Source organism: Erythrolamprus reginae, chromosome 1 (assembly GCF_031021105.1).
Source record: "Erythrolamprus reginae isolate rEryReg1 chromosome 1, rEryReg1.hap1, whole genome shotgun sequence".
Lineage (NCBI taxonomy): Eukaryota > Metazoa > Chordata > Lepidosauria > Squamata > Dipsadidae > Erythrolamprus > Erythrolamprus reginae.
In genome coordinates, this window is record NC_091950.1 from 176,300,353 (window position 1) to 176,372,441 (window position 72,089).

Genomic DNA, 72,089 nt, shown 5'->3' on the forward strand with positions numbered 1-72,089 from the left:
AAAGAATAAAAGAGCTTTTAATAGTGACAGATTTGATTTACTGTTTCCACAACATCTTCCAGCGGGGTTTTCAACTCAGCTTTGCATACTGATGCTATCTTTTATTTTTCTTTCTTTTTTTGGAAGGTAGCAGCTTCTTCTGAGTCAGAGAAAGGAAAATACTCACATCAGTGTGTATTTTAACCTCCTGGTCCCAGGCTGATGTTGACTGGAGAAAACTGCATAATTAACACTGCAGCTTCCTGTTGTGAATGTTTATGCTTTTATATTTCTTTGTTTTCTTTTTAATTACTGGAGAACATGAAGAGGAGAGATTCAGCAGACTAGAGACAAGCCTTAGAAACATTCCAGTTACATGTTAATAGTTGCGAAATCCAGTGTTGCTTCAGAAATTATGTTGAATTAAAAAGATTCATTGCATTTCTCTTTAATGCAGCATGAAGTTGCATGTCGTTTAGCAGAAAAAAGACTTAACTGCCTTGTTTTAAAAACATTGCTAAAAATAAGTAATAGCTTAAACGATGTCTGCATTCACAAAACATCTTCCGTGAGATCATTCATTTTCTCAATTCGCACATACACAGAATTCTAAACCAATCATACAGGCTGAATCTCCTCATGAATAATAAATCCCCTCATGGCCAAGAAAGGGGAATTTGTGACTGACCTAATCCAGCATGTTGAATGAAGTCTACCCTAGAATGATCTTGCGTTTTCCTGAGAATAGAACTTCTCAGTTTTGGTTTTGATATCTTGATCAATCAAGCAAAAAATACAACTTTAGTAACTGAGTAGTTAATGCATGCAACTCACTACCTGACTCTGTAGTATCATCACCTAACCCCCAAAACTTTATCGTTAGACCAGACCTGGGCAAAGTGTGGCCTGGAGGCCAGATGTGGCCCACCCGCTGTCTGTGACTGGCCCGCGGAGGAAGGAAGGAAGGAAGGAAGGAAGGAAGGAGAAATGGAATTGGAAAAGTCCAATAAATGCTCATTTTTAATTGTTCATTGGTTTCATTGGCCTTTCCAAGAAATTTAAAGCAAACCCCCCACCCCACCTCTCAGGGGGGAAAAGGGGGAGAAGGAGGAAGAAAAGGAATCCAAAGCTACTTTCAGGCAGAGGCTCCGCTATGTTTTCTCAAGTGACAATGTAGGTCAGTTGAAGAGAGGCACCTGAAAGGAATATTTTGAAAGAGAAGTAAACAACTGCCCAAAAGCAGAAATAAAAAGCAGAGAAAATCAGAGACAGAGGCTTCTCTCCATCTGGAGAAGGAAGGAAGGAAGGAAGGAAGGAAGGAAGGAAGGAAGGAAGGAAGCAAGGAAGGAAGCAAGGAAGCAAGGAAGCAAGGAAGCAAGGAGAAATGGAGGGAACAAGGAAGGAAGGAAGGGGTGGGCAATTAATTTATAATAATAATATAATAATAATATATAATAATATAATATAATATATAATAATATAATGTAATGTAATGTAATGTAATATAATATAGTATAATATAGTATAGCATAGCATAGCATAGCATAACATAATATAATATAATATAATATATAATTACAATATAATTAACTCAGTTCTACCCAATAATATACACTATTGGGCAGAACTGAGTTAATTATATTAATCCGGCCCTCTAAAACCATCCCAATTTCTCATGCAGCCCCATGGCAAAATTAATTGCCTACCCCTGCGTTAGACTATCCGTAGGCCTCATCTGTTTCCTAAGAGGTCAGTAAGGGGCGTGCATAAGTGCACCAGCGTGCCTACCGTCCCCTGTCCTAATGTTTCTCTCTTACTAGTATCATGTATATAAGCATTGTTATATCTTTGTATACCTCCAATACATACTTGAGAAAATAAATAAAAAAAAATTAAAAAAAATTACTAGGAATAAAATGTTCAAAGATTGCCCACGATAAACAGCGATCACAAACTCACCTGATTCATATCCTCCCAGTGTTTCACTGTTGCTTATTAAAAATATTCAGTCTCCTCTTGCAACAATATCCTGTTTTGTTACCTTGGAACTGACAGCAAAGCAATGTTTTAAAAGCAGGACATTTTTGGCTCTTTTTAATTACCATGCTTATGAGATACAGGGGGATCTAAAAATCTGAGAGAACGAAAAGCTTTGATCAAATATGGTCTTCATTTATGGACACATATGTTTGAGATTTCTATGTAATTAGAGATAATCTTAAAGTACACAATTTATTATTTGTTCAGAATCTTTTAAGTTTTACTCTCTGCATTTGATCGCCCCAATGATATCAACCAGCCTTCTCCGACTCTGAAAGTCTGCATTAAACATGTATGAAATGTATACATGTTCAAAAGTGATTTCATCCGTCAAAACAGAAAAGGTAATTTCCTTTCCATATTTTTAAGAACTGGCAAGAGATTATTTGAAAGGTCATCTGTTTTGTTCAGAGTTCTCTCATTTTGTTGAACTTGCAGATTGATTTTCAAGTGCTCATTTATAGAAAACTGATGGCAGAAAAAGTCCACTAGACCATCAAGTCTGCCCTGTGAGGTATTTTTAAATTATTTTTATTTTAAGTATTTATTGCTTTTTAAATAGTTATTTATATATATATATATTTGTCAAATAATGGACGTATGTTTATTACAAGCATGTTTAAATACAGTTACTAATTATTTCCCTCCTTCCTCTGCTGGAAATTGGTTCCAAGCTTCTACTAGTCTTTCTGTGAAGTAATACTTTCTAATATTCCTTTTGAACTTCCTTCCTGTCAGTTTAAGGTTATGCCCCCATGTTCTTGATTTATTTAATATTGAAAATATAGCTTTATGCACATAGAAAAAGACATACTGGTACATCCACACACAGCGTATTTTTTGGATTCATGTTTCTAAGATTTTAGAATCTCCAAAATGGTCGCTATAATTCTATTTCAATCCTTTTAACAATTGGAAATTTCCACATATGGAAGGCAAACTTTTATAATGGTTAAGCAAACAGCAGATCCATCAGTGAGAATTGTTGAAACTATATTTTAAAATATGAAATCCAGTTAAAGACTTGATGTTTCTTCACTTTAATATTATCTTAAAAGCATTTGTTTAATTGTGTATTTCAACAATATTGTGATGAGAAGAATGATTTTTACAAAATGTTGCAGAAGATTCCTATGATGCTCAGATTGTGAAATGGATTCATTGTAGCTCCAAATGTTAGGCAAACTATCATAATCTTTCAAATTTGTTGGCTGGATTCACATATTGCACTAAATTGTAACATTTGTTGTTTTTTTTCCAGACTAGGTGGTGTGTCAACCTAACTTATTGCTTGTAAATTAAAGCTTATAGTATGTAGTGATACAGCTAACTGTGGTTTATTCAGTGACTGTGGTTAAAGTAGATTATAGCTTAGTACTATGTTTGAATCCAGTTGTCATTCATGAGGGATGGGATGGATGTTTCTACTTAAACAGCTGATCGTTAGAATCATTGCTTTTCTGAGCAAGGAAAAGTAATCTACCTTCACCACACTATTGATCTACTAAAACAGCATCTAATATTAGCTCAGTACTATGTAGTGTTTCCCTACTGACTTAACAATTGCTGTAACTTTATTGAGATTCATTTAACAGCAGCCTGCTTGTTTTCTATATGCTTATGGTTGTATTGGTTTTTGTTTAAATCTAATCTTAAAATGTTAACACAGAGCAGTACCACTTGCTATGCAAAGAATTTCAATCCTTTCAGTGCAGCTATTTATGGTATTTGAATAGTGATCTGATCTGAGTTGCACATTTTTCTATGCTTTGGGGGGGGTTTAAAAAATCATTCCAGATGTAGTTTGCATTTAATGGAACGATTTTAAACACTGCTTCAGGTTATGGTATATAGTACTGATTGTCAGGAAAGAATGTTTCTCTAATTACAATTCTCTGTTTGGTGATGATCCTAGGTGTTAGTCAGAAATCCTTGCTTAAGAATAAGCTACCTGGTGTTTGCATATGATGAGCAAAAGCAGAGCCCAAAATGAAGTGAACAGAAAAGTCAGGGCTGGAATTAGTCCGAGATTTCTTGACTTTTCCTTCCTTCCTTCCTTCCTTCCTTCCTTCCTTCCTTCCTTCCTTCCTTCCTTCCTTCCTTCCTTCCTTCCTTCCTTCCTTCCCTTCCTCCCTCCCTCCCTCCCTCCCTCCCTCTTTATATGACAAACAGAGAAGGAACAGCTTATTCTAACCTGAATCTTCTGAAAATAAGCCAAGAATTTCATGGCATTGAGCCAAAGGCCACAATTCATCCAACTTGTTGTCTGCCTTCTTATTGTTATTTATAAACTATGAACTGAACATGAGACGGTCTGAGGGCAAAACATATGACTGACCAGACCAATTATGGTGTGCATATGAGGTGCCCTGCCAAAGTGAGTTCCATTAGATGCACCTGGCTTCCCTCCCAGTTAATCTGATTATGATTGAGCTTCATATTCAATGGGATTTCTTGTTATAGTGATGTACATCAGGGGTCGATTCTAACTTACCTCGCTGCCAGTTTGCTTCCTCCCACACATGTGCAATGCTAAAAAAAACAAAAACAAAATGGCAACACATGCACAAGGCTGGAAACTCAGCTTCTGTCATCCTCAGAAGAATACAAAACCCTGTAAAAAAATTCCCCCTCAAAAGCAAATTTTAAAAAAATCTTTTTTTTTTTTTAAAAGAAAAGATGGCAGCATCCACAGACTGGCACTGGCAAAACTGGTTCTGTAATGTCATTGTGAAATCACCAGCGGCTTGCTACCAGTTCGGGTGAACCAGTCCGAACGGGGAGGAAACCTAATTCCTGTTCAATAGAATAGAATAGAATAGAATTCTTTATTGGCCAAGTGTGATTGGACACACAAGGGATTTGCCTTGGTGCATATGCTCTTAGTGTACATAAAAGAAAAAGATACATTTGTCAAGAATCATGTGGTACAACACTTAATGTTTGTTATGCATTGGTGATACTTCCAATGAACATGATTTTTCCATACAACCTCCTTCAAAGATGTTTTTGTGTCTATTTGGAATTTCTTTGACTAGAGGGCAGTAATGGGTTGCAGCCGGTATGGCTGGGATCGAGTCTCTGTAGTGGAAATGGAGATGTGTATGCATTTCCACACCCCAGATGCATGCACATGCATGCACACATGAGAGTCAGCTTCTGTGCATGTGCAGCAAGCAAAATCTTGCAAAAGGACAATCTCAGGCATGAGATTTCACTGTTTTTGGTGGTTCTTTGCTTCTGCGCATGTGCAGAAACAAAGAAATTGCTGAAAATAAGGAAAATCTCATGCGCGAGAGTGTCCTCTTGCAAGATTTCCCTTGCTGCACATGTGCAGAAGATGAATCTCGCGCTGATGGGTGCCCACACACCTGTGACAGTCTGGAACAGTGTACTGATAGTGGCCAGTAAATGGAACCTCCGTCTGCTAGAGGGTAAATATAAATCAAATGGCATATACTTTGCTTTGGTCATGTTGATCGGATGATCTCTGGCGGGCCCGGGACAGGGGTTTATCCCTCTGTCCTGGTGCTCCTTGACCTCTCAGCGGCTTTTGATACCATCGACCATGGTATCCTTCTGCACCGGCTGGAGGGGTTGGGGGTGGGAGGCACTGTTCTCCAGTGGTTCTCCTCCTACCTCTCTGGCCGGTCGCAGTCGGTGTTAGTGGGGGGGTCAGAGGTCGGCTCTGAGGTTTCTCCCTTGTGGGTTGCCTCAGGGGTCGGTCCTCTCCCCCCTGTTATTTAATATCTACATGAAACCGCTGGGTGAGATCATCCAAGGACATGGGGTGAGGTATCATCAATACGCTGATGATACCCAGCTTTACATCTCCACCCCATGTCCAGTCAACAAAGCAGTGGAAGTGATGTGCCAGTGCCTGGCGGCTGTTGGGGCCTGGATGGGTGCCAACAGACTCAGACTCAACCCGGATAAGACGGAGTGGCTGTGGGTTTTGCCTCCCAAGGACAATTCCATCTGTCCGTCCATTACCCTGGGGGGGGGAAATTATTGACCCCCTCAGAGAGGGTCCGCAACTTGGGTGTCCTCCTCGATCCACAGCTAACATTAGAGAACCATCTTTCAGCTGTGATGAGGGGGGCGTTTGCCCAGGTTCGCCTGGTGCACCAGTTGCGGCCCTATTTGGACCGGGACTCATTGCTCACAGTCACTCATGCCCTCATCACCTCGAGGTTCGACTACTGTAATGCTCTCTACATGGGGCTACCTTTGAAAAGTGTTTGGAAACTTCAGATCGTGCAGAATGCAGCTGCGAGAGCAGTCATGGGCTTACCTAGGTATGCCCATGTTTCACCATCACTCCGCAGTCTGCATTGGCTGCCGATCAATTTCCGGTCACAATTCAAAGTGTTGGTTATGACCTTTAAAGCCCTTCATGGCACTGGAGCAGAATATCTCCGAGACCGCCTCCTGCCGCACGAATCCCAGCGACCGATTAGGTCCCACAGAGTGGGCCTTCTCCGGGTCCCGTCAACTACCGTATTTTTCGCTCTATAAGACGCACCTGCTGATAAGACGCACCTAGATTTTAGAGGAGGAAAATAGAAAAAAAATATTTTGAGCCAAAAAGTAGGCTAAAATATTTATTACAATAACACTGCCCTAGGGGAATTGGGAAAATATACAAACAAGCAACAACAAATAAATAGCTCTCAATATTTTAGAGTCCAAAGAAAGGAGAAGGCTGCATTCTCCTCGGAGAGCGTTAGCTTTACGGGCTAATCTCCCAAATACGTCGTGGGAGGGGGAAGAGGAGGCATAATAGGTGGGGGACTAGGCTGCTGGTGACCGAAGCCTGGATACTCTCTCGTTCAGGCTCTGCTTGGCTGCGGTGGCCAAGCTTGGGAAGCGGGAAAGCCAAGAGCGCCCAGCCATGAGGAGTGCGGGAAGGGAAAGTTAATAAGGTTACCCAAAACAACTGAAATGAGAACGGCAACAGCTGTTGTCGCTTCCCCTTGGCTGCCGCATCTCTCCGCCGACCAGCTGCGAGCGACCGGCTGCGAGCGACGCATTCAGAGCCCGAGAGGGGGAAAGAGAAGAATGGAGAGAGAGCCGCGCGCCAGACTTTTCACCAAGCCCAATGCCGCCAGCCCACATGCCCGCCTCTCCCCGCGGCGGCGGCGGCGGTAGTGCTGCCCATTTTTTTGAGGGGAAAAGATGTCGGCTGAGGGGTGCCTGGTGCTTCCCGGCGAGGAGGAGGAGGAGCTGGGCTCCGGAGGGGCGCACGGGGAAGGGCTTGAGCCGCCGCCTTCTCCTTTCCTGCTGCGTCTCCTTTCCGCCGCCTTCTCCTTTCCTGCTGGCTTCCCTCGCAAAAGGCTGCGCCCGGTGCCGGCTGTTTGCCCCGCGGCTCTCTCGCCTCAGTGAGGGATAAGCAGCACGCGAGGCTGCGGCGAGAAACAACAGCAGCAGGAAAGGAGAAGGCGGCGGCTCAAGCCCTTCCCCGTTGTTTCTTGCCGCAGCCTCGCGTGCTGCTTATCCCTCGCTGAGGCAAGAGAGCCGCGGGGCAAACAGCCGGCACCGGGCGCAGCCTTTTGCGAGGGAAGCCAGCAGGAAAGGAGAAGGCGGCGGAAAGGAGACGCAGCAGGAAAGGAGAAGGCGGCGGCTCAAGCCCTTCCCCGTGCGCCCCCCTCTGCTCCAGCGCCTCCCCCCCTCCCTGCCTGCATCTTCGCTCCATAAGACGCGTCTGATTTTTCATCCTACTTTGGGGGGGGGGAACTGCGTCTTATGGAGCAAAAAATACGGTAAACAATGTCGGTTGGCGGGCCCCAGGGGAAGAGCCTTCTCTGTGGCGGCACCGACTCTCTGGAACCAACTCCCCCCAGAGATTAGAACTGCCCCTACTCTTCCTGCCTTCCGTAAACTCCTTAAAACCCACCTTTGCCGTCAGGCATGGGGGAATGGAAACACCTCCCCCGGGCATGTTCAATTTATATATGGTATGCTTGTGTGTGTGTCTGTTAGTATATGGGGCTCTTTTAAATCTTAAATATTTTAAAGTTATTTGGATTATTTATGATTTGTTCTATCGTGTTGTGAGCCGCCCCGAGTCTTCGGAGAGGGGCGGCATACAAATCTAAATAATAAATAATAAATATACGGTATGTAGCTCACAGTTTTTTCTGACAGTTGTTATACTGACAGTCTTTTTTTGTAACCATATTTAGTTTCTTTTCATTGTATATGGTGCATAGGATCTACCATGTCACCAAATGAATACTATTTCTCAATGTATACAGTGATCCCTCGATTATCGCGAGGGTTCCGTTCCAAGACCCCTCGCGACAATCGATTTTTCGCGATGTAGGGTTGCGGAAGTAAAAACACCATCTGCGCATGCGCGCCCTTTTTTTCATGGCCGCGCATGCGCAGATGGTGGAGTTTGCGTGGGCAGCGGGGAAGACCCAGGGAAGGTTCCTTCGGCCGCCCAGCAGCTGATCTGCTCGACAGCGCAGCGAGGAGCCGAATCGGGGTTTCCCCTTTGCGTGGGCGGCGGGGAAACCCTGATCTTCGTCTGCTCACTGCTGCTGCGGCCGCCCAGCAGCTGATGTGCTAGGCAGCGCAGCGAGGAGCCGAATCGGGGTTTCCCCTTTGCGTGGGCGGCAGGGAAACCCCGATCTTCGTCTGCTCGCTGCTGCTGCGGCCGCCCAGCAGCTGATGTGCTCGGCAGCGCAGCAGCAGCGAGCAGACGAAGATCGGGGTTTCCCCGCCGCCCACACAAAGGGGAAACCCCGATTCAGCTCCTCGCTGTGCTGCCGAGCAGATCAGCTGCTGGGCGGCAGAAGGAACCTTCCCTGGGTCTTCCTCGCTGATGCCCCTGCTCGGCCGCCCGCCGCCCACCGCCCGCCCGCCGCCCGCCGCCCGCCAGCAAGAGGGGGAGAGATAGAGAAAGAGAGAGAAGGAAAGAAAGAGATGAGAGAGGGAGGAAGAGAGTGTGAGAGAGGAAGAAGCAAGATAGAGAAAGAGAGAGAGAAAGAAAGATGAGAAAGGAAGGAAGAGAGTGACGTCATCGGATGGGAAAAATCGCGATATAGCGTTTCGCGAAGAACGAGATCGCAAAAATCGAGGGATCACTGTATTGACATCCCTTATGCAAGCTAATGTGTTTATGGTCCTTTTGAAATGGATGTGTCAAGTGTGTCTAAAGGTAGAAGGCTTTTCACATGGGGCTACCTTTGAAGAATGTTCAGAAACTTCAGATCATCCAAAAAGCAGCCGTGCGAGCGGTTTGGGGCCTTCCAAAACATGCCCATATCTCGTCATTACTCCGTGGACTGCATTGGCTGCCAATCTGTTTCTGGACACAATTCAAAGTGTTGGTTATGACCTATAAAGCCCTACATGGCATAGGACCAGATTATCTCCAAGACCGCCTTCTGCCGCATGAATCCCAGCGACCGGTGAGATCCAACAGAGTGGGTCTCCTTAGGGTCCCATCGACCAAACAATGTCGGCTGGCAGGACCTAGGGGAATAGCCTTCTCTGTGGGGGGCCCGGCCCTCTGGAATCAACTCCCTCCAGATATTCGCACTGCCCCCACCCTCCTTGCATTCTGAAAAAGCCTAAAAACTCATCTTTGTCGCTAGGCTGGGGCTGCTATATCTTCCCCCTGACCAGCAAATATTTTTAGTATGATTGTTGAATGAATGTTAATGGAAGGGTTTTTTTAAATTAGAATTTTAAGGATTGTTTTTATGTATATTAATTGGATTGATTTACTACTGTTTATTGTATATATTTTGAGCTGCCCCGAGTCCTCGGAGAGGGGCGGCATACAAATACAATTAAACCTTAAACCTTAAACCTTAGAATGCAAATTTACAAGCCAATAATTGTATTTTTAAAAGGTAGCATTGCTTGAGGGACATTTGCAAATTGGTGCTTATGAAACATCACTTTAGGATGTTATTCAAACTCCAAAACATAACTAAATTGGGTTTTATTTGTATTCTCCCCCCACTCCAAATGATAAAATATGCTGGAATCCAATTAAAAGTCCATGGGCATTTCTGAAACATCTGGTATGCATATGAGACCTTCCATTATTTCAAACAATTCTTTTTTTTTAAACGGTTATGCTCTGTTCTTAGATTGTATTGGAGCAAATGGGAAAACTGTAGTTTATTTTTTTGCTAAAGTACAGTGGTACCTCTAATTAGGAACTTTTCTAGATAAGAACTAGGTGTTCAAGATTTTTTTGTCTCTACTTAAGAACCATTTTTTACTTAAGAACCTGAGCCAGGAAAAATTTCCCAGGGAATTTGAGAGTGGCACAAAGGCCTGGTCAGTTTCCTGCCATTCCCCCTTTAATCCCAGCCACCTGGGCTCCCAGGGGAGCCTTTTGGTGATGCTTAAGGAGGCTTTGGCAGTCCAGAGCAAACAAAGCATTTTCCTTTCTCTGGGAGCTTGGACAGGGAATAAACCTTTGCCAGCAGCCAGAGAAAAGAAATGCTCCCTTCGCTCTGGGTAGCTGAGGAGTCACCACAGTGAAGGAAAGGCACCGGCTACAAAGCGAGCAAGCCAGAGGAGAGTGGAGCCCTTCAGCATGGGAAGGAAGATGCAGCAGGTAGCAGCAACAGCAGCCAGTGTATGGGAGGCAGTGTATGGGAGGCAGCCTCGCGCCGGGTGTATTAGAGGCGCATGCTCCTCATCGCCCCCTCAGAGTCCCTCTTTTTTTTTAGCCTTAAAGTTTTTGATTTTTTAAAAATTCCCCTCACCTTACCTTCTTCCTTTGGCAGTGACTCTCCTCCTCCTCCTCCTCTTCCTCCTCCTCCCACCCAAATTCCCAGCTTTTATTTCTTTCTTAATGGTTTTGCATGCATTATTTGTTTTTACATTGATTCCTCTGGGAAAAATTGCTTCTACTTAAGAACATTTCTACTTAAGAACCTGGTTATGGAATAAATTAAGTTCTTAAGTAGAGGTACCACTGTACTTGGGAAATTATATCCCCACCATCATCACTACTATTGAAGTCTTGTCCTAGTGTCTAGAGAGGTACTGGATGGGGAATCCGTTACTCCATTCTGGCAAGCTACCATCCTATTTTTGGTCCCCTGTTTAGGGAACCTTCCATTTTTGATGTTGGGTGAGATTGAGCTTCTCCATTCCAACTTTTAACATTTGGTAGTCATCTTGGACACACAGCTCCTGTCCCAAGAGCAGGTGACAGCTATAACTAAGAGAGGTTTTGCCCAGCTGCACCCTCTGCTGGACTGGGAAGATCTTTATATGGTAACTCATAATCTAGTCATCCCATGGATGCATATGCTTTAAATGCGGCTGTTGGAGTAAGGAAAATGACCTTGATGAAAGACAGTACAGTCAGATTTATAAGATGTTGTTATGATAGCCAATCTGAATAAAAGTTATCTTAGCCTTCCTTTGAAATTGCTTTGATGTTCTAGTACTCTATATGACTGTCCTTGAAAACCATAGCTGGTCCAGAATGAAGGCCTTTTGACTGTGCTTCCTTATGCCTCTCTAAGTAGAGAGCAGAGGGAATAACCTGGAAAGATAGGAAGAAGAGCTGCTGCCAAGGCAACAATCAGATAAAAGTGGCCTGAGAATGGATCTAGAGAGTAATGTGTAAACATGAAGATAGAGGAAAGAGTATTCCGATTCAGATATTGCAAGATTCCGTTATTCTAACTTTACAACAAAGACGCATTGACCTACATGGAATTGGTTTCCTATATTGGTCTATTTTGAAGGGCTGACAGTGTGGCCCCACTCTGCCCTGGTTATTACCTACTGCTCCACTAGGAACTGACCATTGAATTGAACCTGCTCAGAAGCTTTTTAATACACTGGGGAAATTCTCTTCCACTTAAGAATGTAAGGGTGCTTTGGTTTGTGGTTGTTTCCTCCCCACCCCCAAATGTTTAGCCCGGGGATTTTTATACCTCTCCCACATATTCTAGGTAGCATCTTGTGTGCTGCATTTTTCCAGCAGCACACTTGGAACTCTGAAAGCCTGGACCCTGATTTGCATTGGCATCAGCCATAGCTCCAACACAGAGAGAAATCCATGCATGTTTTTCCAATTAGAGATTTTCTTTCTCTCCCTTCCCCCACCTCTAATCTGCTCAGAGCACACAGGATGCTTAAAAGTGAGAGAAAAGTGAAATAGCTCGGGGGTCCACCAGGCCATGGATACAAATGACACAGCTTTTGGCCGCTGGGTGATTCTTGCTACGGCAACACCTTTGCGAGATTTCTTTTTATCAGGGGAGGGATGCAGCTGGAAATCACTCCATCTGTAAGAAACTTGTTGTTGCTTTGCAAGGAGGGAAATTGATTGACTATCTGCGGTCAGAAGAAGATAAGGCAAGCCTGTCAGGCATAGTTTTTTCCCCCCAGCCTTACAAATTCTTTAACTACATCTTCAAGTGGCTGCAGAATTGGAGAGAAGGGAGCAGAGTTTATTGCTTGAGGTCTCCTATCTCACCTGTTCCTCAGTGTTTCTTAGCTATCATGAACTGTAAGCAATGCAGCAAAAACCCCTCCACTAGGAAATTTGCATTGGGCTGGCAAATAACACCGCTGAGGACATATTTCAAAATATATGAGACCATTGGTCAAACATTATGCCTCATTGCTGTTTTGTTGGCTACTCTTTTGTTTCTGTTTTATTCTGGGTCTGGGTGCGAGGGATGGTTTTAGTTTTCTTTTCTCTAATTCTTTTTCCTAATTACTTTCCTGCTGAAAGGAACTTGGAGCTCTCTCAACAGAGGGGGAGGGATAAGACACTACCTATCTTCTGTTTTTCACACAATTTTCCACCCATTTCATCTATTCAGGTGTCCCTGAGGGCACAGATAAACCTCCAAGTGGCTCAATGACTCTCAGAGGAAGTGCTAAGAGCCAGATCACTGCAAGGAATATCACTCATTCCATCCTCCACCATTCAGTCAGAACTGAAGAAATTTCTTGGATGAGAAGAGAAAGTCTTTGAGAGGGAAAAAAAAATCCATTGCCTTTGAAAAAGCACCTTTGGGATCGAATATGTGCTTTGAGGCATTTAAATGTCTGTCTTCCTATAGCCCATTATTAAGTATTTGTTTGTAAATAGTGGTCTTTGAAATATAATTAAAATAATTGTAAGCCTTACACTGCATTGGAAAAGTGTTGATAGTTGCAGAAACATGTCAATGCAAGTGACTAGAAAAGATTGTGGGGTATAACTGATACAGGAATGCATATCAATCATTGTTCAGTTATAGAAGTGGACACAGTATGTTGAGCATGAAATCTGTGCAGCTGATCTCCATCAAGACCACAAAGATTAGTGGAGCTAATTCAATTTTAATCCCCACTTCACACATGCCAATCTGCCTTAATGGACTTCTTCATTTGGCCAGTAACCAAAAGCTAATTCTAGACTGAATAACTGAATTGAGGGACAATAAAAAGAACAGAACTTCTCCCCAATGGATTATAACTAGGACACCTATGGGATGTAAAGCTGGGTGGATAGGTGGGGATCTACTGTGAAATCTGGGAATATAAATGATCATATAGATCTTTGTTTCTCAAACTTGGCAGCTTTAAAATGTGAAAGTCTTAAGTTGTGACACCCATATTAGTACTGAGCTGCTGAGATGCTAGGCAGAAGACAATCTTCCCTTCAAAGTTTGGAGGATGAGGAAAAGGGAGGCTGAAGGGTAAACATGCTAAGCTCCCAGGGAAACATTTAAGCTTTGCCACTATAATTCTAAGAAGATAATGAAGGGTCAAGTAATTTTGCTCCTCAGAGTTTAACTTCTGTTAGGAAGATACAGAAGAAATAATTGTGTCCTGTCGTCTACCCTATCACTATCAAAGCCCATCGCTATTACATGTTTGTTACAGGTTACGTCTTGCAACCAAGGTCACATAATGAAGTCAGGGAGCAAATTCATAGCTATTTGGTTATTGCATGGAAAGTCACACTCAGAGTTATACCAGTTAAATCATTGATCTTGACATTTAAAATAGTCCATAAAAAGCTTTTATTTCTGCCAAATTCCAGAAACCAATATTAATCTTGTTTGGTAGTTATTTGAACAGTTTCCTTTCAAATTAAGAGCATATCACAAAGGATTGTCCCATCTCTACAATTGGCCTGAATATTTCAATTGGAATTCTGTTTTTTATATTAAATATATTTGATGTTCGTTCATCGTGTTTGAAGAGGACCGTGACATCTAATGGGTTGTGGGCTGTATACGATGTGTCCGCAGGTGGCAGGTAAGGCCTATATGGGCACGAAATGGGCAGACATGTGTGGGCACCATTGTCTCAGCATTTGTAGTTCTGGCTTTGTGGAGTGCTCGCTTCTCTTCTGCTGGCCTCAGATATCTGGCAGCCTTGGTGAATCAGCATGCGCCATATTGGTCAATCTTGTGCCAGGGTTTCCCAGGAGGTGGTGTGGATATTGAGGGACTTGAAGGAGGCTTTCAATGTGTCTTTGTATTGCTTCCTCTGTCCCCCATGCGATTGCTTTCCTTTAGACAGCTCACCATAAAGGAGCTGTTTAGGGATGCGATGGTCTGGCATCCTAGCAACATGGCCTGCCTAGCTTGTCTGGACTTGCATCAGCAGGGTGGGAATTGATGGCAGGCCGGCAATGGAGAGGACCTCAGTGTCAGGTATCTTATCCTACCACCGGATCTTCAGAATTCTGTGGAGGCAGGTCATATGGAAGTGGTTCACTTAAATATACAGTATTTAATAGCAATATTAAGAACATGGGTTGTTTACTTTCTTTTTGAATGCATAATTTCCTTTTCAGGAACATTGACTTTTCTAAACCAGAGAGCAGTATTAAACCTTCCAAACATACATCAATCAAGGAAAAGTGCACAAACAGGTTCAATTAGCAGCATTAATTGGAACATGGAGAACAATAGAAATCAAATTAAACTCGTCATTTGGAGGCTAACTTTCATAAAAGAAAACTCTTAATGGCTCATCTACAGAGGCCAATTTCTCCAAATCTGATGAATCTCAAGCAGCACAAACAAAAGATATTCCGCAATAAAATTCGGTAAACTAGGGCAGGAAAACAGAACACTTTTAATTGTTGAGGACATGGTGACTCCCAAGTCACCTGCAGCTTTCTAGAACTTTTTTTTTTATCATCAGAGAATCAAATATGAATCACATTGAATTAAGGATGCTCAGACCTATAGGAATTTTCCTTGTTCTATGCTGCCTCATTATTTTCAGTCTCTGTTCTTTAATAAAACAAAAGAACTAAACTGAATGTTGTAATCAAAATATAAAAGCCAATCCAATCCTAAATTGCATTAACAGAATCAAGATAATGTGAGGTACTAATACCACTCTATAAAGCCTTAGTCAGTGAAGGGCTACGGTTTTTTTTTTACTACCACAATGCGGGCAGGGCTTATGCAAGACACCCAGCATTTTCTTTCAACATCATTCAGTGCAGCAAATTGGGTACTCTGTGTCGCGGTTTGTGAGTGATTAAAGTCCGCTAGAACCTTAACCCCGCGGAGTCGATGGATAAAAGCCTTTGGTCATTTGTTCAAACAAAATATATTTATTGTAAAAACAGAAATAAAACACGTCTCGAGGGACAACTCAAATATACGTCTTTACATAATGGAGGATAGAAAGAGAAGAGAGTGAGGAATGAAGAAGAAGGAAGTGAGCTGGCAGGATATTACATCATAATAGGAGGATCTTAATAAAGCACACACAGTTAACTCTTTCATTACTGAATGTCTCCGAGAGGCTGTCAATATTCAGAGTGACACTCTGGGGTGGAGCTCCATTTTCGCTACCCCACTGCATCCTCCCCCAGTCTGGGCAATAGCCCACCCCTAGCCTTTGTAAGGCCACTTCTAGAATACCACATTTAGTTTTGATCACAATACTGTAAAAAAATATTGAGACTGTAAGAAAGAGCGCAGAGAAGAGAATAAAGATGATTAAGGGTCTGAGGCTAAATTATGTGAAGAATGGTTGCAGGAACTGGGCCTGTGGGGGGCTGTCACAGGAATGGGGTCAACCTATTTTCCAAAGTACCCAAAGTCCAGACATGAAACATTCCATTCCAATTCTATTCTATTATGAATATCATCTGTCCGAGCCTCAATTCAGCTAGTATTTAGGAAGGTCAGTTGATTCTGTTCAGTGAAAGATTTCTTTCGAGCTATCTGAAAGTCATTTACTATGGGTCTTCAAGGTCTGTCCAGTTCAATAATTCTATCACTACACCCAGCTTCTACCAAAGAGTATTCAGTCTATAAAAATAACCTTGCTGCCGTTCAAAGCAACTACGTTTTTGGAATACAAAAATGAAAGTGTTATGATATAGCTTTGCATTTTATAAGCCTTTAGCTGCCAAGATACCCAGGAACTGTTTTAGCACAAAAAGCCAGGAAAATTTCAGCATTATAGGCCAACACACAATTGAGCAGTGTCTTGGCTGATGCAAAACAGAATATCCAGTAAATATGTAAACTGTATGTGGACCGTATGTCCAAATGGAAAAGTACGCAAGAGAAATAAATCTATATTTTATAGCTCAAGAAATTATCTTCAATCAAAATGATAGAATAGTGCAATAGCCATCTTGATAACTCCTCTTTTTAATTAAATTGCTAAAGTGCCAACTCAACCTCTAGTCTACCCACACTCAAATGGCAGCTCACAATATGAGCATTAGGAAACAATATACCATAGATCAGTTTACCAAAAATAGAAAACAATGATATCTTGACAATCAGAAATGCAATTAATTAAAAACCTTCATCTGCATCACAGAGCTATCCAAATGCAGCACAGTTTTCTCTCATGTATAGCTAACTGAAAATCCAGGTTCTTATGGATTTTAAACTTTTCTCATTGTATGGAACATATCCATCACTTCTTTGTTCTAGGTTGAAAAGCATTCACCTTATTTTTGATTGTGGACCATGACTAGCAGCAAAAGCACAGTGCTGATGAAGAAGAGGATGTGGATAACTGGGGCTCTAATTTGATTCTTTGCGAGTGATGGAAACAAAATAGTTAACCTAATAGCTTTAGCTTCTAGGAATAATGAAAGGCAAGCTCTGCATTTACTAAAAATACTTCTTTTCTCCCCCTTTTTTCCAGGATTATTTTAGATTATTATTTTTCAGTCATATGATTGGCCTGGTGGCCTAGAGTTGGAGTTCTTGTCTCACAATCAGGAGGCAATGAGTCTAATCCTAGGTGCAAAGAGAAAATATCTGCTGTGAACTCTGCATAGGTGTCAAGAAGGGTATCCAGCCAGTAAATGCTCCGCTCCATTCAGTTGGGTCATTAAATAAAATATTTTAGTCATACATCTTTTATTAGTTTTTGTTCTAAATGAATAGAATAGCCCAGCATGAATGGAAAGAAAATGAGCATCAGCTCAAATGAAATAAAACTCACTCAACCATCTTTTTCTTTCTCAAGAATGTGTTATGTATCAAATGTAGAGAGAGTTCCAACAACATTAGAGGTGAATTACCACCACTGTGAAAACAGGTCAATATATTATGAAATCTGGATGGATTTTAGTTAGACATCTCACCTCTGCAAATAGTGAATAGCCTCTTCAAACTAAGATGTCCCGCAGTGTAGTCCTCTCATATTATGCCACTTTACTTCAGTATATATCATAAATTGTTTAATTTTTTTTCCTGGCATGCAGATTGGGCAATTTTTTATATAGAAGGGGAATGCATTTGTTTTAATATATTTCACTTCAAAGAACTGCAGGAATGTGGAGTCAACATGATGCCATTCCTAAAGACAATAACCCACTGTTTTTACTCCTCGGTGGAATTGTGATGCAACTATTTGGTTTTTCTATTAGTTCTCCAGAAACACAGGAATTCCTGCATTTTCCCCCAAAATTTCAGCAGCACAACTGGAGACATCCTCCAGGTTCATAAACATGGGGCTTGGAGCCACATGTAGTCAACTTGTTGCCTATCTCTGTTTTACCAAGAAATAAATCTTGCTCTAGAAGATTGTCCCACTCCAACAAGACCCATAAATAAAATATTATTTATTAATAGTTCAGTTCATGAGGTGTTTTCCTGCCTTTCCCACTAAGAATTCCTAAAGGAGAAGAACGGAGTTTTACGTTGTAGAGAAGTAGTGCTTTAAAAAAAAAAAAAACCTCCAAAAAGGTAATTTTAGAAGCTGTATCCAACTGTGTCTGTCAGCCAGTGAAATAGATACTGATTCTCCCTCCTCCTGTGCATCTCTCAAATTTGCTCCATTGAGCGAGGTAAATTAATTTCCAAGCAGCTCAGTCACATGATGCTGAATGTAACCCTTGGGCTTTAAAAAAGAGGAACAAACATTTTATTCATGTGCAGGCAGGTGAAGAATGGATCTTTCTAAAGGAATGAGGACTTTGGACTCAGCCTGCTAAACCTCTTAGCTCCTGCTAAGCTGCAGGCAGGTGACAAGTTCCATTACCATTATTTGCATACTTAATATTAGCTTCATGGTGGCATTGATCATTTTGGATGCTCGCCTTTGTTTTGAAGACAGGCAAATGAATTTTCTGCCACTGAGTAACTTCCACAGAGCTCTGTCGATTTTTATTGATGTGCAATGCCTCCAGGAGTCACATTGACACATTTAGAAGGACATAAGTTCTACTGAGCTCAGGTAGAAGCTTAATGTTGCTATACATGACACAGACTATGAGCTTAGTCAACTAGAAACATTTGTTATCTCAATTGCTTCAATCATTTCTCATCAAGATAAGATACTGGTTGATAAAGCTGCTAAGTTAACAAAGCCCACCTTTAAAAATATTTGTTGATAGAACATTTCTCCCAAACATCATATCTGGTTGGGAAAGCCACCTGCTCTGGCTAACTAGCTTTTCCTATTCTTCCAACCTTTTGCTGTAGAAAAAATAGTGTAACTTCTTTCCAGGGCTTCATTTGACTTTTGAGTGGCATAGAAGGAGTTACACTATAAAACATTATGGCAGAGTTAGGATAAAAATGAATGTAGTTCATTCCAATTCAATTAACATTTAGAGCATTTAAACCAAATTACAGTGAATATTATTGTATTTCAGTCATGTACTGAATATATTTTTCTTGTATTTTCTTATTAAAAAGTTGGTAATAACTTTTGGAATATTCTGGGGAGGTCAGGCTTAAAATGGGGGGGGGCAGGGTTAGGGTACATACAGCTCTGCTAACTTAGTTGGCATCTCTATCCTGTAGTAATTATTCTTACTCTATTTGTGGCATCTTGTATTTCAACATCAGGTTTATTAAGATCATTACAGCTGGAAATTACATCTTGTGTTCGACACTTAACTGAACCTGCATGAGGAAGGTATTAAATAGCTGCCACATTGTTCCAGGAAAATATGTGGCCACCAGCCACTTTAAAGACCTTTATACCTCACATTTTCCAAAGCACCTTTCAGAAATAAAATCTAAAACCCTAGACCAGTAGTGGAGAACCTATGGTACTGGTGCCACAGATGGCACGCAGAGCCATATCTGCTGGCACGTGAGCCATTGCCCTAGCTGAGGTCCAACGTGCATGTGTGTGTCAGCCAGCTGATTTTTGATTTGCTCAGAACTCTGGGAGGGTGTTTTTGGCTTCTAGAGAGTCTCTGGGAGGATGGGGGAGGACGTTTTTACCCTCCCTGGCTCCAGGGAAGCCTTTGGAGCTTGGGTAGGATGAAACATGAGCCTACTGGGCCCACCAGAAGTTGGGAAACAGAGGGCCTCCAGGGGGTGGGGGAAGCTGTTTTCATCCTCCCCAGGCATTGAATTATGGGTGTGGGCACTTAGTGCGTGCGCACACTCTTTCGGAAGTGGAGGGGGAAAAAATTCACCATCACTACTACCCTAGATAGACCTGCTGAATCAATTAACACACACAGGAAACCTGAAGTAGTGTGATGGAGAAAGATGGAATCTATTGAATATAAAGGGTACATACACCACATATGTGATTGGCATTTGACTGGTATCTCATAGTATGTAAAAAGTTGATGCAAAGATGATCTTGCATCAAAACCAACTTTTAATTAATTTGCTTTTCTCCCAGAGTCAATGTAATATACTATTTTTCTTTCACTCAAACTGACTTCTGAGTTAGATTAAATGGGATGGACTCAAAGATGTAGGAAGTTTCCAAATGAAATTTCAACCTGTCTTTTACCAGTTTTAGGTCCAAATGCTAAACATTACACCTGCTCAGTTTAATTCAGAAAGATCCCTTCTCCAGTAAAGATCCCCCTTTCCTTCTTTCTTTCTAAACTCACTGTTTAGGGGGAGGGAGCATGTTTGTGATTCTGAATCTAAGCCTTCAATGAAACAAGAATTTGTTTTTTAAGAAAGAACATATAAAATCCATATATCAAGTTTTTGAATAGTTTGCCCATCTTCCACCATCTGCAATTTTTCTATTAAAAATAAAGATAACAATGTGTGTAAATACAATGGCATGAACATTCTGTTAAAACCAAAGCCGTAATAATTGAAAGACAAGTATCAGTAATGAAAACTGAAGGATAAACGGGACAGAATTGTTAACTGTTTTTTTTCTTTCCTCAGGTTTTTAAATGCAAAGTTATATGACAACAGCTTTTTCCTCTGACCATGTATGTGAAGAGGTTGGAGAGAGACAAGGAGGCCAGTGACAAAATGTACATTGTGACGTGATGATCCAATTCCTGTGAATCATTGAATCATATATTTAACATTGCAACAGAAATACAAAATATTATGTTTGTGTTGAAACTTTAGCTTCATTTCTTGCCATTTCTTCACTATTGTGAATACTTCTTCATTATTGTGAATACTTTCTCCAGCACCTTCTAGTATCAGCAATGTTTAACTTGGATTAACAGTAAAATCTACCTTGGTGTACAAATGTATGGAGAGATAACGTGATACATGAATAATTAAGTAAGCATTAATTGAAGCCTGGAAAGCAAGAGCAGGTGAGGAAGAAACTCAAGATAATCCCACCTTGATTATCTTTCATACAAGAGGGAGCAGAAGGAAACTTTGCCAAATTTCAAGATTCTGTTATTACACCCTAAAGTAATAGCACAGACTTCTAGCATTTCTTTCAGTATTCACTGTTGTGGTTAGCTCTGGCCCAGCTCCTGCCCCAAGGACTGTGGATGTGGGGGAGACATCCACATGCTGCAGGCCTGTTTTGCCCCCGGTGGAATCTGATGATGAAGGCTCCTCTGACCAAGAAGACATGAGTGACAGGGAGGAGGAGAGTGTGGCAGACAGCTCAGAAGGAGATCAATTATCTAGCTCCTCCTTGGATTCAGAACAAGAGTTAATGATACAGCCACGCATGCGGAGAGCGATGCATAGGCAACAACAACTGAGAGATTATTATCAAAGAAAATGAGGCCACCTGTGGTTGGGTGGAGTGGTGGTGATTAGTGAGGCTGCTATAAATAGCAGCCTCTGGGTTTGGCCATTGTGGAGGATTATCTGATCGTTGTGTTTCGTGACTGCTTTACTGACTTTGACCTTTTGTGTGCTGATTTTTCCCCGCTTTGAAACTAAACCAGAGCAAAGTGTGTTTCACTTTGTGAAAGAAGAAGGACTGTGAATTGCCTCACAGCTGCAAGATAAGTATCACAGAACTGATAAGGGACTTGTACAAATTATCAGTTTGTTTGGAGACGAGTGCTCTTTGCTATACCAAAAGAGGGCTTAGGTTAAGGGAATTTTCATTATAAAGAACATTGTTTTGAATTTTCAAACGTGTGTGTGTCTGAAATTTGTACCTGTGAATTTTTGGGAGGAGTCTACCAGAGAGCCCGACAGAACAGTTCACTTACCCCAAAAGGCTGTCACTTACTATCAGCATCAGAACTTCTACGTAAAATCAGAAAAATAGGGTAACTTGACAGAACCTAATGTCTTTCCCATTCACCAAATCAGGCTTTAATAAATGTCCTCTGCTTAAATTCGGAATTTGATGAATGCGTAGGGAGGCCAGAGAAAGAGAGCCTTCAAAGCTAATCCAAAAGTTTAAGCAGATAAGTAGAGCTGGTTGATCAGGTCCTAATCTAGTTAATACTTTAATATTTAAGAAATAAAGATAAAAGAATGATCTGTTTTATGCTGCCAAACAATGCTCCAATGGCAGCAGTGTTTTGTGCCAGTAGAAATGTTGAGATGACTTTAAATGCTGCTCCATATGTAGATGATTGTGCCAGCCCAATATTCTTTGGGACTATTTCTGTTGAATTTCACATTCTGTGAATTAGCACATTTTTCTGGAATATTGCTTGCAAGACTCAGAAACCGGGTAGATTTTTGTCCTCAGTCAGAAAGCTTTTTCCAGATTATCTTAAATCCAGTGGATGCGGAACTGGCTGCAAGAGGCCTGTCATAAGCCTGATTTCCATTTGGTATGAAATGTTCAGCTGCCAAGCATAACTTGAACATTTTCCTTGAGGGGTTGTAATCCTCAATAGATTCTTAGTTGCTGGTTTTTTTTTAAAAGCGTTGTGCGATTTGTTTTTTTTAAATACAAAACTAAGCTTTCTTCTTGTTACTGAATGGACAGAAATTTCCCCACCGGTTACATCATGGTTACTTACTCTCTGCACCATCAAATAAAATTTCATACTTTTAAAGAGAATTTGATTGGATGCTAATTGTTCACAGACTATTTGCCCTGAAGGGGCATTTCAGTAAAAATGAACCGGCTCTCATCTTATCCATCTGTCTACGATCCAAATGGCTTTTTTATTGTTCTGATTTTCTAAACCTTCTTATAGTTGAAAGGAACATATTTTTCCCCCTTAAGGTATTCGATATTCCCATTCATTGCTTATGAAAGCTGCTCATAAGAAGGTTATCCATTTTTTGTGCCTTCGTTCATAACAGCCAAAACGCGAAGCATTTATTCTCCTTGCTGAAGGAGTAGAACCTGACAGCTTATCTCATTCCAATTCCAGGAACAACACAGCATTAAAAATGTGAAAACATCTTCAGTTCCACTGCCAGCTTCTGGGTTCTTAGGTCCCACACAAATAATTAGATCTGCATCAACAAACTCATAGCATAACACAATAATTCATAGCACAATAATTTAGCCACAATTTTTATTTTTAAGGTGATCATGAGAATTTAGGCATAGAAGAATGTTATGTGTGTAGATCTCGCTCTCTCTCTCCCCTCCTCTCTCTCTCTCTCACACACACACAGAGTATTGGGTTGTTAGCTGGTACAGGCCACACTGCACACTGGTAGTAAAACCTCTCCTACTTACCGCCGGTCACCTGTGTGCGCGTTGCACCAGTAGCAGCAGTAAGTAGGAACCTCCACCTCCACACACACACACACACACATACACACACACACACACACAGAGTGTATATATGTATTTGTGTTTGTGTGTATGAAAATCTTAAAGATGAAGGAGTGATTGTATACACACATGAAAAGGGGAACTCACTAAAATTTGGGATTTTAATGCAGTATATATCACATTTACAATGTAATTAAAAATCATTTTCTTCTTAAGACGATCACTGTTAACCACGAAGGAATCATTTATGTATGGATATATTTGATGTGTTTAGACATCATTAGACATTCTAACAGTTTATCGTATACCCAATATTTTCAAAAGAATCAATACTGGTGGTCCTTGACGTAGAAGCATTTATTTAGTGATGGTTTGAAGGTAGAACAACACTGAAAAAAGTGACGTGACTGCTTTCACATCTACAACCAGCAGCCCCATGGTTACATCATCAAAATTCAGACACTTGGCAACTGGCTCATATTTATGACCGTTGCACTGTCTAGAGGGTCACACAATCCCCTTTTGGGACTTTCTGACAAGTAAAATCAATGGGGAAGCCAGATTCACTTAACAGCCATATTATTAAAATAACAACTACAGTGATTCATTTAACAACACTGGCAGGAAAGGATGTAAAATGGGGCAAAACTCATTTAACAAATTTCTCACTGAGCAACATAAATTTGGGCTCAATTGTGGTTGTAATCTGAGGACTACCTGTACATAAATATTGAAACATAAAAGAAAATAACACTTTAAGATAAAAATAGAAGTATTGGTGACCTCTGAATTCTGTTCCAGCTTGACATTAGATAAATATGAAGCTTTGCACAGTGATTTCATCTCTTTATGTCTGATCTCATCTAATTTTCCTCATTTTTCATTCCAAATCTTCACCCATGGAAGCTCTGAAGACTTGTTTGTTTTTTTAGTTTCATATGGCAGTCCATCTCATATAAAGTGATTATGTGTGGCTGGCGCAATAAAAACATCAATACAATGACAAAAATTCAATAGAAAGCACCAGAAAATGAAAGAAAAATGGCCATCAAGGACAAACAAGTTAAATTCAGCAAATTCATTCAACTCTGTGTCTTTCAAACTTCCATGATTGAGAGCTTCTGAAAGATTTTTAGCAAAGGCCAGCAAGGTTGGGAGAAGTGATATTCCAGAGAAATTGCTCTAGAAAAGGCACAATCCTTGGATCTTTCCAGATTTATTTATTTATTTATTTATTCATTCATTCATTCATTCATTTGTTTATTTATTTCAACCCCCTGCCCAATCAGGAACCCTATAGCACACCAGTCAAGTGGCAGTTCAATCTTCTTTTAAAAATGTTCAGAGAGTTGGAGTTCACAACGTCCGCTGGTAGGTTGTTCCATTGGTTGATCGCTCTGATCGTCAGGAAGTTCCTCCTTATCTCCATGTTGAATCTCTCCTTGGTCAGCTTCCAGCCGTTGTTCCTCGTCCGGCCCTCTGGTGCCCTGAAGAATAAAGTGATCCCCTCCTCTCTGTGACATCCCCTCGTATACTTGTAGACTGCTATCATGTCCGCTCTGGCCCTCCTTTTCTCTAGGCTACTCATGCCCAGTTCTCTCAGTCTCTCTTCGTAAGTCTTGGTTTCCAATCCCTTAATCATCTTGGTTGCTCTTTTTTGCACCTTCTCCAGAGTTTCAATGTCTCTTTTAAACTGTGGTGACCAGAACTGTATAGAGTACTCCAGGTGTGGTCGGACCAGGGCGTACTAGAGTGGTATTAAGACTTCACTGGTCTTGGAGTGTATTCCCCTGTTGATGCAGCTTAGGATAGTGTTGGCTTTTTTAGCTGCTGCTACACATTGTTGGCTCATGTTTAGTTGATTGTCCACCAAGACTCCGAGGTCTCTTTCGCAGTCGCTACTGCTAAGAGGGGTTTCTCCCAGGTTGTATGTGTGTCCAGGGTTTTTTCTGCCTAGGTGAAGGACTTTGCTCTTGTTGATGTTAAACATCATTTTGTTGGTGTGGGCCCACTGTGTTAGTCTGTCTAGGTCTTTCTGTAATTTGAGCCTGATACTAGCTGGAGGTCTTTTAGGCCAACCCCTTGCTTAGGCAGAAAACTCTACACTACTTCAGACAAATGGTTATACAACCATTTAAAACTGCCAATATTGGAGCATTCACAACTTCTGGAGGAAAGCTGTTTCAGCAGGCCACTTGAGAAGTGAATGAAGCATTAATGACCATGTGAGCACTGCCGGAGCCAAGAAAGGTCCAATTGGTACACAGCAGAAAGTTGTGCTGAAACCCTCCTGACCACAGCTGCCAACTGTTCCTCCCATAAAAGCCATGAGTCCAGGAGAACCCCTGAATTGTGGTTCTGTGTTAGTGCAGCTCCATCCAGAACTAGAGATGGAAAAATCTCTGGATCCAGTCATTAGGTTTTTCTGGACTGAGCTGAAACTTCTTCATGCAGATCCACATAAACGTCCAACACTGAAACAGGACCTCTACCATACCAGTTGGTCATTCTAAGTAATACAATTAAGTATCCTGTAGCATGGAATGCTCTCACTCAGTTGCTTCATGCAAAAGTTAAATAAGTGTCGGAAAAGTGTTGAGCTCTGAGGAACTTCACAGGAGAGGGCAGTCATTTGAATGTGGCTCATGGACTCCACAAATTTGGGGAAATGGTGGCATCAGGAAGCAAATTCAGAATACTAAAGCTATACAGGCTTACCTTACAGACCTTACAACACAATAATACAGCTTCATTGTACACCAGAGGGAATTAAACAGAACTCAAGCTAAGGCTTGGTCATACAATATGTGCCTTGCAGAAAAGTATGGAAAATTATATTTTGTATAGCTGTGGTTCAGAATGGAGAAGAAGAATTGCTTGGAGAAGAACAGGGGAAAAAAATAAAAAGAGTCCAAGGAAAATGCATTCCTCTTCAATAAGGATATATGTTGATGCTAGGAATGCTGAAGGAAACCCATAGCTCTATTCACAAGAGACAGGTGACATCTGGAGAAAAGGAAAAGGTAAAATAACAACCTTCTACTTTACCTGCTGCAGTTACCATACTGTATGCAACTGACTCTTGTTTCAATAGTGGCTTCAGTATAGTCTCATTCTTTGGACTAAAGGAGTGACTGGCTCAAGGTTATCCACCTAGGTTTGTAGTTTAGGTAGGACTAGAACTCAGTTTCTAGCCTGATGCAATAATTATTATATCAAACTGGGTCTTTTCTTATTTAGTGGTCTTAAAATGATTTAGACCAGTGATAGTGAACCTTTTTTTCCTTGGGTACCGAAAGAGTGTAGACGTGCACTATCGCACATGTGCGAGTGCCCACACCCATAATTCAATGCCTGGGGATGGCAAAAACAGCTTCCCCCGCCTCCTGGAGGCCCTCTGGAGGCAGGAAACAGCTTGTTTCCCAACTTCTGGTGGGCCCAGTAGGTTTGTGTTTCGCCATCCTCAGACTCCAAAGGGAAGATAAAAATGCCCTCCCAGAGCCTCTGTGTGAGCCCAAAATCAGCTGGTCATATTGGAGCTGAGCTAGGGCAACAGCTCGCGTGCTAGCAGATATGGCTCTGCGTACCACCTGTGGCACCTTGTTTAGACTATAGATCCCAGCATCCTCGGGCAGAAAGGTAATGTAGCCTAACTCATCAAAAAGGCTTCAGATTGATGTAGATTGGCTAATTATCATTTTCAGGCAGTTACAAAGCCTGGGTAAGGCAGCTTGGTCCTGCCTTAACAGTGAACTTCATACAATAGGAAAATCACCACTATCAATCCAGTTTTCCTCACAAAAAAGCTTTGCATCACCTCAAAACATTGTCTGGCAGTTGTAGTACCGGGAAGAGGTTTCTGCACATGCACAGAAACCTTTTTGGGTGCTTCTAGTAGTTAGTGAACTTTTGGAGAATGCTACTAAGTGAATTAAAACGTTTCCTTTGCTTTTACAGTAGATGCGAGGAAGGGATCCTGTTTTGTTGAAGACTTTGATGTTCCCACTTCACAAGCTACAGTATGTTACCATCACTTTAATTTACATTGGGAATTGCTAATTGTATTGTGATAGACTGAATCTTTAGCTTTGAGAACTTTATGAGAAATCCTGTAAGGAGTGAATCATACAAATTGAGAGTTTTTAAAAATAGAATGAGAAAAGAACCCCACAAAAAATGAAAACGTTCAAGAAAGAGGCACCTGTTCAAATTTCTCCCTCCGCATGAATATTTTTCTCTGCTCCCGAGTCTCATGAAAATCAAAACTTTTTTTACTTTCATCACACTAGAACATCACGTGGATTATGCATTTTATCTTAGCTTTTATATTTTTAGATTACATGCAAATGAGCCCATTGTCATTTGTTTAACAATTTGATTTTTTAAAAACAAAACATTCTCTTGGCATTATATCATAACCCATATTCTTATTTAATACATTAATCTGATATATGACCTACTAAGAAAGTTAAGAATATTATATTGTGTCTTTATAAGCTTTTATATCATCTTTTTTTAGCTATAGGCAGAACTTCGCCATCTCTTTCACAAAGGATCATTCTCCTTACCCCATTAAAATGTTTTCCTCCAATCCATAAAATGCAATAAAAGTATATTGACATATTTGGCAAAGCCCTCTTTGCTGCTCCTTATTCTGCCTCAGCAAAGAAGTCAGTGATAGGTCCAAAAATTTAATGCAGGGAGCTTCAAAGAAAATGATTGGTGGATTCTCCTAATATCAGCCACTGTTGGGGAAAAAAAACCTCCAATAGCAACCCCTAAGGGAGGAGACAGGTTTTGACCAATGCCTTGAGCAACCAATTAAAATTTGGCATTAAGTTAGCTGATCCATGGAGCTGGGCATGTGCCTAGTTTACAAAGCAGGACCACACTTGCAGATCAGATGCTTCTTTATCAGTCAAAACTATCTCTCCTGCACCATTTCTGGTGATGATGGCTTTGCTTGCCAAAATAGCCAATAAAACTATAAAGCACTAGTTGTTATTAGATCTGTGGCTCACCTTCACTTTGTACCACTCAATGAAACCCCCATAATGTTTCTATTTGGCAAGCAGCTCATATCTCATTTCAGAAACACCTAACTATGTTTTCAGCTACCTCCACACTTAATTGGGGATGAGACGAAAGCAAAATAACAAGGCTGTGCCTGTGTAATGGTTAATGAGCTCTGTTTATGTCACCATTAGTCAGCCATGAGAAAGAGTAAAAAGTCAGAGAAATTGCCCCAACAAGTCATTCTTCAACTAGAGTTGATGCATTTTTTCATGTCTAATTTCAACAGCTTATTAAATCAAAATCAAATAGAAATTTAATGTTCTCACTTTTCCATAATTTGGATGAAATGAAACAAGGGGAGTGGGACAACTCGCCACGACCAACTCACTGCGAGACAACTCAGTGTGGGACAATTTAACAATTCTATTTCATTATTTACAATAAATACAAATTATTTTCATTGTCGCCATTCGCATTTCATTCTGTCCCTCCTTCAGAATCCTTTCTTTAATATTTCTGTTCCACCATGGCTTTGATATCGGTGTAACTCTTGTACCACAGCAAGTTGTCCTGTGGCAAGATGGCTGTGGTGTGTTATTGGCTGTGGCAAGTTGGCTATGTTGAGTTGGTCATGATGAGTTGGCCATATTGAATTATCATAGATCCTGAAACAATATGGTAAGTAGAAGACACTCCACAATATGGTAAATAGAAGACACTCCATATGTAATCCAACAAGCCGGGCTACAGCTCTGCATCCCCATGATGTGAGCCTCCCCTGAATAGTCTATTGTCTATTATCTTGTTTCAGTCCTTCGCTAACCTTTGCAGGTAACCCAGTCCACCCTTAAATTTCTTAGTCTGTTCCCGGTCAGTTTTATACTATTGATTGGCTTGAATTCCTTTTTTCCTCTATGTAGCATGAGTCCAACTCTTATCCCTTCCTCCCTTCTGGACAAGTGATTTCAGGAAGCTTCAGTGAAGTTCTCTGCACATTTCCACTGAACTGCTTTCTCTCCCTGGAAAAAATAAAAAACAAAACCTGAAGAGAGAGACAGAGAGAGAGAGAGAGAGAAAAGAGAGAGTTGGGTTGAGTGAAAAAATGCCCCAAGGTACAGGAGCTCAGCCGACTGGTCTTTTCCCTTTGTCATTTTTTATTAAAAAAAGCAAGAAGAGATCAGGGAAGGTTACACATAATTGGCCATCAAATATTGTCTGGGCTTAACACAGTATTTTCAAGCCTTTTGTTGCATTGGATGCTCTCTTTTTTTTCTTTAGAGAAATAGACAACAGTCTCTTTCTCTTTCTTTAACTTAAGGCTACTGATTGTCATAGAAAGAAAGAAATGGGGTCACTGGGTTACTGATGGGATTCTTTATGAAGAAAGTTGCAATGTTCTAATTCATCAATCCTTCTTAAGCTCTGAATCCTCTCCATCTACTAACAGTCCTAGAGCAGCTCATTGAACCAGAGAATGGCCGTCTTTGCAAATCCTGGACAATGATGATTCCTATTGTTGTCACGACTAACTGGGCCTGATACATTCAAAAGAAAGGCACTCAAAGAGTCTTAATGAAAACTGATGTTGCACCCCAAGGACCTAAAGCCCATATACAATATTGCAGGAAATGATTCAACCAAAAGAGATACATTTTTTTTTTAAATTGCCACTTTAGGGGTTTAATAATTGGATCCAAATTACTCATATGGAAAGAATGAGAGAGGACTGTACTATTTTGCTTCCTACCAACAATAAGAAGAATATTGAGCAACTACATCCTATCTGGGTCTAGAAATAGCTTTTTGAGATTTTTTTTTTTAAAAAAAAACATGTTATGTAAACAGACATAAATATTTGAACAGACATTTTGGAACTGAGATCATTGGAAAATAATGAATTCTTACAGATTACAAAATTAAAGTAAAGCACAATAAGAGCCAATGGTAAAAAAAAAAAAGTAGAGGTAATAGGAAAATCTAGCATGTACTGTGCATTCATAGTAAACTTATTAAAATGTCATTATTAAAATAGTCTATAAAATCAAAATCCTAAAATGCCCGAGATGCCATTACTTGGCACTAGATGGATAGACCAGAAGGTGCTAGAAGAAGAAGCAATGGGGATACAGAATAATTATTTTGTGAAAAGCATAAATGGGAATGCCATTGCAGTAGGTTACACCTTGCTTTTTGTGACATTAGCTTTATCAGAGACCACTCAAATTTTAAAGAACTCACCTAGGAGCATACTTTCAGTTATACCATACCAAACTTGTTGAACTTTATTTATTTTATTTATTTATTTATTTTGTCCAATACACAATGAGGGTTTTAGTGGTTATATATCTATATACACATAATAAAATACATGATGAAGGTTATAGAGGAGATACTCATAGTAAAATATATCTAAGAAATAATAGAAAAGAAGATAAAGTAATAGAACATATCAATGAAAGAATAGAAGAAGAGATATAAGAATAGAAGAAAGGTATAGGAGATATAGGAGAGCAATAGGACACGGAAGGGAAGGCACTCTAGTGCACTTGTACTCGCCCTTCACTATTTTTCAATGAGGTTTTCCCAATTACTATGTAAATCTCTAGTAAGTTGACACAGTCAACCCTAGGTGGTGGTCAAAGAAATATTCAGCTGTGGCGAGGGGGGCATTTGCCCAGGTTCGCCTGGTGCACTAGTTGCAACCCTATTTGGACCGGGAATCACTGCTTACAGTCACTCATGCCCTCATCACCTCAAGGCTCGACTACTGTAACGCTCTCTACATGGGGCTACCTTTGAAAAATGTTCCGAAACTCCAGATCGTGCAGAATGCAGCTGCGAGAGCAATCATGGGCTTTCCCAAATATGCCCATGTTACACCAACACTCCGCAGTCTGCATTGGTTGCCGATCAGTTTCCGGTCACAATTCAAAGTATTGGTTATGACCTATAAAGCCCTTCATGGCACTGGACCAGATTATCTCAGGGACCGCCTTCTGCTGCACGAATCCCAGCGACCAGTTAGGTCCCACAGAGTGGGTCTTCTCCGGGTCCCGTCAACTAAACATTGCCGCTTGGCGGGACCCAGGGGAAGAGCCTTCCCTGTGGCGGCCCCGGCCCTCTGGAACCAACTCCCCCCAGAGATTAGAATTGCCCCCACCCTCCTTGCCTTTTGTAAGCTCCTTAAAACCCACCTCTGCCGCCAGGCATGGGGGAATTGAGATTCCCTTTCCCCCTACGCCTTTACAATTTTATGCATGGTATGTCTGTATGTATGTTTGGTTTTTTATATTAATGGGTTTTTAATCGTTTTTAGTATTGGATTATTATTGTACGCTGTTTTAAGATTGCTGTTAGCCACCCGGAGTCTTCAGAGAGGGGCGGCATATAAATCCAATAAATAAATAAATAAAATAAATAAATATTTTCAGAGAATAGCTTATGCAGGCTCTATTACAGTGGTGTCAAACTGGCTGCCCGCAGGCTGGAGGCATCATGTGCAGGCCACGCCCACCCGACCTCCGTGAAGGGGAATAACGTCATGAAACATCATGTGACCACAACGTGATGTGGCAAGTTTGACACCCGTGCTCTATTACATCCCAGAATTGGATCACAATAAGGGCATTCTTTTTATGAGTCTCCTCCCTACTCATTTATCACTAATGATAAACACTGCCTCTTGTACAGAGTCAATAGAAGGGGTGAATTTTGGTACAATACTTTCTGACATCCCATATGGTCTCTGAGGTTTCCCCATGCATACTTAAAACCTAGCATGGTTACTGGCAGCCATGTAGGCCTGGAATCAGGCCATCATTCTTTTTCACCCGGTGATATTCATATTGCAGGAGATAAAAGCGACGATGCAGCTCAGTAAATAAACTCAGTGATTTCCCCCTAAGCTTATTTCCATCTCTGATTCCTATGATTTCTTTTTTTAAAAGACACCCTACGTGTTACAATAGTGCCAATTTGTTTAAGCTGTCAGTGCGGAAAGGATGGAGAGAGAAAAGGTGGCATTAACAATGTTATATAAACCCATCTTTTTTTCCAGCACCTCTGGACCTCTGAAATTAGAGAGCCATCTGGAAATCGGGCATGGTGCCATTCTGACAGATGGGCATGAGCACAGAAAAGAACGAAACCTTGCATGGTGATCAAGCGTGCTGTTTAGCAAGGAGTCCCAATGAGGAATATCAGAATAACTTTTCATCCCAGGTTTAAATTTCACAGACAAAAATACCTACCTTTACTCTCTTTGAATAAGGTATCCATTAATAGTAGAATAGGACAATATTCTTCCTCCACTGTGGAGGAAAAAAACCTGGCTTACTTAAAATAGAAACTTCTGCCTGGATTTTAATCTTCTCCTATTGGCTTAAGCTCTCCAGTTTTTCAGCTGGCTTGGCAGCTTTAAGTAAGATTGACAGCTTTCAGTCTTCCTGTGCCAGGCAATACCTGCCAAACTGCAACTTTATGGCTTTTTATGGCCAACCATTGCTCTGATGGGATATGAATGCTCACCGGCTGATCTCAAACAGCAGGCCATTGATTTAGAGCTACAAGCAGATTTTTTTCAGTTTTACCCCAAAACACTTTCTTGAGGCCCTCTGCTCACCTTCTCAAACCAGTTAGATATTTCAGTTGCTTAACTGTTCTAAAATTTAGAAGAGCTTTAGTCAGATTCAGTGCTCTTCCAACAGCCCTGACAGAAGGGGAATATCAAAAGAACCACTTTGAACAGAGATCATGTCTGGGCAGTGGAGAAATAATTAAAATGATGAAACACATTCTTCTGTATCGCCCCTTTTATGCAGGTGCTCACCAGGAATTATTATCTCCATCACCAAATATCTTGGTCATTTTGACTTGATTTATCTCAAATTGTTATTATCAATCTGATTTTATTTATTTGACCACAATTAAGTACTGCTCTGTAATTTCTACAGTATAATATTTATTTGTTTGGTTGGTTGTTTGGTTAGTTGTTTGGTTGTTTGGTTGTTGTTTGGTTGTTGTTTGGTTGTTTGACTTCTATGCTGCCCAATCTTGAAGGACTCAGGGCGGCTTACAACATAATAACAATACAAAAAGATACAGCAATAAAAAAGAAGTCGAATATAAACTCTAAAAAACTAACCCCAATAAAACCCATTTATATAAAAACCAATCAAATCTTATGCATGCACACCATTCATAAAATAAAATTTGGCCATGAAAGATGGACAATTCATGGCCCACAGGCCAGCCGGCAAAGCCAGGTTTTGTGGCCTTGCAGAAGGCCAGTAGCGTAGGAGCAGTACCGACATCGGGGGGTAATTGGTTCCATAGAGCCGGGGCAGCCACAGAGAAGGCCCTCCCCTGCGGTCCCACCAATCTACATTGTTTAGTCGACGGGGCCTGGACGAGGCCAACTCTGTGAGCTCTTATTGGTCTCTTGGAGGTATACGGCATGAGACGGTCCCGTAAATAGTCTGACCCTGAGCCATGTAGGGCTTTACAGGTAATAACCAACACCTTGAATTGTGCCCGGAGACTAATAGGAAGCCAGTGCAGCTCGTGGAGCAAAGGTGTTATATGGGTGTACCGAGGTAACACCCATTACATCTCTCACGGCTGCATTCTGGACTATTTGCAGTCTCCGAACACTTTTCAAGGGTAGCCCCATGTAGAGTGCATTGCAATAATCAAGACGGGAGGTGATGAGGGCCTGAGTGACTGTGCAGAGAGCCTCCTGGTCCAAATAGGGCCGCAACTGGTGTACCAGCCATGGGTCCAGGAGGACACCCAAGTTGCAGACCCTATCTGAAGCGGACAATATTTCCCCCCCTCAGAGCGATGGACGGACAGATCGAAACGTCCTTAGGAGGGAAAGTGGGTTGAGTCTGAGCCTGTTGGCCCCCATCCAGATCCTCACAGCTTCCAGGCACATCACATCCACCACTTCACTGAATTGGCATGGGGTGGAGATGTATAACTGGGTATCATCAGCATACTGATGATACCTCACCCCATGTCCTCGGATGATCTCACCCAGTGGCTTCATGTAGATATTAAATTTCTTCTAATCCTTTTTGGATATTCCAGAACAGTTATAATTCTCCTTCTTTATCCTAATTAAGTGTGATTTTTGTACTTTAGTTGCTGGTCAATAAATGAATAAAGCTTGATTGATTGCTTGAAAAGCGTTCAAAATGTAATGCCGCTGTAGCTACTTAAGAATATTGGGAATGTTCTTTCTGTTTGTTTGTTTTGATGGTACAAGTTTATACAAAAATGAAACTAACTTCAGGAATGATTGGATCCCAAATAAAAACTCACCCATGCCCAGAACTTAATAAGCTAATCAAAATAAATTAGCTAGATAGAACAAATACTTTAAATACTTAAAATATTATTTACTGAAGCCAGTTTTGTATATAAACTTCAAATAGAACCATTTTTTATATAATTAATTGATCCAAATTATGAATTAGATGCAAAGCAAATAAGACCTAGACATCTTACTATTGACTTTTCTGATCATTCCCAGAATTGATCTGGAACATTGTCAGACTGTCATGCCATCTACAACTTTCACTCTTGCTATAATGATGGTGGTGGTGATTTAAAACATAAGCCTGATACTGATAATTATTTTGATGTAGAGGTTAAAGTACCAGCTAAAAACTGGGAGACCGTGAGTTCTATTTCTTTCATAGTCACAAAGCCAGCTGGGAGATTTTGGACCAGTTACTCTCCGTCAGCTCCAGGAAGGAGACGAGGGCAAACCACGTCTGAAAAACCTTGCCAAGGAAACTTCATGGACTCACCTAGGCACCAGCAGAAGTCACTATCAACTTGAAACACACACACAAACACTCACACACCATTATGCTGACTCTAACTCAAAAATGAATATATAAGAGTGACTATCACACAAGACAACCCTCTATCTTTGTCTCTTCCTCTTCCTTAAGAATGGAGTGGTTTTGCTCGACTATATAATGAGTGTGGTCAGTTTACAAATGAAAAGAAAATCAAATCTATCAAAATGGAAGTTCAATTTTGGATAAAAGGTTAGTTCCAAAGGAGAGGCATATCCCAAATGGGTATCGTTAGGTTTTCCTCAACATCTTGAAATGCCCCATTCAGTTGTCCATATGTTGTTTTGAGATATATTGAGAGAGAAAGAGAGAGAGAGAGACAGACAGACAGACAGACAGACAGACAAACAGACAGACAGACAGACAGACAGACAGACAGAGAGAGACAGATTGTATGAAGGTATTAATAGTCTTAATTTCAGCAGAGCATTCCATTGTGTCCTCTCTGATGTTCTCTGTGATTTTTTTAATGAATGCTTTGATGTTTCTCCAAGCCAGGTTTAAATGCAGTTGAGAAAAATCCTAGCTGATTTGAAATAAGAATAGGATTTTTTAGAAAGCTGAAATAGCTTCTAATTGACAAGTACAGCAAGCAACCACCGCAGATTTGAGAGAGGATTAAAAATTCTGGAAAAAAGTGGAGAGGAAAAAAATATATAAGTAGAACTTACAAAACACTATTCTTAAGAGCACATTCCTGGGATAGCATCATTAGCAAAGCAAAGCAATAATCTTTGTTGGAATAATAGATATATATATTTGCTTCTTTTTAAAAAAAATACTCTTAACACTTCACTGGCCAGCCAGCTTCCTAAATCTAATTCCTATAAGTGGGTAGATTATTTATGGCCTGCCCTGACCTTCTTCCTCATTTTCCCCTTTATGTTACCCACTAAGTTTATTACTGTCTCTGAAGTTTCTGATCTGGAGTTAGAACCATATATTTGTTTGATCATCTGGGGTGAAGTGACAAGTCTTTTGAGCCACGTCAACTTTCACTAGGTTTTGTTCTTAAAAAATCAGAATGTAGATAATTGAATGGCTTCCCAGCTTAAGGGAAAGTTAAATGTGAAATTACCCTAAAAATGGAGGATTCTGAGAGTCATTGGTACATATGAAATGGTCCATTGGACTGTCAGAAACTTTTTTAAAAATATAACAATTGCTTTAGCAATAGCATTTAGGCTTTTATACCATCCTACAGCTCTTACAGCACCCTCTGGGTGGTTTACAGAGTTAGTATATTGTCCTCAATAATCCAAGTCCTCATTTTACTGACCTTGAAAGGCTAAATCAAGCTTGAGCCCCATCAGGATCGAACTCTGTGGGCAGAATTTTCCTGCAATACTGCATTTTAGCTTCAATGCTACCAGGGCTCGTCAAATAGGAAAGAGGAGGGTACAGAGAAGGAGAAGGATAAATTGCCAGTTCAAGCCAGTGCAGTATCCCAACAGACACATAGTTCAACACAGGTCAGGAGTCTCTGTGCGTATAACTGCATAAATATGCCATCCAGTCTAGAATTTTGGAATACTAAGCTTTCCTGCATGATCTGTAACCCTGCTTGCATACCTTATGTGTCTGATATGCGTCAGTTTGTGTCCTCATTAGGAAAGCAGGTTCATCATCTTCTCCATACATTCCTAATGCACAGTTTGACAATCTGTGTAAGGATTTGGAACCATGGAATGCCCTTCTCTTTATGAAGTACTTTTAAGACATCTGACATACTGAAGTATCAGCTGGCTTATTACAGATAAAGGAAAACCTAAGCTACTTAAAAAGCGGCCTGACCGGGAATATAAAGTTCTGTTAATACTTAAGTACAGATTATTATTTGCAACACTTGACATTGTGAGTTAAATCTGAGGAATTGCTAATAGTATCTACAGAGAAGGATGACTTCATAGAATAGAATAGAAAGTGAAGAGAAGAGAAGAGAAGAGTTGGAAGAGACCTTGGAGGTCTTCTAGTCCAGGGGTAGGCAAAGTTGGCTCTTCTATGACTTGTGTACTTCAACTCCCAGAATTCCTGAGCCAATCATGCTAGCTCAGGAATTCTGAGAGTTGAAGTCCACATGTCATAGAAGAGCCAACTTTGCCTACCCTTGTTCTAGTCCAACCTCCTGCTCAGGCAGGAAACCTTATACCATTTTAGACAAATGGTTGTCCAATTTCTTCTTTAAAACTTCCAGTGTTGGTGCATTCACAACTTCTGTAGGCAAGCTGTTCCACTGTTTGTAAGTTTCTGCTTAATTCCAGGTTGCTTCTCTCCTTGATTAATTTCCATGCATTGCTTCTTGTCCTGCCCTCAGGTGCTTTGAAGAGTAGGTTGAATCCCTCTTCTTGTGGCAACCCTTGAGATATTAAAACAAAGGGTCAAAACAAATCCCAGCCGGTGGGTGTTATAATGCAAAGGAAATCCTGCCCCTTTGTACATGTTTTGTTAGTGTGATGCTTGTAAAAAAGGGTTTGGTGCTTTGTTTGATTGTACCTGTCATCTAGACATTTTTGACATAATCCCATGACTATCTTGGGAAGTAAATTTTCCATATCTGAATTTAAAGAACAAGCATAATACCTATTTTTATAATATTGTTGCAAAGCTAAAAATGTCAGTTTCCATTCCTGCTTTTAAAGAAAGGGTAGCCAGGTTCACATCTTAGTTAAAAGCTATATTAATGGAATATATAGTATTCTTAATATTTGTTTTGCAATGGTCATATGTAGATCTCATTTAAGCATTTCTGACCATAAATCCTAATCCAGTTTACAAATCCTGCTAAAGACACTGTTCTGTTCTACTATTTGAGTCATGTACCAACAGGATCAGGATTCAGAAGTCCCTGGAATACCTTTTGAAACAGCAGAAGTTAGTTAGTGGGACATAGGATGAGAATTTTTTAAAAAAATGAAATGACATGTTCAGACAAGGGCACAGTTATGATCCGAAACAAGTCATCTATCATTCTCAACTTGCTTCAAAAATAGAGGGATTGTTCAGTCTCTGACAAGGTGCAACATTGTAGGTGACAAAATGGGTCCTTTTGGTCTAGCAAATGGCATTTAACTGTCAGATTAATCTAAAATATAATAGTATGGATAGAAGAAAGGCTGATATTACAGTAGCAACAGCAACAACAAGAACAGAATTCCAAATTAAAGCCAGAGGTGGATTCCTACTGATGCTGCCCCGGGGAACACCGCTTTTGACAGGGATGGGGGTGGATATTGCGCTCTGGTAATGGCCTGCTGATTGTGCAATTTTGGCGTGATGGCTCCAATGCTGTCTTTGCTGGTCCGTAAGCGCCACCATCTTTTTTTCCTCAATTTTAAAAATGGCGACAATTTTGAAAGGATCAGTAAAGTTTGCAAGGTTTCAGAGTTTCAAATGAGATCTTTTGAAATCATACAACCTTTTGGGATTCTTAGACAGAAATCATGAAAATTCTCAAGGGGGGGTCTTGTAAAATTTGGCAGTCTCTTGAGCATTCAATGATTTTTCTTGAAAAGCAGGGAGAGGTTATGCCATGGCAGGAAAGATGACTCACACCTCCCAACAGCGGTAGGCACACAAGGTGGCACAATATGGCAAGGCATCTGACCTTACCTTGATGCACCTGTAGGTAAGTCACTGTCTTGTCGCCAGTTGTTAAGTCTGTTCTATAATGAGACAGCAAAGGCTGGAAACATTCAACGGTTTATTGTAACAATGGTTGTAGGCAACGGCTGCTACTGGGACAGGTAATACAATAATAACAACGAGATGGCCGTGCCTGGCAGCTATTTATACCCCTGCTGCCAGGCTGATACAACCAACCCAAATTCTGTATTTTCCTGCCCAAGGAATAGGGGCAGTTTCCCATATCAAACTGTCCTCTAGACACAACAACTCCTTAGAGTCATCTGACAGTTCAGTTCCTTCAACAGAGTGCAGAAGAGAAGACATTCAATTGCCCTGGAAGCGAAGTAAAGATGCTGACACAGTGTATGGGTTAAAAATAGGGTCACTTTATTAAATTAACATAAATTTAAATAACATAAATTGAAATACGTAAATTTAAATATTCAAATTCAGCTTTAAGCAAAGGACCTGCAGAGGCCAAAAACTAACGGGGCGGAAATTCCTGCCAAAACCTTCCTGGGCAACATTGGGCAAAAACTCCTTGCTGAACCATGTGAAGGTAGCCACCTTCACCTGGACCCAAACTACGCCCCTTGGTGTGTGGGAGGAGCTCACTCTCCAATCCCCAAGGGAAATTGGATCCGGTGAGTCCCATGGGCATCCTCTCTCCAATCCCCGATGTTGTTCTAACCTCTAGTTCCTGGAGAGAGGCGGTCCATCACCTTTTAAAAAGATGCCCAAAGGAGCATGTGAGGTTGCTCCTACTGCCCATTTCCGCCCCTAACCTGCCAAACCCAGTGACCAGAGGGAAGCCTAATTAATACTACAAGGAGCCGCACCCCCTAACCATTCCGTCCGTACTGTCAGTGTGGAATAGGTGAAAAAACGGCTGCCTCTAAAGGGGAAGCCGCAAAAAATTCCTATTCAGTCCCGAAGTGACCTCCTCAGACACACTGTTGATAGCGGAGGGCGGGTGGGTGTTCGCTTCGGGATCCACAGAGGCAAGGAGGAGGTCCTGCTTGGACCGCCATTAAATAGGGCGATCCAGGACCTCCCCCCAAGCCCAGCATGCAGCGCGCCATCCTGGCATGCTGCCAAAAGCTGAACTTACAGTTTCGCTGGAAACCGGAAGTTCGGAGCTCCGCAGAGCTTGAAGAAGCGTCCCCCTGCTCCGTGGCAATTTCTGTGCATTTCTCGAGCTTTGAGAAAGAGAGGCCTAGCTAATATTCACAGCTGGCTGGACACAGCTCAACATCTTAAAATAAATTATGAGTCTTATAACGCCCTTTTCCACCTACCCTCATGAACTCATTAAAGCAAGCATCCACAAAACTGCTACGTTTATTCTACATCGTGAACAGCTATGTTATTCCATCCATTTTGCCAAAGTAATTATTTTGGTTTAAAAACCCAGGGAAGCAGACATTTCCTTACTGTTTTTTTACTATACCACTCCTCCCAGATTAAATATCTCTTATATAATTTTTGTTCTAATCATTGCCCTTTCAATCTATTCTTTCAAGTTCAGAAAGAATTTTTTCTCAGTTTTTTTTAAAAAAATGAAATTCCCAAAGTCGCTCTGTGTTTTTACACTCCGGGGGGGGGGGGGGGATATCTTCTCAGGTACAGTCAGTTTTGGGCTTACCATCACACGGAGCCCAAAATTTCTCTTGCAAAATGCAACATTTGTTAAGTGAGTTTTGCCTCATTTTATGACCTTTCTTGCCATAGCTATTAAATGAATCATTGCAGTTGTTAAGTTAGTAATAACAGTTGTTAATTAAGTGAATCTGGCTTCCCCATTGACTTTGCTAATCAGTCACAAAAGGTGATCAAATGTTAGACAATAAAGAACTGTTGTTAACAAATTCCCACTTGTCTTGCCCCTTTGATCATTGATCTAACACTTTCTATAAAATCCGATATTTTAGATGTCTTTCTCTTAGATTTTCTTAATCCTGCATTTATTATTGTTATAAGCAACTGAAGATGACAAACATATGTAATACTTCTTTGTCCTCCTATTTTCCCCACAACAACTGAACCCTGTGTGGTGGGCTTGGCTGAGAATTTCACCAAACCATTTGTGCCCAACTTGAATTTATCTTGAATAGGAAATTAAAAAGAGGTATCCATTTTCTCAGAACTGGAAAAATCAAAATTCTTGTTTGTTTTGATACTAAAAGTTGCTACTTATGCATTCATCCAAAAACATTGTAAAAGTATTATAAATAGCACTTCCTCTTATATATATATTGACTTCTTGTTTGAACTTTTGTTTAATTTGAGGCAACTTCACTATTTTTTTAAAAAAAGACAAGCTTTGTAGTTATAGCAAGGATTTATTTAGTTATTTATTTATTATTTGGATTTGTATGCCGCCCCTCTCCGAATAGGATACTATTCAACCAAGCGAATATTAGACCAAGGAATTTATATGGATTATCTTAATGGTTCCTTGGAAAAAAGGAATATTGAGAAATGAAAATTTACTAGTGCAGAAAAAACAAAATGAAAATGGCTTGCTTATGGCCAAATTTGTGGCAAAACCCAGCTAATGCTGGCACAAGTGCTATGTTTGGATGATATTCTTAACTGTAGATAAATAGAGGATAACTGACTTGATAATTCAGCTCTTAGCAGAAAGACTCTTACTATGTGCAAAAGTATTACATCTACAATTTTCCAAGCAACATTTTGTAAGTAGGTAGGTAGGTAGGTAGGTAGGTAGGTAGGTAGGCAGGCAGGCAGACAAGCAAGCAGGCAGGCAGAAAGGAAGGAAGGAAAGAAGGAAAGAAGGAAGGAGGGAAGGAAGGAAGGAAAGAAGGAAGGAAGGAAGGAAGGAAGGAAGGAAGGAAGGAAGGAAGGAAGAAATGCAGGCATGCAGGCATGCAGACTGGCTGAGCAATGAAAGATTGCCCAAATAAATGTTAGGATACCCCACTATAGAACCTGGTAAAATGTTAAAATAAAATGATCAGGTTTGTAATGTATTTCCAATAGCCATGGAAAAAGAGTTCTTTCTTTGATCATTATTATTTTACTGAAAGATGCTTATTTTCATTTTACCCTATTTTAATTAACCAAAGAAAGCACTTTTCTGGTCAATATGGAAGGATTGATCAGAAAGATTTTGTATGTTTCTGCATTTGTACTACAGTATTCCTTTAAGTAAAAGGGATACTATGGCTCAGGTACTAAGACGCTGAGCTTGTCGATCAGAAGGTCGGCAGTTCAGCGGTCTGAATTCCTGGTGGTGCAAAACGGAGTGAGCTCCAGTTACTTGTCCCAGCTTATGCCAACCTAGCAGTTTGAAAGCACATCAAAAATGCGAGTAAAAAAATAGGGACCACTTTGATGGGAAGGTAACAGGGCTCCATACGCCTTTGGCATTTGGTCATGCTGGTCACATAAGCATGGAGACATCTTCAGACAGCATTGGCTCCTTGGTTTAGAAATAGAGATGAGCACCACCCCCTAGAGTCGGATTAGCATGCATGTGCAGGGGAACCGTTACCTTATTTCTTTAAGTATTACTCATTACACTGCTTGATAAAGATTTTGTTTTGTTTTTCATTTTTAGGGACCCTATCAATGCATCTAATCCCACTACAGTTTGCTCTGCATAATGGAGATCAGGCATTGGCATAATTTTAATGTCTTTGTATACATAAACCAGTTCATGCATCTTTGGATGATCTTTTAACGTGGTGTGAATTGCCCTTGGGACATAAATTAATACTATCAGAGAATACAGAGAACCCACTTGGGAACGTTTACTCTATCATTGTATGGCCTGGCTACTGAAGGTAACAGTAGCCATACTGTTGTGTCTTCTGTTAAGTCTTGTTCCAAAACATTTTAGTGCAGAAAACAGTTGCTTTCCAACTGACCAACATAGACAACAGTTCTGTGCCATATATAAACACATGCATGCTCCATTGCTCCCCAATATTTATTGCCCACCACAGTTTAGAGCAGGGGTGCCAAACTCAAAGCCTGGGGCCAGATCAGGCCCACAGGGTGCTTAGATCTGGACCTGCGGAGTTGCCCTAGAAACAGCAAAGGATTGACCTGCTAGTGTTGGGCTCCTACAGGTACAGTCATGTACGCAGAACCAGTAGAAACATTTTGGTCAGGTACACAGAACCGGTAGAAACATTTTGGTCAGGTACGCAGAACCGGTAGAAAAATTTTGAATTTGTTTCTTTTTTACCCTTCTGGGCTCTGGGTATGTTTTTCCTATTGCAGTAAATAATGTTCAATGTGTATAATTTTAGAAAAGCTGTGTGTATGTATGTGTGTATACTCATACAATTCATATTGTAGATAATGTATATTTTTGTGTGCCTATGCATACACATATGGCATATATACATAGAATTAAACAGTATATTTTGGGTGTTCAGTAATAGTAAATAGATAGGGAAATTGTATCTCTTTGAGGCGAGGAGAGGCCAGGCACTCTAACTCAAACCCTTGCCATGAGTGACGTCAAGTTGGCCACCTTTAAGCCAGTCACATAACCTTTAAGCCACTCCCCCAGTCCCATGATTGTAAGCCACTCCCACCTGGTCACATGGCTGGGAAGCCACACCTACAAAATAAATCATGCCCACAGTGTAGGAGTAAAAATTTTTGCAGCCTCTGCCAGCAAAAATTGAGCTCCCGAGCTCCATTTTCACTGCCAGATGGTTGCAGGTTGTTGTATCTGGACACTGTGCTCAGAAAAACTATTGGAAGCCTTCGTTAGTTCTGTTTTCACTGGCAAAAGGTTGCAGGGAGACTGTCGCAGCCAAAAACATAGCTCAGGAGCCCATTTTCTCTGGCAGAGCACTTGAGCTATCATAGGCACCTGCAACACGAGTGACATAGAACTGGCCATGCCCACCCCAGTCCCCCAATGTCAAACACAACCCTGATTCGGCCCTCAATGAAATCAAATCTGACACCCCTGGTTTAGAGCAATTCTAATTCAGAATAGTCCACGGTGGAGCAAGTAGCCATGAAATAATTTCAGTTCAAAGCCTCTTTATTTTCCTGATGCCCAGAACCCTGCAGTGTCCAGTCTATTGTTTTAAGATTTTATTAGGTGTCTTGCTTAAAAATTAATTTCAGCAATCCAGCTATTGAAGACAGGTGATAATTTATGTTGGCTTGATTTGGAGGATATCATTAAATACCTGACATTAAATTGTTTTGCAAACAGATGCATCCTAAATTGGCAAAGCTGCTAAGCCTTCCCACTGTACAACTTTAAAAAAAATGGGTTAATCCAAAATGCACATGGATTAGGAGGACAGATTCTAAAAGTCTACTCTTCCACTCCCCCCCCCCCCTATATTTTGGTAAATGGTTCCTGCTACCAGAATATACAGTTAAAGCCTCACTTGAAAAGGAGATTTAGCAATTCAGTCACATAAGCTGTTTTTCCCAGCATGACTGAGAATTTGTCAGGTTTTCTTAGACAAATTTGAATGTGTGGATAGGTATTTGGATGAATAGATGGAGGGAAATACTGACTTTCCTTTAAATTTTAGCTTTTCCCAGAACTGTTTAGAAATCTGAACACTTGCCATGCAGTTGAGAAAACACAAAATGTTTGTGGTTGAGAGTGCACGTAGGATACATTCCAAAAATAGCACCAGGAAAATGACTGCATACCAAATGATCATTTTTAAAAATGCATGTGCCTGTGTCATTCACTCCTTAAAACCCTTGGCAATTTTATCAGTCCAGACTTGCTTTCAAGACATGTCGATGATTAAAGGCAGAGGGGCAACTCTGAGACTTGTCAAATAAGGAAATTCCAAGCAGGAATGTAAAGCAAGGATGCGGTTTATTGATAGATCTTTGTGGTTAATTCTTCCTGGCGCTGCTAAGGAATGTGATCTTGTTGTGAAGCAGGGCTCTGCTAACCTTTGTGATTCTAGTTTAGAATTCCTTGGCAGTTGGCCTAATCTAAGAAATCTAAAAAGGAGGGTTGGTTACAGGTTCAAGACTATCTTTAGTCAGTCATCAAAACCCATCCCGTTGTTTTTGGGACAGTTGCAGTGATGGACTCCTATGGATACGGTCAGGTACGCAGATCCAATAGAAAAATGTTGAATTTTCTCCTTTTTTACCTTCTGGGCTCTGGGTATGTTTTTCCCATTGCAGCAAATGAGGTTGAATGTGTATAATTTTAGAAGAGCAGTGTGTGTGTGTGTGTGTGTGTACACATACAGTTTATATAGTAGATAATGTATATTTTTGTGTGCCTGTGTGTAATATGTATGTACACATATGGCATATATACAGAGAATTAAATAGTATATTTTGGAGGTTCAGTAATAGTAAGGGAAATTGTAACTCTTTGAGGTGAGGAGAGGCCAGGCAGCCTAAACCTAACCCAAACCCTTGATGTGAGTGACATCAAGTTGGCCACCTTTAAGCCAGTCACATGACCTTCAAGCCACCCTCAGTCACATGATAATCAAGCCACTCCCACCTGGTCACATGGATGGCAAGCCATACCCACAAAATAAGCCACGCCCGTAGTGTGATAGTAAAATATTTTGCAGCCCTTCACTGGACAGTTGTAACCCCTGTGTAAGCTACCTTGGGTTGTAGAGAAAAGGGGATATACAGTATATTTGTTTTTAAAAATATGATTTTGTACTGTGCTGGGAGATTATTCTCTGAAGCAGTGCCTTGTGTTGGGGGGGAAGATTAAGAAGAGAGGGAATGGATGAAGATATATAATAAGACTTTATCCCAAAGTTGCTTTTTCAAAAGGCAACTGAGCTTCCATTGTTTTTGCTTGAAGATGTTTTGCTTCTCATCCAAGAAGCCTCTCAAGAACAGAAGAAGCTTCTTGGTTGAGAAACAAAATATCTTCAGACAAAACCAAAGAAAGTCCAGTTGCTTTTTGAAAAAGCACCTTTGGGACAGCCATGACCTGGTTGACTGGGGATCTCCATAGATGATAAGTCTGTTGACAATTAGTTTAGCATACTGTGTGGCAATACAGAGGTTGTGATGACAGCCAAGTTAGGGCAGAAGATAGGTTTCTGGACTAGACACAGTCAAAGTATGAGTGCTAGTCTTCCCTTAGCTTCCCATGAAAGCTACTGAGATACCTTTGAGCCAGCCTCTCTCTCTCTTGACCCAACCCATATCATAGAGTCCTTATGCAGAAAATAAGAGCCAAGAGCCTTAAGACAAACAGGCAAGATATAAATGTAATAACAGTATAAATAATTATTATTTATATTAGACATGAGCTTAAAGGTGGGCTTCAAAAAATTTAGCAAGGAATTCTTTTTCTGGCACTGTTTTTGCTGTAGGTAGAGTGCAGTACTGCAGGCCACTAAAGCTGACTGTAGATCTGTAGGTCAGCAGTTCCAATCTCATCATTGGCTCAAGGTTGACTCAGCCTTCCATCCTTCCGAGGTGGGTAAAATGAGGACCCGGATTGTGGGAGCAATATGCTGGTTCTGTTAAAAAGTGCTATTGCTAACATCTTGAGTCTAAAGAGAAGGGCTGCATAAATAAGTAAGTAAGTAAGTAAGTAAGTAAGTAAGTAAGTAAGTAAGTAAGTAAGTAAGTAAGTAAGTACATACATACATACATACATACATACATACATACATACATATAGTGAGGGCGAACTGAACCCGCACAATTCAGATCCATACCGAATTTTGCAGTGTTCGGTATACCGAACACGAACACGAAATCTTTCCAAACTTTGGGCAAAGTTCGGGGTTGTGTTCGGCGTTTGGAGCTTTGACGTCACTGGCAGGTTGCTAAGGACGCCAAGGTGATCACTTCCTGGATTCCATGGAATCCAGGAAGTGATCACCTTGGCGTCCTTAGCAACCTGCCAGTGACGTCAAAGCTCCGCCCCCAGAATATCTTCGTGGGAGGGATTCCCCGTTTGGGTTTGAGTTTGGGTTCGGTTCGGATTTGGCCGAATTTTGCATAAAATGCGGACGAACCTGCCGAACCCGAACACCATTGGGTTCGCCCATCTCTACATACGGATATAGCTTTTTTCTCTTCTTCTCCCCTTCAACACAAAGGGAAGGCAGGGTAGATAATGGATTACCAGACATAATAAAAGACAATGGGATGTCTGAACAATACAACCCTTGTTGCTTCCCATCATAGCATTGCAAAGAAAAACCTGACAGTTCAGGTTCTTTAATCAGGGTCATTTTCTAGCTAGATTTTTTGGAGAGTATCAGTCTTGGCAGCTCAGGATCTTCTTGGAATGGCAGATTTAATAAATTATTATACCTTCAAATATTGTGCATCCAACTGAACTGATTTTATTGACTGTCTTTGAGACCCTGAAGTGAGCAATCTTCTGCTCCATAAAGAACGGGACTAAGAAAAGATGGGATAGAATTCTAGAGGAGTGGGCTTCTTTCTTTTTTAAAATCACAATAAAGTAAAATGGTGCCATCATTTTTCATGTGAAGCCAGCTGTTTTTTAGCAGATAACTAGAGGAATGAAACAGCCTCCTGCCTGGGCAAAGGGAAGTGGGTTGAAAAACATAAAACACATAAGACAATTGTCTGTTTAACCTTGAAAAGCCAAAATGATGCCATCTTTGAGAAATGACTGGATTGTTCCTTTCAGCTTGGTCTTGCAACATATCTTGACATTTAAGGACTTTTCTGATAACATTTTTAAAAATGTGTCTCCCTTCCCTTCTAATTTTTATCTGGTCTTCCCTGGATACGAATAAGTGAACATTATGTTTGTATATTTGTTTATTTTGCAGTAGTTTTGTACCATCCTTCTGGGGAAAACTCCTGGCAGTTTGCAATATATCCATGCAACATAGAAAAAGGAAATCATTAAAAGCAATGGCAACACAATAAGCAGAATGCATGATATGTGAGCATTTGGAATAAGTGGACTAAAAGGAAAAACTAAATGAAATGTCAAATGCAGTCCTTCTGCTAAACATGATACTGTACTTCCAGCTCTTCTTTTTGGTTCTTTTAATATTTCTGATGTTCTTATAGGCTGAATTTTTCTACCTTCCTTTACAGCCAATGAGGAATTAGAATTGGTAGGAGCTGGAATTAGAGTTAGAAATCTGGCTGGATAATTTTAACTAGTCATTAAAGAGAAGAAGGGACAAATGAATTATAGGTATGTATGATCCTTGATACTCGCTGACGATGATTATTTTCTCACACATGTTGCATTACTCAATTAGATAACATTGTAATAAACAAGGCAACAAAACCAGGAGTAAACAATATCCCAATCAAGGAACCACAAACTCAGACAAGAAAGCTAACAGTAAACAGAAGCCTAAACCAGGAACCACACCCAAACCACTCCCACCAACACTGATAGGACAAGCCACTTGTATATAAACAGAAATCCCACTCCTTTCTAGCATTGATCATGTTACCTAGCTAGGTAATGAAATGTCTGTAAACCCCCCCACTAAACTCAGAGAGCATCAAGGACCCCGTAGTTCAACCCTGAGCTACAAATATTCAGATGCATTTATATTTGAGTGAAATTCCTAATGATAACCAATCTATCTACGCAGTAGATGAAATTATATAACTTGAGTCCATGTCCATCTTTTTTTCATTCCAGGCGGATTGGAAAGGCAATTTGAATAAGAAAAATTGGGGTCTACACTAGAAAATTGCTGTGTGGAACACTCACATCCTAATTACATTTTGGGACATCTTAATTATATAAGCACTGCTGTGATTGGTGAATGTTTTTCTCCAAATTTGAGTTGTTTCCAGTCCTTTACCACTATTATATTCATTCTCTCCTTCACAGTTTCAGGTTTTCAGAGCCAGCTAAATAGCAGCTTTCTCAATGATCAAAATCAAGTTGCTGCTGCTTTCAGTATCTCCTTAGATATCCAAGGGGGGGGGGGGGGGTCAATAAAACATGGCTACTAGTATTTAATATTAATGTAGCACTAACAGTACTTGAGAGCTGATTCTTGCAGTACATAAGGAACGCATCTGTTTTCATTGGAAAGTAAGATCAGACCTGATCCCTCTAATCCACAAAATGGCAGATTTTCCTATCTCCTGAAAACTTTGTGAAAGCTTATAATTCTCTTTTGATTCAAACGTGTCAAGAGGATTTGGGGATTTGGGGAGAGGGGCATAAAAGATTCCACTTCCAGAGATGTTTACTTGAGAAAACAGGATTGCAAAGCCTGAAAGGAATGTATAAATCCCAAGAGCTCTGAATTGTTGTTTCCAAAACGCATTCAGAAAATAACTTCTAAATCTTCTCCTTCGAGCTTAAGTACAGCTGTTGTTCAGCAAAGCAAGCAGCATTTTCTCTGCTTTCTTCCCTGTTTACTTTCTGTTGGAGTTCTTCTTTGGTAAACAATAGAATTTAATATCATGTGGAAAATTACATGGTTGCCGCTTATCATTTCCGTAGCTGTTTTCTTGGTAAATACGTGACTTACAGTCTGACATCTATGAAAGTGCACAATCAGATTATGTGGCCTTGTATATGTTAAAATGAAAGCTTACAGGAAGGCCACACAGAACTTGAACTGAGGTGGTGTAAATTGTAATTAGGTACAGATTTACAAATTATAATTATCTTGGATAATCTGTGGGATCACTGGGAGAATAATGCAAAATAATTCTTGCGCCAAGAATAATGCAAGATTATTCTTACTGTTAACAGACGTTATGCAGAGGTTAAGCAGTATACTTTCCATACCCTCTATATTTGAAGTATCATTTTAGGGAGAAGTACAGAAACTATTCCCAATGCAATATATATATATATAAAGGCTTCCACCATACATGCATTGTCTCCCCTTCCCCAAATGAGCAACAAGTCCTTGTGAGACCTGGCATTTGTCACAGAAGAAAAATGATTCAGGATGAAACTGTTGGAGTGTTTCATGACAGTTCTACGTATGCTTTTCAAAACTCAGAATTAAGCTCCAGTTTGTATTCAGCATAGAAAAGAACTAAAAAGAATTTCAGGCTTTTCTTTCTTATAGTTATATAAATAGATGCTAAGCAGGTACTCTCAGCTTCAGCTAAACAGACTTGGAAATCCCTTTGGGTTTTATTTTGAAACATTATCACTTTTCAAGACATTATGGCATGTGGACTCTTTGCAGAAGGGAGCCTAGCCCAAGACATTTTGCTGCACACAGCCCAAACCAAAATGGCTACCCTCCCATTCCCTGTTAAAAAGGGGGGGCTGACATCTCACAGGCAATGAGAGAAGAACAGACTAGTTCAGGGGGTACAGTTTAGTGGGTGTTCTCTAAAGGAACAGAATGGCCTGAGGGTAAAAGATATGCTAACTGGAGAACTATCATGACAAAGTGCATTTACCAAAGGCAAATGCCCGGTCGGCAGTTTAAACCGCCGTCCGAAATTGCCCCCAGAGCCGGGGAAAATTGCTGCAAGCTCCATGGAGCTCCGAACTTCCAGTTTCCGGGGAAACTGGAAGTCCGGCTTCTGGCAGCGCGCCAAGGTGGCGCGCTGCATGCAGGGCCTGGAGGGAGGTCCTGGATCACCCTATTTAAGGGTAGTCCGAGCAGGACCTCCTCCTTGCCCTGCTTGGATCCCGAAACGAACACCCACCCGCCCTCCGCTATCAACAGTGTGTCCTAATGAGGTTGTTTCAGGGCTGAATAGGAATTTTTTGCAGCTTCCCCTTTAGAGGCAGCTGTTTTTTCGCCTATTCCACGCTGACGGTAAGGATGGAATGGTTAAGGGGTGTGGCGCTATATAGAGACTTGTAATTAGGCTTCCCTCTGGTCACTGGGGTTGGCAGGTTAGGGGCGGAAATGGGTAGTAGGGGCAACTGCGCATGCTCCTTTGGGCATCTTTTAAAAGGATGATGGACCGCCTCTCTCCATGAACTATAGGTTGCTACAACTTCGGGGATTGGAGAGAGGATGCCCATGGGACTCACCTGATCCAATTTCCCTCGGGGATTGGAGGGTGAGCTCCTCCCACACACTGAAGGGCATGGCTTGGATCCAGGTGAAGGTGGCTACCTTCACCTGGTTCAGCAAGGGGTTATGCCCAATGTTGCCAAGGAAGGTTCTGGCAGGAATTTCCACCCCGTTAGTTTTTGGCCTCTGCAGGTCCTTTGTTTATAGTTGAATTTGAATATTTAAATTTATGTATTTAAAGTTACGTTATTTAAATTTATGCTAATTTAATAAAGTGACCCTGTATTTAAGCCATACACTGTCTCAGCGTCTTTACTCCGCTTCCGGGGCAATTCTCCCTATATTGCAGAAGACTACATAGAGGGAAGAAGTTGCACAAAGGGAACAACAGCAACACCTAATATATAAGAAGATAAATAACTATGAAAGAAGAAAAAAATTGCTTCTAATTATTTTATAATTAATTAATCTTTAATACCCTCTAAACTTTTTACTTGCAATTGGGGGAGGGGCATTACGGTGGAGCTATAGGAAAGAAGAGAGGAAGGGAGAAGAAAGGAAAATTATATCATTATTAATACCAGTAAATCATTGTCCAATGAGTCCTCAACAATTCAGTTTGTTTTAAGTTCATTTTTTCTTTCTTTCATCAACTTTTAAGTTCTTTCACCAGTTTTTCTTCTTCAGTATGAGTTCCCTGTCATTTTTGCCTTCCGTCTGCTGCAACAGGTTGCTCCACCATCAATTAGCACAGTTCTCTGTTTTAATTTGCCATGCACTCTTTCTGTTTCTGATGTGCACTGCAGTCTCCAACTCTCTACTAAATTAAATGGTCTTCTTTCCTGATCCACTATGTGGACTTTGTCTTTTAGTTTTCTTGCTCTCCTCATCCCGTGGTGTCAAGATAACTTTCTCTTTCTCAGATTGTCCAATCTTTGCCTCCTCTCTGTCCTTAGTTCCGTGCCTATTTTCAGCTTATCTTTCCTTTTTCTTGCCACTAAGTTCTTTCTTTTGGAACTTCGTTTCTGTCCTAGTAGTGGGATCGCTCTATTTCCAGTTGGATCTTTACACGGTGAGAGTCTTTTCCAGATGGGTTTAGATGTAATCTGCTGGTGCTTTAGCTTCCTAGATCAATGTGGCTCACTGTGGTTTCAGGCCTGCCATGATACAACAACAAGACGAGTGCTTTCACTTCAAATAAGGAGGGTGCCCTTTGCCTCAGTGGGCAAATGCCTTTGCCCACCGGTGCCCGGGATGACCCTCTTTCTCCACTTAATCCTCCAAACCTTACTGAAAGAAAAGGCAGCTTCAAAGGATGGAGCTCATCCTTCTCCAGATGCCTGCATCACCACCGGAAGTCTAGAGTTAAATTATTGTGATTTAAATTCTTTGGGGATGAAAATTTTGATCCAGATTTGGTCTGAAGCACAGTTTCCAAGAAAGGTTTATTGTGGTGCTCTGATCAGGCATACCTCCAAAATATGAATGTGTGGCAGACACATTTTATACATGTTTATATCCTACTATTCAAGAATACTTATGACATTTTTCTTTTATCACCCTTTGGAATGTTTCTTATTCATTTTTTATCATAGGGAGTATCCCCTATTTCTATTCTCTGCTGCATATCTTTTTCACTGTAGCCTAGTGCAGATTTTGGTGCAAGTATATTTACAAAAGCCCATAGTATTTAGCAGATTTTAAAATTTCATCCTTCGCTATGAATACTTATTTATCTATATTGGGGAGTTACTTGTTTTGTCTAGAATTCTGAAATGCTCTTTCATGCTGGAAATATCCAATAAGTGGAATTCAACTTTCACCTCTGGAAGAGGAGAGATGGATTCATTTAATTCCCCATTCCATTGAACTGAATTGAGTTTCCTTGTTCTATATGAAAATAAATAGAGGTATATACAATAGATAGAACAGAGATGTCAAATCCAAGGCCTTGAGGCCGGATCAGGCCCAAAGGTGCTTAGATCAAGTCCATGGGGCCACCCTGGAAGCAGCGAAGGACTGGCCCGCAGTGTCTCTGCCAGCAAAAAGGTACCCAAGGGTGGCCCACCAAGCTCCATTTTCACTGGCAGAGGATTGCAGCATGCTGTTACAGCCGACACCAAAGCTCCAAAGTTGGTTTTCACTGGTGCTTGGGCCACCAGAGGCACCCTCAACACGAGTGATGTTGAACTAGTCATGCCCACCCTAGTCCTGCCCTTCCTGGCCACACCCATCCCAGCCCCCCTGAGGTCAAACACAACCCTGATGTAGCCCTCAGTGAAATTGAGTTTGATACCCTGGTTCTAGAACAAAAGGAAGACTAAAGATTCCAGATCCCCTCGTTCAAATTTTAAATGGATTTTGCTATCAAATCACCAGTTCTAGAACAAAGATAATTTTGTGACAGTTTGGTTGTTTTTGGAAGAACAAAGGCTGCAGGTGTGGTATCTCAGGATTAGTCTAATCATTGCTTCTTCATTATATTTTAAAGTAAGTGGCTCACTTCCTTATGGTCCTTGGTAAATGGCTTTAAAATAAACATGTGAACCTCTAATAGAAGAACATCTCCTGTTTCTTTTTTGAAATGTAGAAAAGGAGGAAAAGTTACCTTAGGTTCCAAAAAAAAGTCAGGGTTGGTTATTGTATCCAGTAATCTTTCAAGGTAAAACTTCATATATGCAGTTCATTCAAAACGAGTGGTACCACAATGCCTAACATTTTCCATTGCATCAAAGAAAATTAGAACAAATAATACAGATAAACAGTATGTGTTCGTGTGAATCTGCAAATTGGACCCGTGGTCTGCTTTTGACAAACAAATGAAAATTAAATGCAGGAATGAGTTTAAAGGCTATGTTCATTCAATCATGAACAATCCGTTGGAAGTTCTATGGTACAATGCTAAAGAAATGGACCCAGATGTTCACAGATGGAGTCATGCAGTCCAGTTGCAAAATCAACAGCTAAATGCGAAGAGTTGGAATGGGCAAATCTTGAGCTTTCCTGGAATTTGTTTTTCAATTTTACTTTTTAGCATTCTTAATGCTGTGAATCAATATAGAATCTAATCCATGGCCATTTTGGTTTTTATACATACAGTAATTGTATTTATGACATCACATTTTAACTGGCTCTAATACTTATATGATCCATGACTGTGTGAGAATTGTTTGTTTAAACTTTTGTGCACCAAGAAACCTTGTTGGAAATCAAGTAACTTTCTGAAATAAATGTAAATGGTATTTCATGTTATTCAGTTTTGAATATTTTTGGCAAAAAGAGCAATGCAAGGAAAAAGGCAGTGTTCCTTTAGTAAATTCAATTTAAAGTCTGTTTTCCATCCTGTTAAAATGCTCATATTTTGCATGCATAATCTATCATGGTGGTTAACATCACCACAATAGAATTTTAAACACACAAATCTTCATGGAACTGAACAGTGCGTTTCTAAAATGTGCACGAATAAAATCAGCTGGTAAACAATTTTGTTCAGTCTTCGTTTGATATGGTTTGTAAAGTTACCATTATGCTTAATCATGCAGTCTTTATACGTATCTGGTTCTCAACTGGCAAAGGAAAAAAACAACAACCCACAGAAATAGAATAAACATGCATTTCATATGGGCTTTGTTCTCTCTGAAATATCCTTTTCTTCACTGTGACTCACTTTTTAGCAACCACTGAATGTATATTCCTAACCAAATCTGGGATACTGAAAATATTGTTCTGATGATAAAGAAAATATATCTAGTTTAATATAGGTAGTTCTTGACTTAGATCGGTCCATTTAGTGACTGTTTAAAATTAAACAGAACTGAAAAAAGTGACTTATGACCATTTTTCACACTTTTGACCATGTCAGCATTCATGGAAACATAGAAACATAGAAGACTGATGGCAGAAAAAGACCTCATGGTCCACCTAGTCTGCCGTTATACTATTTCCTGTATTTTATCTTAGTATGGATATATGTTTATCCCAGGCATGTTTAAATTCAGTTACTGTGGATTTACCAACCACGTCTACTGGAAGCTTGTTCCAAGCATCTGCTACTCTTTCAGTAAAATAATATTTTCTCACGTTGCTTCTGATCTTTCCCCCAACTAACCTCAGATTGTGTCACCTTGTTCTTGTGTTTACTTTCCTATTAAAAACACTTCTCTCCTGAACCTTATTTAACCCTTTAACATATTAAAATATTTGAATCATATTCCCCCCTTCCCTTCTGTCCTCCAGACTATACAGATTGAGTTCATTAGGTCTTTCCTGATAAGTTTTATGCTTAAGACCTTCCATCATTTTTGTAGCCCGTCTTTGGACCTGTTCAATTTTGTCAATAATTTTTTGTAGGTGAGGTCTCCAGAACTGAACACAGTATTCCAAATGTGGTCTCACCAGCGCTTTATACAGCAGGATCCTCATGGTCAATTAGATGATATTTATGACCGTTGCAGTGTCCCAGGTAATGTAATTACCTTTAAGAGCCATGGTGCTTAGAATGCAGTATTGCAGACTAATTCTGCTGATGGCTGGCAGTCAGTTCAGCAGTTCAATTCTGACCAGCTCAAGGTTGACTTGGCCTTTCACTTTTTCAAGGTCAGTAAAATGAGGGCCCAGATGTTTGGGGGTGATATGCTGACTCTGTCAACTGCTTAAAGAAGGCTGTAAAGCAGCGCTATATAAGTGCCAAGTGACATTGCTATTTTGAACCTTCTTATAAGCAAAGTCATTGAGGAAGCCAGATTTTCACTTAACAACCGTCTTAAGTCACTTAACAACTTTAGTGATTTGCTTAACAACTGTGGTTAGGAAGGTTGTAAAATGGGGCAAAATTCACTTAACAAATGTTTTGCTTAGCAACAGAGATTGTGGACTCAGTTGTGGTCATAAGCGAAGGACTACCTGTATATCTCAGCTATGTTAGGAGCAACAGTTCCAGCCCTTAAAGGATCAGACTGAAGAATGTGAACAAAGCTTTTGGAAACAAGATAGTTTTCAACTATCATGCACTTCCCTTCTCTGCATACCTTTGCTGCTTACTGGTGTGCTTCGTCACATTCTGATGATAATCTCACCTTTCTGCTGTAAGATCAAGGTGGCATTTGTAATATGTCCTTTCCCTCTTTCAACTGCAACTGTATGAAGCAAATTAGATCTATTAAAAAAGAATGAGCATCCCAAGGTCACTGAAGAAATATTCTTTGCAATTATGGCTATTACAGAAGACAGAGGAAGGAAAGAAAAAAAAGAAATATAAATAGATATACAGTAGGTACTCATTGACTTTACAACTACAAGTGCCTGGAGGCATATGGTCAGCCTGTGTATAAGCCAGCTTGCTGCTAGTATTTTGTTTGTTTGTGCAATTTATATGCTGCCCAATTCCAGTTGGATTCTGGGTGGCTTACAATAATAACAATAAATACAAAACTTTTTTTTTTGCCTTTATATCCAAAGTTTATTGAATGAAATGGGTAAAGCTACAAGGACAGTGCCAGAGCTGCCAAGAGGGTGTGTGCCCCACCCATACCCCACAGCCACCGTTGGTAGGAACCCAACCCCTCAAAAATAAGTCTACATGTTCCCCCAATATTTCTCCCAGCTATTGTTGCAGCCGCGCGAGCAGTTTTGGGCCTTCCAAAATATGCCCACATCTCTCCATCACTCCGTGGAGTGCATTGGCTGCCGATTGGTTTCCGGACACAATTCAAAGTATTGGTTATGACCTATACATGGCATAGGACCAGATTATCTCTGAGACCACCTTCTGCCGTACGAATCCCAGCGTCTGGTTAGGTCCCACAGAGTTGGTCTCCTCAGGCTCCCGTCAACCGGACAATGCCAGCTGGTGGGGCCTAGGGGAAGAGCTTTCTCTGTGGGAGCCCCGGCCCTCTGGAATCAACTCCCCCTAGAGCTTTGCAATGCCCCCACCCTCCTTGCCTTCCATAAGAATTTGAAAACACATTTATGTTACCAGGCTTTGGGTCATTAGACCCCAGCCTCTGCCCAATGAATGTATCTGGTGTGAGTATGTGTGTTACTTTTTGATTTAAAATGTTTCGTTTTAAGATTTTTTAAAAAGTTATTATCCTATTAAATGGCCTAGAATGTTTTATTTATTGTATTTTTTACTAAAATGTTGTAAGCCGCCCCGAGTCCACAGAGAGGGGCAGCATATAAGTCCAATAAATAAATAAATTAATCTCCATGCGTCAGATATTCCACTTTCTTGTGGGTCCTGGACCTGAAAAGGTGTTTCCTCCTCCTCCTCCTCCTCCTCCTCCTCCTCCTCCTCCTCCTCCTCCTCCTCCTCCTCCTTCCAATCCTGATAAAAAAAGGGAATATAGGAAGCCTTCAATGGAAGCAGAATCATTCAAGGAAACCGATGGACAACAGGATCTAAGCTATGGCCTTTTTCTGCCGGGCTGATACAAAGAGTAAAATGTTGCATTCATCCCCACATTCCTTGTAAGCAACTCATCTAAACTCACATCTGAATTTACAACACTACTGAGGACAGCAGCTTGGTTTTCACCAAACTAGGCTAGATGGCTTTCAGGACAGAGAGTGACTGCAAGTTTTACCTTCCAAGCAGTGAAGGCCTACCAAATTTTTTACTAACGCACTGTGGGCATGGCTTAAGTAGGACACCCTGCATTTTCTTTCAAGATCTTCTAGTGCAAATTGGGTGCTCTGGGGTGGAGCTCCATTTTCGCTAGCCCACCGCGTTCCCCCCGTCCGGGCAGTAGCCCACCCCTGCTTCTGAGATGTTGTCCTGGTCTCACTGGCTAAATCCAGAGTGCAGAATCTCAGGCATCAGAGTCATATGGGGCATTTAAAAGCTTGGAAATGGCCTTCAAAAAGCTCTGCTTTTTAAAATTTGTACTCAGAGAGAAAGAAAGTGTTAAATTCTGAATTATTGTTAATGGTTGAAATTGAGTTGCATTACATTATTCAAATATAAACTTTCTACACTTCCATCATGACCCCACTTGCTTATCAGAGTGGCGCAACAGCCATTGATTCACAGGTGACTTGTGGCCTTCCAGGCAAAATATTCTTCATCTGATGGCTAGGCAGGTAGATCTTGTATAGTCTCAATGTTAGTTGCTTTGAGGAACTCAAATGATGTTTTCTTCCCAAACTCTTCCCCTATATCTAATGCAGAGTTCATTAAAATAAGATGCATTCTACTGGGTACCATTCATCTATTGCTGATAGTTTTCCATCTACAGACACGGCTTCCAATCATTACTTAAAGTCATTACTTAAAGGCATTGTCACCTGGATCTTTGCATGTAATTAAAAACAAGCAAACAAAAGAATTCATCCCTGTCCTTGAAAAGAAGGACTTTCTGAGCTCTGAATGATATATTTGGAACTATGGTGGCCAGGGGTTGGGCAGGAAGGAAGTATTCAGAAGAACATGAGCTCATTCAGATGTAGATAGCTTATGCAAAAGACATTGAAAGGACTAAGATTCTTCGAGAAAGGAATGCAGCTAAATAAAGGGGTGGGAGGAATTAAGAGGCAAAATGCTGGGGAGTACCGGTAGCTTATGTGTAATTTATGAGCCTGTACACTAATTCTGGGGCCTTTTCTTTTCTTTTCTTTCCTTTCTTTTCTTTTTTTTAAAAAATGGATTATTTCTTAATGTGAGCAACAAAAGCATTTCCCACCTCTGTGTCTTTATATTCCCATCCTTTTTTAAAAAAAAGCATAATCTATTTGATCAAGAGAAATGGTTCCTTTCAGCTTTGTGTCCAGTGGGGTTAATGACCAAGTTGCCAGTCCCAAAAATGGCTGCAAAATGAGGATTACCTGTGATTAAAATAGCAACGTCCCTTAATGATGCCGCCCAGTGGGGTAAAACATTTCTCCAAATGTTTTCCCAATAATCAACATCTTTAAGGCTCTTCAGAAAGGAAGGAAGCAATCCTTGAATATCACTATCCAAGCTGTTACATCTTAATAACTCAATATGAAACATACAATTATGTACACTAATCTTCTGTTTTAAATTTCCAGTGTTATCAGTGTTCACAATTCCATAATATGATTGAAATATAAAACATAGGAATGTAATCTTTTAACTTCAATTGACCAAATATAAATGCAAAATATTATGAGTACCAAATGCATCATGCATCATTAGTTAAGTATTGTCCAATCATTATGTTAAATAACCATTTTTCTTTCTTGGAACCACAATGTAAACCAGTCTGCATTTTATGTAAAGTAGATCTGCATCATTTTTTTTATTCATGAGCTTTAAATGGATCATTACTTTTGAAGGACAGCCTGTGTCAAAAAATTTATAGAGGGTATTTTGTATTTTCCCATAATAACAACCAAACTAGTAAACATTTGAAAGATGGTTTAAATGCAACATTGCTAAGATAATATTTTAAATGTAGTGACAAGTGGTTTTGCTATGGAAATGCAAATTATGTTTAAATTAGTAGAAATCATATATGAACTAACTGCAAAAATACCTTAAAAGATAATATTTATATCTCTATTTCCTCCTCTTACACAAATAATTGAAGATCATACAATATAAATTAAAACCTTCCTAATATTCCATCATTTCTGTTCTGTTGCTCTCATTGTACAACAGAAACTCTAGCTTGATTTATTTATTTCCAGAAAGGGCCTAAGCAGAAAGGGATGACTTGCTATGGCTAAGTTGCCCTGGTCAAATCGCAATTCAACAAATACAAAAGTTAAATTATTTTCAATGGCACCATGGCCAATAAAAATAAAATAAAATAAAGTACATTCAGAAATACAAGTTACAATAATTTTGATGAAAATGTGGTCACTAATAATAAAAGTAACTGAATGCAATGATTAATACAGTGTTGAATTGTCTCATAATGGGTTGTCCCATGGCGAGTTGGTTGTGGAGATTTGACCTGCAGTGGGTGGCCTGGACCAGGGGTGTCAAACTCTATTTTGCTGAGGGCTGCGTCAGGGCTATGTTTGACCTTGGAGGGCAGGGAGAGACATGGCCAGGATGGGCATGGCCAGAGTGGGTGGCCAAGTCAACATCACTTGTGTCAGGGGTGCCTGCAGGAGCCTCCTGCAACCCTCTGCCAGTGAAAAGAGTGCTTGCAAAGGCCGCATGCAGCCCTCCTAAGCTCTGTTTTTGCTGGCAGAGGCACTGCAAGGCAGTCCTTCACTGTTCCCAGGCTGGGCCTGTGGGCCAGATCTAAGGACTCTTTGGGCCAGATTTGGCCCACGGGCCTTGAGTCTGATACCCCTGGTTTAGACCTTTTGAAAATGGGTTGGTACAAATGCTTTCATCTATCCAAAATATGACTTGGAATTTACAATGGCCTGGTGGACTGATCATTTTAAATTACTTTAAAACTGCTCCTTTCAAATATTATTATTTATTTATTAGATTTGTATGCCACCCCTCTCCGAAGACTCGGAACGGCTATAGATCCTAGTGTCTCCAATGGCCAAACCACCCCCACCCACCCCCAAAAATCCCCAACAACAACCCACCAAAATATAATTACATTGGCAGAAGATGCTATGGAAAAGTAGTAGGATAGGTAGCAGGTTTAGATGAAATCCAGACTCCAGAAGCTGTTGGGTGGTTCAGTATTGTTTTGCTCCAATGGATACCTGATGGGATGAACATCACCAGAAAAAGCCAACACTTCCATTTAAGGATCCAACTCTTTAAAATGTAGAAAGTGGTCAGGAGTTCTGTCTGTCCTCCTACTACATCCATGCAAGGACCATTCATGTTCACTTCATTGTACAGGTCTTCCCAGAGATCATTTCTCATTTATTTACCCTTTCTGAAGTGACTACGGTACTACACAAAGTTGCACATTCCCTTGGTCAATCCAGGAAGTTCTGATGTGGTTTCAGACAAGAGTCCCAACTAAGCAAAGGAGACTTCTTCTTCTTCTTCCTTTTTTTTAAAAAAAGAAAAAAAAATTCCCTAGCATTTTGTACATTTTTGGAAGTGAACCACATTCCCTATTAATTTTATAAAAATTAGCAAACATCCAGATGTTTCAATTGAAAACCAAGAAAGTTCCCTTGCAAAATAGGAAGAACAATGGCCTAGATTTATATCAAACCACATAGTCTCAAATGAACATTGCAGAATGGAATTTTTGGTTTCTAGCCCAGCTAATCTTAGCCCACATCTAGACAGTGGTCTCCTCAAAATTCTTTTATGAAGAGAAGATTTACAATCCTTGATGCATCTACTTACTTCTTTTTATTTTGTGCTTCTTCTAAAGAAACCCGTCTTCCTTCATAAGCACTTGGCTTCTTGGACAATCCCTTCTTCAACGGGAATAATGATTTTATTTTTTAAAAAAGCATAGAGTTCTAAATCAGGATTTCAGGCCGAAGCGATCTTTTCATTTGGAGACTTTGGTCTACCACATATTATGCATTAGACAGCATTTGTGCTGTGGGAATTTTGGGGGGGGAGGGGGGTGTTGCTGCCTGAGGGAAGTAGAAATGTAGCCATAACAAATTCCTTCTAGATTCTCAATGTCATCCTTTGTTCAACACCTGCCTGGAAGTTGATGGGAGTAGCGGACATGTTGGCATGAAGGAGAATAGTCAACATGATGAATTTGTGGGAGTGAGAATTAGGGAATGAACTTTAAACTGGGTGGAGAAACCGGGGAAGCCTTTGATTCGGGTTTCTCCCAGATGTGCCAACATGGCTCTGCTAACAAATTGGAACTTTGAGGAATGCTATGCCTCAGACTCTGATTTAATTCCAGATGCTATTTGGAACCCTGACACAGGGTTCTCCAACCCTGACAGCTTTAAGATCTGTGGTGAAACTGGTTGGGGAATTCTGGGAGTTGAAGTCCATAAGTCTTGAAGTTGCCAAGGTTGGACACTCCTGCTCTAAATTATGTTATGGCTCCTCCCTGATCTATAATAAAACTCCCTTCTCTCCCTGCTAGTATGTCTTGTCCTTTTCTACTCGTTTTTCAAAAAGGGGAAATCTCTTGAGAGTTCTGTGGTCTCCTGGTATTTCCACCTTCTCCACTTCCCCTGTGAACAATAGAAGAAAATTGGTACCTTTGCTGTTGTTCCTTACTTTTACTTTTCTTTGCCCCTTCGGTTCTCTGAGGAATGTCTGACTCAGCAACATTTGTCTAAGAAGCCAGTTCTTTTCTGCTTTGGGAAGTCTCTCAGTAATTTACGTGATGGATTATGCTTCTTTAACCTCTTCATTTCCTAATCAATGCCGCATACAGAAATTTTGGACATCAAAGGCCACCCATCATAATGCAGCCGGACTGTCTAAAAGAAAAATAGAAAAGCTGACAGGCAGACATAACAAGAGGCATATGTACAGCTTTTCTATGATCAATGAAATTAGCACTTATTGGGGGTGAAATATGGATCAAGAAGTGACATTAAAAGGACGTCCCATGTACTGCTTTCTTGCTGAAAGGAAAGGATAAAAGTTATATTGAGACACTTTTGTCATATCAATAAGTAATAGCATTTTATTGAAAGGATTTGTCACATCTTTTTTGCTAATTCTTATATCCTGAATGTTTTTTTAAATCAAGGAATTACACACAATTTCCTCTATTCATGAGTTTTTGCTTGATAGTTTATGAGGTAGAATAAATAAGGATAAAGGGGGGGGGGAAATGAATTCCTGACTGAATGGAGGTTTCAACCTGTTCTGCTCTAAGAAATTGCCCCTTCTTCTCCATTCTGGAACCTTTTGATGTGGTAGGACTAGAATACCCAGAATTCCCTATGGCTGCCTAAGGGATTCTGGGAGTTGTAATTTGAATACCCTCGGCAAGTGTTAGGTTGGGAAAATCTGCACCTAACTTTCCAGCCATTAAGGAGTCAATCTCAAAGTCTATAATTCCTCTGAGACGTCAGTTCAAAAAGTATGTCTCTCTTCAGAGACAGCTTGAATGAAATGTAAACATGGTGTTTTATTTTCATACAGAGAGAGAACATTTTGGGGAAAACAGATTTTAAAATCTTCTATTTTGCTCTCTTTTCAAGATGCTTAAAAGAAAACAGACTTACATTATCTGCACAATAAACTATTGTGAAATAGCCAGAGGCCCAAGGTCATCTCATGAACTTTATAGCTAAGTGGAGACTGAATTCTGGCTCTCACCAGCAATCTGAGTCCAACTGTCTACACTCATTGCCCAACATTTCCCATCTCAGATTGCTCCTTAAATCGGGGTACCAGAGCTAATGGGGCACCTACTAGCTCACTTTGTTACTGGGATGATGGGTGCTGCAGTGTAATATTTCTGAGGTTGGCTTTCTTCATTATATCATATTGAATTTTTAATAGTCAGAACAGAATTCAAAAATAATTTGAGTAATTGAATAATTGAATAATTTTAGCCAGAGAATTCTTTAAAAACATGAAAGGGTTACAATTAAGCACATTCCATCATCTGAAGAAAGAGGCCACTGTTCCTATAACTTCCACTGCTGAAATCTGTAATGCTTTCATTGTTGCTTCAGCTGTGACCAAGAAGCTCTCTGGGTTCTTGACAAGAAGCTGTGTGCCATAGGCTACATTTCCCCATTTCCTACCGATGTCCGTGCAGATGGCATTTCAGTTCAGAGCTCATGCCCTGATGATTATAATTTCTCCGAGATCAACTGGGGGTGGGGAGAAAAACCAGGATCTCTATTAATAAGCACTAAGGAAGTCATGCTGAAAGGATGGAAGGGAGTTGAGGGAAAGGTCATGGCACAAAGTTCATTGCTTTGTGGACAAGAGGAAGCAATTTAACTTGGAACATTCTTTCGGGTGATCCAATGAGCGAGGGAGGTTGTTAACCCCTGGTAAAAGAAATCCAGTTGGAGTATAATAATAGCTCAGTTTTGAAAATAAATAAATAATCCTAAGCAAATATTTACCCTCAGTTATTCTTGAGAAGCTTCTTTAGATTCATGGTTCCAAGTAGGAGGGTAATTATTGCTTTTCCAAATCATTTTGTTGGATTCAATCCTTTCTTTCTTTTTTTCTTTTTCCTCTTTTGACTGCCATCCCTGGTGTTATCCTGAAGGTTATATCTAAATTTACTCTAAAAGTGATTGGGTGCTTGGTTACAATGACAGACTATATGCACTTTTTGAGTATCTCAAGCTCAATGAATGGAAACTAATCAAGGAGAGAACCAACCTAGAACTAGATAAATGTCTTGACAGTTAGAACAATTACCCAGTGCAACCACATGTTTCCAGAAGTTGTGGATGTTCTGAAATGGAATAGGGCAGTGTTGGTGAACCTATGGCACAGGTGCTACAGACAGCACACAGAGCCATATCTGAGGGTATACGAGGCTTTGCACTATGTCAGCTCCAGGGTGCATGTTCACACCTGTCAGCTGATTTTTGGCCTTCTTTTCGGACATTTTTGCTCTCCCCAGGCTTCAGGAAAGCCTCCTGAACTCTGGGAACACTGAGAATGGCCCAACGGACCTACCAGAAGTCTGGAGGATGCAGTAAGACCTGTGCACATGTGCAGGGGGGGGGGCAGTGCAGGAGTTGTATGCATGCATAGGGGCAAGGCATTACATTATAGGTGTGGGCATGCACGCACACTCTATTGCACATGTGCACACCCTTTTGGTACCAGAGCCAAAACAGGTTCGCTGTCACTGGTATAGGGTTTCCTGCTTGAGCAGGGGTTAGACTAGAAGACTTCTATGGTCCCTTCCAATTGAGCTTTGGTTACCTATTCCCAAAGTCCAGAGTTGAAATAGTTGTTCCAATTCCAAGTTTACATAGCAGAGGTCTCCAATCTAGGCACTCCTGGCCAATCGAGGGAGTTGTATCTTTTCTGAGATTGTCATTGTGCATTGCTGGAAGAATCCGATAACTTCCCACTTTTTCCTCCACAGAAAGGAAGAACGGTTTCTGCAATTCACCATGCTGCACTGTCTAGAAGAGTGCAGTGATAGGAACAGCTAAGATACTGGGAAGAACCTCAGGCCTCTGGCAGAAGACCAGTCTTAGGAAGACACAGACCACCCACAAGGCTGAGACGGGAATAGTTTTACTGTCCCTTGTGTTTTACTCTTAATATTTTAATATAATTTCAGCATTGTAAAAAGAACACTTCTATTATTCTGTCTACTTCATTTAATTGTTCATAAACAGGATAAGAAGGCAACTTTCCAAAACTTCAAGGGCAGAGATGATTTCTCCCCTGCTAAACTCTTGCTCAGTTGCCAAATCAATAAAGAAATTAAATACATATTTGGGTATTTGTTTACTTCCATGATAAATATCAATTTAGATCAGGTGGAATTATAATGTCTGCTAACATACAAATACATTTCGCTTCCAGGTCATCTGTAAATTATTCTCCATCAGATCGTTTGCCTTTCACAAGATGTTTGTAAAGGATATAAAAAAGATGCACAAATATTTGCAGATAACGGTCACTATTTTTGAATTACCTCCAGATTTAGTGTGTGTAGTCCAAGGGGAATCAATAAAACTATTCAAAATAAAAATAGATCTACTTTGGAATTCTAATCTACACAATGCAATGTTTTATTCAGACATTCCTTTTTTATGTAAGTGCACAGTGTTGGCAGATGCCATCACTCTGCTAAACAAATAATTCCCTCACCACTTTCAAACTACAGTGATCCCTCGATTTTCGCGATCTCGTTCTTCGCAAAACGCTATATCGCGATTTTTCCCACCCGATGACGTCACTCTCTTCCTTCCTTTCTCATCTTTCTTTCTCTCTCTCTCTCTTTCTCTATCTTGCTTCTTCCTCTCTCACACTCTCTTCCTCCCTCTCTCATCTCTTTCTTTCCTTCTCTCTCTTTCTCTATCTCTCCCCCTCTTGCTGGCGGGCGGCGGGCGGGCGGGCGGCGGGTGGGCGGGCGGGCAGGCGGGCGAGCGGGGAGCAGATCAGCTGCTGGGCGGCCGAGCAGATCAGCTGCCGAGCAGATCAGCTGCTGGGCGGCCGCAGAAGCAGCGAGCAGACGAAGATCGGGGTTTCCCCGCCGCCCACGCAAAGGAGAAACCCCGATTCAGCTCCTCGCTGTGCTGCCGAGCAGATCAGCTGCTGGGCGGCCGAAGGAACCTTCCCTGGGTCTTCCCCGCTGCCCACGCAAACTCCACCATCTGCGCATGCGCCACCATGAAAAAAAGGGTGCGCATGCGCAGATGGTGTTTTTACTTCCGCAACCCTACATCGCGAAAAATCGATTATCGCGAGGGGTCTTGGAACGGAACCCTCGTGATAATCGAGGGATCACTGTATTCACTAAGGCTGCATTACTATTACTATTAGCCTTCTTATCGTACCTATCATCCAGCTCCTCCCACTTATGACTGTATGATTATAACTTGTTGCTTGTATCCTTATGATTTATATTAATATTGATTTTTCCTGGTTGCTTATTTGTACCCTATGACAATCATTGTGTTGTAACTGATGATTCTTGACAAATGTATCTTTTCTTTTATGTACACTGAGAGCATATGCACCAAAGACCAATTCTTTGTGTGTCAATAAATAATTCCATTCCATTCTATTCCAACCCAATCTAATCTAATCTAATCTAATCTAATCTAATCTAATCTAATCTAATCTAATCTAATCTAATCTAATCTAATCTAATCTAATCTAATCTAATCTAATCTAATCTAATCTAATCTAATCTAATCTAATCTAATCTAATCTAATCTAATCTAATCTAATCTAATCTAATCTAATCTAATCTAATCTAATCTAATCTAATCTAATCTAATCTAATCTAATCTAATCTAATCTAATCTAATCTAATCTAATCTAATCTAATCTAATCTAATCTAATCTAATCTAATCTAATCTAATCTAATCTAATCTAATCTAATCTAATCTAATCTAATCTAATCTAATCTAATCTAATCTTAGCTTTTCTACAGTTCCTAATTGAAAGATTTTCTTAAACAGCCAAGAGAAGCAGTCGGGTTGACTAGTTGACATCTGCACATCATATCTTGTGGGTTATAACCACTCCATGCTATCTCAAAAATGGCCAAAAGTGGTCATTTGGATATAAAGAACATCCTCTTTTTAATATGCTGTTCAAAAAAATCAAGGGAACACTTAAACAACACCATATACAGTGGTACCTCGAGATACGAGTTTAATTCGTTCCGGACCTGGGCTCTTAAGTCGAGCAGCTCTTATCTCGAACGACTTTTCCCCATAGGAATTAATGTAAATAATTTTAATTGGTTCCAGCCCTCAAAAAACTCACAAAGTTAGTCTAAATTATGCAGAAAGACATGTTTTTAATGAAGAAATGTACATGTACATATAAATGAATAATGAAGTTTCTTTCACTTAACTTGTAAACTTTCTTAAACTTTTAAATTTACATATGTTCAACTTCTCTGCCACCCAATCCTGTAGGACAGAGGTCCCCAACCCTTTTTGCACCAGGGACCGGCTTTAAGCGATCAAGAGAGAAATGGGTGAATGAATGGACGGAGGGTGGGAAGGAAGGAAAGAGGGAAGGGACAGGAACAGAGGAAGGAAGCAAGGAAACTTATGAAAGGGGAGAGTAAGAGAGGAATGAGTGAAGGGAGGGAGGGAGGGAAGAAGGTGGGAAGGAGAAAGAAAAGAAGAAATAGAGGAAGGGAAGGTAAAAGAGAGAAAGAAAAAGAGCAAGAAAGAAAGAAAGAAAGAAAGAAAGAAAGAAAGAAAGAAAGAAAGGGGGAAGGGACAGGAACAGAGGAAGGAAGCAAGGAAACTTATGAAAGGGGAGAGTAAGAGAGGAATGAGTGAAAGGAGGGAGGGAGGGAAGAAGGTGGGAAGGAGAAAGAAAAGAAGAAATAGAGGAAGGGAAGGTAAAAGAGAGAAAGAAAAAGAGCAAGAAAGAAAGCTGCAAGCCCCCCCCCCCGAGCCCCCCAGGCCGGCTGCAACCTTTTAAAACACGCGCGCCGCTTCGCAGCTGTCTCCTGAAGCCGAACGCGGAAGTTAGCGTTTGGCTTCAGGAGACAGCTCCTTGGCGCTTGTATCTCGAATTTGGGCTTGTAAGTAGAACAAAAATATCTCTCCCCTCCCAGCTCTTATCTCGAGTTGCTCTTAAGTAGAGCAGCTCTTATGTCGGGGTTCCACTGTAACTTCAAGTAAATCAAACTTCTGTGAAATCAAACTGTCCACTTAGAAAACAATACTGATTGACAATCAATTTCACATGCTGTTGTGCACATTCAACTTGGTCCAGAACAAAGTATTCAATGAGAATATTTCATTCATTCAGACCTACGATGTGTTATTTGAGGGTTCCCTTTATTTTTCTGAGCAGTATATAATAGATTGTACCAACTAAGAACAACTTCAAATTTATCATCATTGACTAAGTATTTTTAAAAAATATTGAAAATACTGAGATTTTAGGTGACATTTTTGTCATCTTTCCAGTTCATGGAAAAAGACCAGAAAAGGAAAGAAAAATATTCAACATCAATGACTGGTTAAATGGATGGGGTAGATGGGAGAGATATCACAGACCGTTTAAAATCAATCTGCCTAATATGAGCTCATAGCAAACTCCAGTGCTTATATCTCTCCTTAGAAAGTCTTTGCCCATTATCATTAGAAAATGCCAGGAGTTATCTTAAGCAACACCAGAGACAAATTCCTTGTGTGTCCACTTAGCCAATAAATTACACTATTCTATTCTATTCTATTCCATTCCATTCCATTCCAGCCCAGCCCAGCCCAGCCCAGCCCAGCCCAGCCCAGCCCAGCCCAGCCCAGCCCAGCCCAGCCCAGCCCAGCCCTGCCCTGCCCAGCCCAGCCCAGCCCTGCCCTGCCCAGCCCAGCCCAGCCCAGCCCAGCCCAGCCCAGCCCAGCCTACTCTACCCTACCCTACCTACCCTACCCTACTCTACTCTATTCTACTCTACTCTGCATTTTCTAACCAGCCTAAGCATAGAATCTAACCCAATGGTTCATGGACTTTTCTCAAATGGGCATATGGCATCATCTTATAAATGACAAAAAGCTAAATAAGACTCTGATTCAAGATGGTTATAAATGAATAAAGTGATCAGACGAATCTGCAACATTAAGACCTTTATAAAACTTTGGAAATGATTATATAAATAAACAGCCTCTCATGAGACATAGACTGTTTTGTCCATTCTAAATCACAACAGAAATTTGAGTCTTTATGATTTCAGAAATTGGACACTAGAGGGGACTAAAGATTCCATGCAGAAAAACAAAAAAGAAGATGAAAGCCTTGCTCTTTGGTTTTTGTTAGTACAGTGATCCCCCGGGTATTGCGACCCCAATCATTGCGAAATGGCTATATGGCGATTTTGCAACCCGGAAGTAAAAACACCATCTGCGCATGCGCGCCCTTTTTTCTATGGGCACGCATGCGTAGATGGCGCCGGGCAGATCAGCTGCTGGGCGGCTTCCCTAGGTCTTCCCCCTCTTGCTGGCGGGGCATCAGCGAGGAGTTTCCCCACCGCCCACGCAAACTCCTCGCTGCCGCTCGCCCGCCCTTCGCCCGCCCACGCCGTTCATTCTCACCGCTTCCCAGCTGAGTCCTGAAGCGAATTGGCTTCAGGACTCAGCTGGGAAGCGCGAGCGAGCGGCGCCAGCGAACGGCTTGTCCGCCGCCTGCCTGCCCGCTAGCGAGGAGCCGAATATTGGGGGCCGCACGGCTGTTTTAAAACGTCGCCGCCGGCATGGGGGACTTGCCAGCACCCCCTGGACCCCCAACCCGGGTTTGGGGGGCTGCTAGGAAGCCCCCCATGCCGGCGGCGACGTTTTAAAACAGCCGCGCGGCTTCCCAATGAGTCACGAAGACAAACGCGGAAGTTCGCCTTTGACGTTTGTCTTCGGGACTCAGTTGGGAAGCCGCGCGGCTGTTTTAAAACGTTGCCGCCGGCATGGGGGGCTTCCTAGCAGCCCCCCAAACCCAGGTTGGGGGTCCGGGGGGTGCTGGCAAGCCCCCCATGCCGGCGGCGATGCGCAGATGGTGTTTTTACTTCTGCAGCGCTACTTCGCTAAAACCCGATCATTGCTAGGGGTCCTGGAACGGAACCCTCACAATGATCGGGGGATCACTGTATTGGGATCTACACAATGACACCAAATGGTATATCATTTGAACTACAACAGGATATTTTTGAAGAATGAGGCCAGAAATGAACAGCTACATTGTTAGCAATGATGTTGTACAGCAACAGTAACAGTAACTGAATTTAAACATGCCTGGGATAAATATATAAAAATACAGGAAATAGTATAAGGGCAGATTAGATGGACCATGAGTTCTTTTTTTGATGTTAATCTTCTATGTTTCTATGTTTCTGTGTTTCTATGATGTCTGCTTCAATGGACAGACTATGTACAAAAGGTATTAATGAAGGAATAATAGATATAAAATATATATTTTGAGAAATTTACAGGATAAAGAGAGAGCACAACTAAGAGAATGGGCAGCATAAGGATATAATCTTGATAATGTAGAGAAATGAATTTTAACAGCAAGTAGTGTATAATTTTTTATGTAGTGAACAAAAATAAATGTAATAAAATAGGATGAAGATTACCTACTTTGGTATTCCTAGAAAAAACATATAGGAGAAATGGATATCAATCAACATCACAATGAAGCTATAAAATAGGGCTTCTAAACTTGTCAACTGAGACTTGTGGACTCCAACTCCCAGAATTCTTCAGCCAGCAAAGTTGAGTGGAAGTCTGCAAGTGTAAAAGTTGCCAAGTTTGGAGACCCCCTGGTATAAAGCAAATGCAATTTAGCTGCACAATGGGCACTAATCATTCAAATATATTTTGCCCAAGCCAGATACTTCATCAGGCTATAATAATATGTAATAGGCCTGCATCTGGGCATCACACTTTTATTTATTTAATTTGACTTACATGCCACCCAATCCCTTAGGACTCAGCAACCAGTTTGGGTAAATTCTTTTAGAAGAATTGTAGAAATATACTGAGATTTGGCAAACGAAGTGATTGGGGGATTAGAAATTAAGCTCTAAGAAGAGCAATTGAAGGAGCCAGATACTTTTAGATGAGTTCTCTCTTATTCATTCATTCATTCATTCATTCATTCATTCATTCATTCATTCATTCGATTTTTATGCCGCCCTTCTCCTTAGATTCAGGGCGGCTTACAACATGTTAGCAATAGCACTTTTTAACAGAGCCCGCATATTGCCCCCACAATCCAGGTCCTTATTCCAGATTGCAAAATAAAGACATAATGAATTTATGGTTAGAGGAAGGCAAAACTGCACATTGGGGAAAAAAAACATATTTCTAATAATGATGGCAGTTTGACAGTTGATGGAAAACTTCCCTTAATTAAATGTATTCAAGCAGAGACATCTGGCTGGGATGGGTTTATGGAGAACCCTGCTTCTTTTTCATCAGCTTGTTTCTTCTTCTCAATTTACCCAATAGCTATTTCTGGCATTTCTAATACTGACGTCAAATTGTGTATAGCTTAAAATGTGTGCTGATCAGTGTGTGCATACAGTCCTGTCGCCTTGCCATTTTTTATTCTGGCTCTGCTATCAGAGAAATGGGTGAAGAGATCAATTGAGGTTAAAACTCCCCTTCTCTTTCTTTCTTCTTCTTCTTTGTTTTTGCAAGGCTGCAGGAATCACTTCTGAAGATAACCCAGATGTTACATTATGAGTTTTCAAACCAAGAGAGATTAGAGAAAGGATCTTCATGTCATCTAGATTTGAATTTCAATGCCCTTATTCAGTTGCTCCTTCACAGCAACTGCTAAACTCTCTTACTTCCTCCATCTTGAGCACTCAGCTGTCAGCTCTGAAAAGAATCAAATCATTCAGAGAGAGCAATTTATTTTCTACCACACAAGAGCAAACGGCTTGTACACAGAACTGTCTACCCAATGATCCACAGATTTGGCTGCCCTCCAGAAATGTTAACTTGTTTCTCCTTGTGAGGGCAGTCACGTTACTCTGGATCAGGCCTAAGAGCTACGCAAGACATCGTGAAAAGTTGGCTTCCCACTGAGCATAACTTAATATCCCAACTTTCATTTACCCCACAAAAAAATGTATACAAATTTGATAGAACACAGACAAACATTTAAATTCATGGATGTTCTGGATTCAGTTCCAAGTGGGGAAAAAAGACACTGGAAATATGGTGGCTGCTTGGAAAGATGGTTTTAATAGTGGACAGGATTACATGCCTTGAGTTCCTGAGAAGGGGGGGGAAAGGTGAGATGCTGGGAGTGCCTTGGTTTTATGCCCTCTGTTGGGCCCCATCTTT